This window comes from Nicotiana tabacum, chromosome 21, assembly GCF_000715075.1.
Source record: "Nicotiana tabacum cultivar K326 chromosome 21, ASM71507v2, whole genome shotgun sequence".
Lineage (NCBI taxonomy): Eukaryota > Viridiplantae > Streptophyta > Magnoliopsida > Solanales > Solanaceae > Nicotiana > Nicotiana tabacum.
In genome coordinates, this window is record NC_134100.1 from 92185627 (window position 1) to 92257715 (window position 72089).

The 72089-nt window shown below is 34.5% G+C and overlaps 3 protein-coding genes and 1 long non-coding RNA gene across 5 annotated transcripts in view; 1 reads left to right on the forward strand and 3 right to left on the reverse strand.

The window, feature by feature from the left end:
* Positions 1 to 25085: 25085 nt before the first annotated feature.
* Positions 25086 to 30001, reverse strand: LOC107804446 (putative glycosyltransferase At3g07620). The gene is made up of 5 exons (XM_016628342.2): positions 29624 to 30001; positions 27810 to 28818; positions 27589 to 27719; positions 26553 to 26901; positions 25086 to 26104 (listed from the first exon to the last, which is right to left on the reverse strand). Exons 2-5 carry the CDS (start codon positions 28752 to 28754, stop codon positions 25436 to 25438), a joined length of 2094 nt encoding a protein of 697 aa, XP_016483828.2. The 5' UTR covers positions 28755 to 28818; positions 29624 to 30001; the 3' UTR covers positions 25086 to 25435.
* Positions 30002 to 30938: 937 nt separating this feature from the next.
* LOC107804445 (sugar transport protein 14-like) lies at positions 30939 to 35328 on the reverse strand. The gene is made up of 5 exons (XM_016628341.2): positions 35057 to 35328; positions 34442 to 34764; positions 33437 to 33674; positions 32315 to 32706; positions 30939 to 31510 (listed from the first exon to the last, which is right to left on the reverse strand). The coding sequence occupies exons 1-5, from the start codon at positions 35193 to 35195 to the stop codon at positions 31061 to 31063; spliced, it is 1542 nt and encodes a 513-aa protein (XP_016483827.1). The 5' UTR covers positions 35196 to 35328; the 3' UTR covers positions 30939 to 31060.
* Positions 35329 to 62991: 27663 nt separating this feature from the next.
* On the forward strand, positions 62992 to 67080 carry LOC107775907 (putative late blight resistance protein homolog R1B-16). Its single transcript, XM_016595708.2, has 2 exons — positions 62992 to 65919; positions 66865 to 67080. Exon 1 carries the CDS (start codon positions 63204 to 63206, stop codon positions 65910 to 65912), a length of 2709 nt encoding a protein of 902 aa, XP_016451194.2. The 5' UTR covers positions 62992 to 63203; the 3' UTR covers positions 65913 to 65919; positions 66865 to 67080.
* A 30-nt stretch (positions 67081 to 67110) lies between these two features.
* LOC107775909 (uncharacterized) overlaps positions 67111 to 72089 on the reverse strand; it is a 10320-nt gene continuing 5341 nt past the window's right edge. For both annotated transcript variants that reach the window (XR_001645836.2, XR_001645835.2), the window contains 2 exons: positions 67890 to 68069; positions 67111 to 67245 (listed from right to left, as the gene is read on the reverse strand). This is a non-coding gene — a long non-coding RNA (uncharacterized LOC107775909). The remainder of the gene's footprint in view (positions 67246 to 67889; positions 68070 to 72089) is intronic.

Here is a 72089-nt window from a genome sequence, read left to right on the forward strand (position 1 = left end):
TAGGCCACAAAATTCGTCGGGCCGCCCCTGTTGGTTAATAGAAAGACCGCATCCCTAAGGATGTGATGTAGATAGCCTACTCTAATGCAAGCATTAGTGGTTGTTTTCACGACTTGAACCCGACATCTATAAGTAGGGGTGGCTCAAGAACAGGAGGGGCATAAAGCCAAAGTTTAATATCATGTCTAAATTTTTAAAAGAAAGTTATAAGATATGTTTTTATTTGAAGTCTCTTTTTCTAATTGAGATAAAAAAAATTGTTAATAAGCTTTTTTATAATCGATTTTTTCTAATAATTCCTTTTTAATTGATATATAACCAATTCATCATTTAACCTTTCTTGAGAAATTATTGTTCTTAGATAATATTTTATGGAGCAATAGAAGTATAGAACTATTGGAAGATTAAAAGTATTGTTGAACACTTGAACTAATGAAATTGTCACTCCCCAAACCTGAAGAAGCGTGGCCAGCACCCGGTGCCATACTCGGCCCGAGCGTACCACTCTGTAACTGTGAACTCTGGATGGTAACTCTCAACTTAGGCCGATGAGGCCATATTCTGAATTATCTAAAAATAACGTCTACAACCAGTGGATAGGGTTGGTAAAGCCACAATACTGATATAAAAATATACAGAACTAGTCTACAAGCCTCTAAGAATAATTGAATTATATCATGGTCGGGACAAGGCCTCGACCTACCCATCAAACCTGTATTTAAAAAATGGACTCCAAGGTATCAACCTGGTAACTTCCGAGGAAGTGGAGCTTACCAACCAAGCTGATGTTTGACCTTGTCTACTGGAAAAGTCTATCTAGTTGTCTATTAGTACCTGCAGGTATAAAATGCAGCGTCCCCAGCAAAAGGGACGTCAGTACGAAATAATGTACCGAGTATGTAAGGCAACAAGATAACTGAAATCTAAAACTAAACTGATAATATAATTACTGAAAGTACCTGGGGAGTCAAATATAATTTGAAGATATGCTTACCTGCTAATACTGACTAATCTCTCTCAATATAGTAAGTAAAATAGTTGCCCGGCCATATAAGGCTCGGTATGTGTAACTGTTTTGCCGTAGTAGGCTTGCTCATAGGTGCTTGGCCATACTAGGCTATGTATCTCGGCCATTCTGGGCTCGCTCATAGGCGCTCGACCAAAGTAAGCTCGATATATAACTTACTATCTGATCAGAGGTTGCCCAATAGGGGCCTGCCCACCGATTATAGCTCGATGGTGGTGAAAATATTATAATACTGTATATATATAAACCTTCTGCTCTCTTGACTGGAAAAAGACAATACTCAATTGAATATAAAGTTCCGATAAGGGAGAATACTGTAACTTCTAAGACTAGGATAATATGAATAAATTCATGAATACGAACTTCTCTTTATGTCTCATTATCAAACACATGTAGCAACAAGATCATGCCAAAATGAAGGAAGGGCTTAGCCTTAACATACCTTTGCAATCTTCTCTCCAATCGTCAACCAAGCTCAATATGATCTTCTTACGTCTACAATGAGTAACCCGACTTCGTCGTCATCATATAAGCATTACAACTCTCATATTTTAAAACCAATATTCTAAAAAAAACGGAGAGCACCTCCCCTATTTTTACTACATCCCATAAGTTACTAAAATTTACCAAACAGCCCAAACAATAACAATATAATTTACAATAAAATCTCTTATTACTTCAACAACCATTTTGAGCGGCAAACTCGATTTACAATTACCAAAATATAATTTAATCCAATCCTTTTCCATGAATCTTCCTACAACTTGTATAACATCATACTTATGCTTACCATATCATTTTCATCCCAAAACATCATAATAATAATCTTTAAAAATAGTCCACACGCCAAGCACCTTAACCTTTATCGTCAACCTCTTGTTTCTTATATTATCTTCTTCAATCCACTGAATTAGCACATAAATAAGCTTAACAACAGCAGCCACAACATAATAAAACTATTTATAATAATTTTCAGCCACAACCAACCATATATATAGCCTCAACACAGCCCACAAAAATGATAATGATTCCTTATGCTATGTCAATTACTATCTTGAAGATTTTCACTCGAACAACTCAAATAGCACATGATTAACCTTAAGTACAACCAAGAACATGATTTACATATCTTTGGCAGTAGATACAACTTGAAATTTCAGCCATAACAATATATATATATATATATATATATATAGCCTTAAAACAACCCAACAAAAGATAACAATAACTCTTCCCCTTTCAAGTGTTATCTTGTAATCTTCATCCAATAACTTAACCAACACATAGATAATATTAATCCCAAGAACTCTAGCGCGTCGTTCGGCGGTTTGAGGCCATGAGAAGCTTCACTTCAGGTATTATAACTTGTACGTGTGGTCGGAATAAAATTTCGGGAAGTTCGGAGTTGAATTGGAAAGAAAATTCTCATTTCAAAAGCTTTAAGTTGGAAGAATTGACTAAGATTGGATTTTAGAGTAAATGGTCTTGGAATCAGGATTTGAAGGTTCCAGCAGGTTCGTATGATGATTTTGGACTTGGGTGTATGTCCGGGTGAAATTTTGGATGACGCGGGAGTGTTTCGGCACCTATTGTGGAAGTTAGCATTTTGGAAGAATTCCATAAATTTGGGTTGAAGTGCATTTCAATATTATCAAAGTCCGTTTGGAATTCCGAGTCTAAGAATAGCTCGGTATGGTGATTCCGGCATTAGGAGCACGTCCGGAAGTGGATTTGGAGATCTATAGGTCATTTTTGAGTCGTTTAGCGAAAGTTAGGAATTTGAAAGTTTTTGAGAAGTTTGATCGGAAGTGGACATTTTGATATCGGGGTCAGATTTTGATTCTGAAAGTTGGAGTAGGTCTGTAATGTTAAATATGACTTGTGTACAAAAATTGAGGTCAATCGGACGTGATTTGATAGGTTTCGGCATCGAATGTAGAAGTTTGAAATTCTAAAGTTCATTAAGCTTGGAATGGGGTGCGATTCATGAATTCGACATTGTTTGACGTGATTTGAAGGCTCGACTAAGCTCGTAATGTATTTTGGGACGTGTTGGTATAATTAGTTAAGGTCTTGAAGGCCCCGGGTGAATTTCGGGTGGTTAACGGATCAAATTTAGAATTGGAAGAAGAGTTGAGGCAGCTGATATCTGGTATACCCGCACCTGCGAGGTTTCGGCCGCAGGTGCGGAGGGCGCAGAAGCGACATTTGGAGTCGCAGATGCGGAGCAGGCCGGCCAGGTAAAGGACTGCAGGTGCGGAGCTTTTGGCCGCATCTGCGCAAGTGCTGAAGCGAAACATGCCTCGCAGGAGTGGAAGAAGGCACAGAAGAGGAAGGTGTCTCGCACCTGTGAAGCCGCAGATGCGGCTACTTGACCGCAGGTGCAAACGTCAGGGTTGGGCAGTGTGTTCTTTAAAAACGAGGGCTTGGCTCATTTTCACCCCATTTTCTCCATGAGAGCCGGTCTTGGAGCGAGTTTGGAGCTCATTCTTCGTCATCTATTCCAAGGTAAGTGATTCCCACTTATTATAAGTTAAATACATGATTGTATACGGATTTAAACATGAAAATTAGTATAAATTGTGGATTTTTTGGTAGAAGACCTAGAATTTAGTATTTTTAGATTTTGACCACGAAATTTGACATGGAATTGAGAATAAACTATATATTTGAGTTCGTGAGGTTATGGGTAAAGTTTATCTTTAAAAATTTTTGGAATCCGGGCACGCGGGCTCGAGGGTGATTTTTATCGAATTTTCGATCGGGGTTAGAAATTATTATAAATTGGATTATATTGAGTATTTGAGTATACATTAATGGGTTTGTATAATTATTGGCTAGTTTTGGAGCATTGTACATCAATTCAAGTTGTTGAAGGGCTCGAAAGCTGATTATGGAACTTCGGAGCGAGGTAAGTCTCCAATCTAACCTTGTAAGAGAGAATTTACCCCATAGGTAAAATAAATCAATATGTGCTCCTATTTGTGGGGGCTACGTACACACGAGGTGACGAGAGTCCGTGCGTAGCTACTATTATGCTTAAGTTCGGGTAGTCTAGGACCCATAAGCATGCTCTACTTGTCATATTCACAACCTTGTTGTCAATTTAAAATGCTTAAATCATATCGAACTTGGTAAAAAAAAATTCTAAAAAAGCTAAACTTCATTTCTTGACTGTTAAAAGAGCAATTGCCATTTCCTTGGATAATTCCCCCTTGATGAAGTCTCGATTGACTGTTTGAATGTGTTTATCTTTGTGGAATGGGCCGAATACCTCGGCAGATTAAATAGATGCATCTATGGTTCGCGCCATTCGACCCTCTGGCAGTGCACAGTTTAAATATTTTTTGGATCGGTCCATACAACCTCGGCATGATTTGCGCATGCTTGTATTGCTTGCCTTGACATTTATAAACAATGATATTGCCTCCTCGGCCTGAGTTAAATTGTTAAATAATGGGAGATAAATTTGAAGATTTCTTAATTATAAAAGAACTGCTTACTTACTTCAAAATATTGAGCTTGCAACCATTCATATAATCCATACTTAATTATATCATTGATATCCTATTTATAGCCCATAGTAAGTGTCGAAGTCGACCCCTCGTCACTACTTTTTCGGGGTTAGGCAGGATACTTACTGGGTACGCGTTGATTTACGTACTCATACTATACTTCCTGTGTATTTTTGTGCAGGTACACATATGTTTAGCGTCCTTGTGGGCGCAGATGCACGATTATGGCGGGGACTTAGGTGAGCTGCATTCTATACGACGCACTGCAGCCAACAGAGTCTCCTTCAGAGTATTGTATTTTCTTTCCTGTCCAAATTTGTATTCCGGACAGTTGTTGTATTTTATTTTAAATTTCTAGAAAAGGGCTCATGCACTTGTGACACCGGGTTCTGGGATGATTATGGGATGTTCAGTATTAAAATTGGAAAATATTATTATTTATTCTGTAAATTCATCTTTTACTAGATAAATTGAAGTAAATTTACGATTTTAAAATATTAAAATGAGAATTTAATTAACTATTTAGTGTTGGCTTGCCTGACAGTGGTGTCCGGCGCCATCACGACCTTTAACGGACTTTGGGTCGTGACATAGATAAGATTAATCCCAAAAAATACGGTGTTATACACACCTTAAAGAATCTGGCAAAACTCGAACCAAAGCTTCCCTTATCTTACAACCACCCGTAATCACATCATGACACCATAGAGACTCTCTTCTTCACTTAGGCTAACCGTTGATGTTTGATTATGGTGTATCCCTTTGGAATTTGTTTGGAGCCTTTGGGGAGCTGTTTGGGAGGGTTTGCAGAGTATGAGTCTGGAAGGAGAATGAAAAATGAGCAAATCCCATCCCAAAAATGAGATAAGAATAAGTAAAGATCGGGCCCCGACCAAGTGGGTCCCACAGGGGCCTCCGACGCAGTCTCGCGAAAATATAAATATCTCTCTACAATGATGTCGTATTAATGAACGATTTGAAGATTTAGAAACTAGACACATGGGGCTTTAATTCAATATAAAGATGTACCTGTAACTCTTAATATATTGGGAGAAAACTGCCTCGTAACCTGGCCTATAAACCTTCTAGTTTCTCCGAAGTACGGCGACGTGACTTGGCGACCCTACTTTAAAAATACATACTCCGATATCGTATGAATAAATGGCTTAGACCGTTGGAAACTAGGTTCATATATCTTCATTTTGGTATGATATATGTCCCAAAATAATATCATAAAGCTTACGAATTAATCTCTCAAAACGGCTCGTTACAAGGCAAATCTTAACTCGATTTTTTCGTAACTTAAATTCGATTTTTCCTAAACTTTATATTCCATATACAAACATCTTATATAGTCATATAATGACTTTAAACTAATTTAAATCATAATTAGAAAGTCTCATATTCATCTTAACTTACTTAAGACTTCGGTAGACCTTTCTTATCATTGTAAAAGGATTTCGTCCTTTTTCCGCTTACTTTAGATAATCCTATAATGACAGTGACGTCTGAAGTACGGGGTGTAACAACATGTCCCCTTAGAAATATTTTTCCCGAATGATAACTCTTAAAGGCTTGCGAAAATGGGACGTAACATAATTAAATCACTTTATATACTTTCAAAGAGTATCTCATTTTCAAGTTTACATCAATTGACTTATGATGTACTTTCACGTACAAAAATATGGGGTGTAACAGAAATCTTGGAGCAAGAAAGTAAATAAGAATATCAAAGAGAAAGACAGAAAATGTGTAGGGGTTTCTGAAACATGAAGAGATTGGAAATAAGAAAGATTGACTTGAACAAATTAAAGAAGAGAGTACATTTTTTACACGTTGTTTAATAGAGTAAAAAGTAGAAAATTGAAACGTCAGAAAAATATTTTTAAGTAAGGCAAATTGTTACTTTATTTATATAATTAATTTTTTTAATATTAAAAAATCCTTTTATATTAAAACTATTAAATATTAATTTTTTAAATATCTATAAACCTATTATTTTAAAAAAATGCCCCCCTCCCAAAATTTGGGGGCCTAAGGCACAAGACTTACCTTCCATACCATTGGAGCTGACCCTGCCTATAGGTCATACAGAAACAATTTTACTGTTACTCTGCTCTTTTTTAATGGGAAATACTAAAAAGTGTTTTTACCGAATAAATTCCAGTTAGTCGAGTTAATAAGCTTCGAACACCGGGCTATTAGAAAAAAACAAACTTGTACTTGTTGGTTATACCTACATGGATTAGGAAACTAATAGGATCTTTATCCTCTACTATATGTACTTTGAACACATTCAATCCAATCAATTTAGAAAATTTCTCTATCCTTTTATTTATCTTCTAATATATATTAATTAATAATGTATCTAATACTACTTCCCATCTTTCTAGAAAAGGGTATTTTTTGAACCTTTTAGAAATTAAAACATGGAGCTGATTTTATGAGTTGCATTTTATAGGAATTTTAGGATTTTGGAAGGGAATGAGTTGCATTTTCTCCTTTTTTTAACAAAAGATTTTGTGCTATATTTGAATGACTTGGAAAGTGGAGAAGAACATAAAATATTCACCTCACTTGGTAAAGAAATAGTAGGGAAAGTCAAAGGTTGTCTTAGCTTAGATCTCTTTGTCAGCCTTTTTAGTAGCTACTCATGTGAAAGAATGAGATACTGGTACTATTTTTAGCTGTCCAATTTAAAATAAATAAACTACTATTCTTTAACATCTAATATCCACAAATAGACAAGTTTTGTTACACCTAGCCTTTTCAGTCTTTCATCATAATTGGAAATTTATCTTCTCATGTACTTAGTTTCATTAGAATAATCATACAAGAAATTTTATATAAATGCAACCCGAAAAATCAAAAACCTTTTTCTCTGACTATAGTTCCTTTTTAGATTTTTACTTATAAAAAGTTGTGATCATACGTGTAAATCTGTAAATATGTTACTTCTATTTCAAACAATTTAACAATTAATTTTAGATTTCATACCAAAGATTAGATGGATTTACTCACGTATATTGAAACAAGCCACCTTATAACTAGAGAGGGTTTGAGATTGTGGTCCTTTTAAATTACTGAATTTTAATTTTATGATTTATAAATATTTAATAGATTTCTTAAAATAAGTACACAATTCGGATCAAAGCTAATAGATACTCGTAACCTACATTCTAGTTCCACCCTGCCTATTACTCTTATTTTTTTAAACATAAGCAGCAGTAACAAAGAGGTTGACATCAATGGCGGATCCACTCATCGGCGAGGGAAATCAATTGACACCCCTTCCTTAAGAAATTAGTTAAATATTTTATTTTATATATATAATTTTTTAAGTTCTGGTTCCGCTACCGATTGACTTCCCCTAGGCCCCTACAAGTATTTCCTTACCTGCATGTTAATAAAAGTTGCAGGACAGAGCACCAATACTTCACAGTTTAGAAGTGGTACCTTATCAATATGAGTTATTAGCATGCAGGTAAAGAAATACTACAATAGAGTTAGGACCCAATCAATATGACATGAGCCTACATGCCAAAACACCAAATCTCAAAAGAATAAGTTAAATTCATCTTTCAAATCAAGAATATGAAATGAAATGACAGTGAACCTATTTGGTCAAACTTCTAAAATCAGTTTATTTTGAAAAATATTTATCTTTAAAAGTATTTTTCTTAAAAATATTTTTGGTGAGAAGTAATTTGTGTTTGACTAATTAATTTGAAAAGCAATTCTAGACAGCAATTAATGTTTGGCCAAGTTTTTACAAAGTGCTTCTAGGTGTATTTTTCTCAAAAGTATTTTTCGGAAAAATGCTTTTGAGGAGAAGTTATTTTTTTCTGTTTCTCCAAAACTGCTTCTGCTTCTACTCAAAAGTACTTGTTTTTCTTCAAAAACTTGGCCAAGCACTACAACTTTGAAAAAAAAAAGCATTTTTTTGGAAAAAAAAATGTGTTTTTGGTCTTGGAGAAGCTTGGCCAAACATGCTAATAATGTTGTGGCCTAATGGTTAATGAAGTGAGTGAATCACGAGATTTTAAGTTCAAATTCCAATGGAGGTATAAAAATATTAGGTGATTTATTTTCATTAGTCCAACTGTTGATGGATAGAATTAACAGATACTTTTACTAGTAGAGATTTTTGAGCCGAGAGTATATCGAAAATAACATCTCTATTCCTTAGGATAGGGAAACACTACTTTCCTTGTACCCTACTTATAGAATTATACTGAATTATTATATTGTTGTTATTGTAGGTACCGAAGGAGATATTAATTGAACCGAAGACTATAAGAAAAATTGAAATGATAATCTTCTTATAAGTTACCATGAGAAATCCGTGCATATGTAATAATGAGACTAAGGTATCGGGGAAAGACAAGAGGGTTATTGCCCCTGGCCCCTACTGTTGCCAAGTGCTAATTTTAGACATTACAATCACAACTGCACGTGGATAACATGTGCAGTCAGAAACATTAAATGAGATTGTTTGCTCCAAAAATAAAAAATAAAAATTGTTTACTTCTGATTTTGGCAATGATTTCTGCCTCTTTTATGGTTTAACTTTGCGATAACAAATTAATTATAGTTTCTATAAATTATTAATTAATATTTATTATTATTATTTTATAGTCCACTTAATTATAATCCCATAATTATAATTTTAGAATAGCTTAACTCGCGAACCAAACGACCCGTATGAAGAGTGTGTTGGCTAACTATATATTGCATTGATTGATAGTAATTAAAAATGATAACTAATTCACTATAATAAATTAAATCAATAGTGTAAAACTTTTTTACAATATTAGTAGTACATATAAGTTAAATCAATTAGCATTACACCAGAGTTACCACTTACCATATCTCCATAGCCGAAGTATAGCATTAATTAGGCTTTGATTTCATTTGGGTCATAGTTAATAAATATCAAAATTTCATGGCAAGATAACGTTAGTTTTAGTCTACCAATATGTGAACTTTACGACCTGGCCTGTATCTGCTTTCCAATAGAAGCTATTTATTCTAGAATTGCTTTTTATTTCCAATTTTCGTATAGGGAGGAGTAAATAATTATTTTTAAAAAAACTTTACTGACACTTCTCATATGATATTTATGAGGTCAATAAATTGAAGTTGAGGAGAAGATTAACGCTCTTCACCGAATTAAAGGGGATGGGTTCCCATTAGGTTTTAGCAAATTAGCGCTCTTGATTTAAGGCAGATGCGGATCTAGGATTTCAAGATGATGAGTGCATTATTGTGAAGAGGTGAATCTAGAATTTATATTTGACGAGTTTAACTTTAGTTTCTTACAATGAATCTACTACACTTTTGAAATTATAGGTTCAAAATATATTCTTTTTGAAATTTTAATGATTTTCACACACACACACACACACACACACACACACATATATATTCCGTGCCAAAAACAAGGTCGTTCGAAGTGGGATTTAGACTGTCAATTTCACTTGCAGAGGTGCACACAATAATTATTACACTATAGGAGTCCTTAATAATGGGTGCACACATATATTTAAGTAATTTTAAGGAAATATAACATTATTATATATGATTTAAGAAAATGAGTATGGGCTCACATGAACCCAGCCCATTAAGCTACATACGCCCCTGGTTCAGGGGCAGATGCAGCTTTATGTTACCACATTTTTGAATTTTTTTCCACCGCGAAATATAAATTTATGAGTGAAAATCCATAAATATTATAACAAATAATATATATGTAAACTCATAACTTTAAAAATGTAATGATTCAATCCTAAGAACCTTAAATATGAACTTATAGAACTTAAATTATGGATCCCTCTGAATTCACTCTCTTCTATTGCCTTGGTTTTCATCTACTTATATAATAATGAGGAATATGGATTTTCATTTAAAGGGGGAAGCAGGAAAAAGATATAATAAAATTAATTTCATAAAAGAAATACCATTCCTATGTAATACTTTACAGGAAAATATCATAAAAAAAATGTTAGTGAGTTCTTTTCTTCTGTAAGTCTTTGATAGATATAATTACTCTATATATGTACATGCAAGATGTAGTAAGCACCTAATGAAACTAGTTGAGATTTACCCAAATTAGCTCGAACATTAATGTTATAAAAACAAATAGAAAAATATCGCTAGAATAAAGACATTTTCTTCTATCGACACTTTAAGATTATCATCCTAGTTATAAACAAATGAATCTTTTTCCCTTGAATATGACAAGTATCTAAAAGTTGGGAGGAAGTAATATATTGTCTCATGGACAGATATCAGAGGCGGATTCAGGATTGAAATTTAATGGGTTCAACTCTACACATAATTAATTATATTAAAATTTTGGGTTCAAATCTAATATTTGTTGAGATTTTAGTAGGTTTTCACATATATATCTGTATTTCGTGTCGAAAATTATGAGTTCAGATGAACCTGTAGCTGAAAGGCTACATCCGCCCCTGACAGACATATGTATAGGAAAACATTATATGCACTCGATGTTTTACACAAATTAATACCAGTTATCTCAGCAATCTCATGTTAAATTCACATGTAATTAAATGTTTACCTGCAGATAATAAAAATTGCATTTGCGTAAGAATACTAAACGTTTTTAAGAGATTTAATTTCATTCACATCCATTGATCCCGCACTCTTACATTTATTTGCGAACTAATAGTAAACTTTTCTAATCTAGAGAAAGAACACAAGGAAAGGATCATCTTTTTCTATTTGATATTTTCCAGGAAAAAAGTAAACATGTGATATGAAATGCATTTTTCTAAACAAAAGTAAAGTTTTTACATCTATTGGAGTTATGTTTCCACAAAACTATCACATTTCCAAAAGGAAGAATTAACCGAAAAAGCTAGTCATTTGATCGCTTAAGCTAAAAATAATTGGATGTGTATAATTCGTGTATAATCAATGAATGATTTATGTATAGCGACTATAAAAAATAAACAATAAATTTGACCAACTATTTGTTGGGATTTTAAGCTTGTGTAGCTTAAAGATGGTGAATGGGAAATGGAGGAAAATAAAATATTTGAGTTTTCCTTGGCAAAGAGACATTGTTCCATATCGGAGGAAGAAAAGGCTTTTGATGGGTATATATATATAATTGCTCTTCTTCTAGCTCTTAAATAGTTAAGAAGAAGGTAAGCCTCGCGCCGTCGTCGTCACTCGGATTCGGATTTGGTCAAAGATTGATTGATTAATCTTTTTGGACAAAATTTCTTTCAATTATTTAATTAATTAATTAAATAATTAACGAAAAATTCAATCTGGAATAACCCATGACCCACGACCCGGTTCGGTCAGGCCCGTTTTCTTTTCCGGATTATTGCCATGGCTGTTTCTGAAAGGTTGTAAACCTTTTCAGAAACAATGCGAGCAACTCTATAAATAGAGTTTGAATCCCAGAAACTTTCCTTACGAAATTTTCTGAGCTTCTTCTTCTTCTTCTTCTTCTGCACAAAAAAAAATTCCAGTGTGTTTTACAGCCTTTAGTGGCTCGCTGTTCACCGGCGTTTTGGTACCAACACTCCGGTAAGTTAAATCATTCTATCCTGGGAGGATATATTCCAGCACCTCGGGTACTTGAGGGGAATAATTTTCTTAAGGACACACTGTGTATTCAGTGGGCTCAATTTATTCCTATACTATTTTTTTTCAGAATCTATTTCGTTAAACAAGTATTACTAACTTTCTGTTTTGTTTTTTCAGAAAGTTTAATTGTTTATTACAGCAATACAGAATTATAACATTCTTAAGGAAATTAATTTATTATATTCTGTATTTTGTTTGTGGAGATTAAAACCTGTGTGGTTTTCTACTCCCTCTGAATTTTACTTTTCTGATATGAAGATATAAAAGCCTTCATCAGAGTATTGAAATTCATAAAACGATTTGAAGAACATAAAAACTTCATCGTTTTTCTGTGAAACAGTATATAAAAATTTTAGTTTTATTTATTATACATACTGTTTTTGTTAGTAACAGTATTGTTTACTGTTCTGATTTTGCCATTAATTGAACTCTTCTGTTGTTTATAGTGAGAAATGGCAATTGATAACGGAAATTCTTCTGCGACTATTGCGACAACGACGATAGCCTCGTCAAGCCGGACTGCTGTTCCACCGGCAGAGAAATTGGGTAAATTTTTCGAAGCCAACTTCAAAGGATGGCAGCAAAGGGTGTTCTTCTGGCTTACCACACTTGGTATGCAGAAATTCACTAGTGAAGAACCTCCAGTGCCTGCTGCGGACATGCCGGACAATGAGAAATTCATGGTTGTTGAGGCGTGGAAGCAGGCAGATTTTCTTTGCACAGGCTATATCTTAAGCGCTTTAGAGGATGACTTGTACAATGTGTACAGTACGATTAATACTTCGAAAGAATTATGGGACGCACTTGAGAAGAAGTACAAGACTGAAGATGCATGCTTGAAGAAGTTCGTGGTTGCCAAGTTTCTAGACTATAAAATGATAGACAGTAAAACTGTTGGAACCCAAGTTGAGGAGTTTCAACTTATTTTTCATGACCTTATTGCTGAAGGTATGGTCGTGAATGAAGCATTTCAAGTGGTTGCAATGATTGAAAAATTGCCTCCTTCGTGGAGAGATTTCAAGAACTATCTTAAGCACAAGCGCAAAGAAATGAAGTTGGAAGATCTTGTGATTCGTCTCAAGATTGAGGAAGAAAACAAAACAGCCGAGAAGAAGTCTCGTGGAAATTCAACGATCATGGGAGCTAATATCGTTGAGTAGACTGCTCCAAAAAGTAAGAAGAGAAAGAGGTCTTCTGGACAGACTAAGGAGCAGAACAAAAAGAAATTCAAGGGCAGCTGCTACAATTGTGAAAAAACCGGTCACAAAGCCCCTGATTGTCATCTCCCGAAAAAGTATAAGAAGAAGGGACAGGACAACATAGTGGAGAAGAATGATGACATTGATGATCTGTGTGCAATGCTTTCGGAATGCAACTTAGTTGGAAATCCGAAGGAGTGGCGGATTGACTCTGGAGCCACTCGACATGTTTGTGCTGTCAAGGAAGCATTTGCGACTTACTCTACTGCTGGTCCCGAAGAAGAGCTTTCCATGGGAAATACTGCAACAGCCAAGATTGAAGATTATGGGAAGATATTCCTGAAGATGACTTCCGGCAAGGTGTTAACGCTCAACAACGTTCTTCATGTTCCTACTATTAGGAAGAATTTAGTTTCTACTTCTTTGCTTGTTAAGAACGGATTCAAATGTATATTTGTTTCTGATAAAGTTGTTGTAAGCAAGAATAAAATGTATGTTGGAAAGGGCTACCTCACAGAGGGCCTCTTCAAACTAAATGTAATGATTGTTGACAGTATAAATAAAATTGCAGCTTCTTCTTATTTATTGGAGTCAAATTATTTATGGCATATTCATTTAGGACATGTCAATTACAAAACCTTGCGGAAGTTAATATTTAGAAGTGTTGCCTAAATTCGAGTGTAATAAATCAAAATGTCAAATATATGTTGAGTCTAAGTTTGTAAAACATCCTTATAAGTCTATTGAAAGGAATTCAAATCCTTTAGACTTAATTCATACTGACATTTGTGATATGAAGTCGACACCATCTCGAGGTGGAAAAAAGTATTTTATTACTTTTATTGACGACTGCACTCGATATTGTTATGTTTATTTGCTTAATAGTAAGGATGAAGCAATTGAAGCATTTAAGCAATACAAGAATGAAATGGAGAATCAATTGAATAAAAAGATCAAAATGATTAGAAGTGATAGGGGTGGAGAATATGAATTTCCATTTGCAGAAATATTTTCGGAATATGGAATTATCCATCAAACTACTGCCCCTTACACACCTCAATTCAATGGAATTGCGGAAAGGAAAAATCGGACATTAAAGGAAATGATGAATTCTTTATTAATAAAGTTCCGGATTACCGCAGAGTTTGTGGGGCGAAGCTATCCTTACAGCTAGCCGAATACTCAACAGAGTACCCCACAACAAAACGCAATCTATTCCATATGAAAAATGGAAAGAAAGAAAACCCAACTTGAAATATTTCAAAGTGTGGGGGTGTCTAGCAAAGGTACAAGTTTCTTTACCTTAAAGGGTTAAAATCGGACCAAAAACTGTTGATTGCGTTTTCATTGGATATGCTACAAACAGTAAAACATGTCAATTTTTGGTTCATAAATCTGATAATCCCGAAATTCACATTAATACGGTAATGGAATCAGATAATGCTGAATTCTTTGAAAGCATCTATCCGTATAAAACTGAATGTGAGTCGTTAAGTGAAAGACCTAAACGACCTCGGGAAGAACCAAAGGAAAATACTCCAAGTATAGAAGATCCAAGGCGTAGCAAACGTCAAAGAACATCTACTTCCTTTGGACCAGATTTTGTGACATTCTTGCTTGAAAATGAGCCTCAAACTTTTAAAGCAGCTATGTCATCTTCTGATTCAACGTTTTGGAAAGAGGCAGTCAATAGTGAGATTCAATCAATTTTGGATAACCATACATAGGAATTGGTAGATCTTCCTCCGGGAAATAAGCCTTTAGGTTCGAAATGGATCTTTAAACGGAAAGTGAAAGCTGATGGCACTATTGACAAATATAAGGCAAGACTTGTTGTCAAAGGTTATAGACAAAAGGAAGGCCTTGATTACTTTGCCACTTACTCGCCAGTAACGAGGATAACATCTATTAGGGTGTTAGTGGCACTAGCGGTCGTGTATGATCTTGAAATCCATCAAATGAATGTTAAAACAGCTTTCTTAAATAGAGAATTAGAGGAAGAGATTTACATGGAATAACCTGAGGGTTTTGTGGTAACTGGTAAAGAAAAGAAAGTGTGCAAACTTGTTAAGTTGCTTTATGGACAATGTTGGCAAGTGGGTTTAAAATCAATGAGTGCGACAAATGTGTTTACATTAAAAACACTCCAGGTCATGAAGTCATTGTTTGTTTATATGTTAATGACATGTTGATAATGAGCAAAAACATGGCTGATATAAATGCTACTAAGTGCATGTTGGCTAGCAAATTCGATATGAAAGACTTAGGAGTTGCTGATGTGATCTTAGGAATCAGAATTCACAAGACTCCACAAGGTCTAGCATTATCACAGTCTCACTACATTGAAAAGGTACTTGACAAGTTCAAGTATTTGGATTTCAAAATTGCCAAGACTCCAATTGACGTGAGTTATGCACTTCAAAAGAGTGAAGGTGAAAGTGACTCACAACTGGATTATGCAAGAATATCGGAAAGTTTGATGTATATCATGAATTGTACACGACCAGATATAACATGTGCTATTAGTAAACTGAGTTGGTTTACAAGTAATCCCAATCACATACATTGGATGGCAATGAAACGAGTTTAGGGGTATCTCAAACATACCCAAAATTACGCTTTGCATTATAACAAATATCTCTCCGTGATCGAGGGATATAGTGATGCAAATTGGATCACTGGATCATCTGAAGTTAAATCCACGAGTGGATATGTTTTCACAATTGGGGATGGAGCAGTGTCTTGGAAATCATCCAAACAAACGTGCATCGCCCGTTCTACAATGAAATCTGAATTCATAGCTTTAGATAAGGCCGATGAACAAGCTGAATGGCTCCGAAATTTCTTGGAAGATATTCCATTTTGGCCCAAACTTTTGGCACCTATTTGTATATATTGTGATAGTTAAGCGGCAATAGGCAGGGCAGGGAGCGTTATGTATAACGAAAAATTTCGTCATATACGACGGAGACACAATACTGTTAGACAACTACTCTCTAGTGGTGTTATCACAATTGACTACATAAAGTCAAGAGATAACGTGTCGGATCCACTTACAAAAGGCCTATCTAGAGAGGCAGTTAAAAGATCATCAAAGGGAATGGGGTTAAGGTCTAGGACAAGTCATCATGACGGTAACTCTACCTAGCAGACTGGAGATCCCACGAGCTAGGTTCAAAGAGATCAAAAAAAGTTATGAATGGCGGTTCAACATTGTCAAATAACTCAACCCATTCTCGTGATGAAGACAATGTTCAGAAATCGAGGTAAAGCATTAAGGCTTTTTGATGAGTCAACAAAGCTTAAAGGTTTTTTAATGATTTGCTAAGTCTGGCAGGATATGACCAGATAGTGTGTCTATAGGATTACACGTTTAGAAATCACCTATGTGAGTGTGAAGTGTAAGCCGCTTCAAGGGGAATGAAAGTAAAGGCCCATTCTCTAAGCACTCATGAAACCAGGCGGTGTTCATGGCTGAAACGAACACAACCGTGAAAACCATAGATGGTTAAGTATTGATTGTGTGACTTATGTTATCTAGGTATACAAAAAATCTCGACGGTTCAAAGATATCAAATCTACCGATTGACCGAGTATATCCGATATAAGTTCACTACGGAAAGTTCAAAGGAAAATCTACTTATCCAGATGCAATTAATTCTTGCATGTAAAACACACATGCGTCCGTGCATTTCTTTATTTAATAACCATTCCCCATTCATGTGGGGGATTGTTGAGATTTTAAGCTTGTGTAGCTTAAAGAGGGTGAATGAGAAATGGAGGAAAAATGAAATATTTGAGTTTCCCTTGGTAAAGGGACATTGTCCTATATCGAAGGAAGAAAAGACTTTTGATGGGTATATATATAATTGCTCTTCTTCTAGCTCTTAAAGAGTTAAGAAGAAGGCAAGCCTCACGCCGCTGTCGTCGTCGCTCGCTCGGCTTCGGCTTCGGATTCGGTCAAAGATTGATTGATTAATCTTTTTGGACAAAATTTCTTTCAATTGTTTAATTAATTAAATAAATAATTAACGAAAAATTCAATTCAGAATAACCCATGACCCGCGACCCAGTTCGGTCAGGCCCATTTTCTTTCCCGGATTATTGTCATGGCTATTTCTGAAAGGTTGCAAACCTTTTCAGAAACAATGCGAGCAACTCTATAAATAGAGTTTGAATCCCAGAATCTTTCCTTACGAAATTTTCTGAGCTGCTTCTTCTTCTTCTGCACAAAAAAAAAATTTCAGTGTGTTTTACAGCCTTCGAATAGCTCGCTGTTCACCGGCGTTTTGGTACCAACACTCCGGTGAGTTAAATCGTTCTATCCTGGGAGGATATATTTCAGCACCTCGGGTACTTGAGGAAAATAATTTCCTTAAGGACACACTGTGTATTCAGTGGGCTCGATTTATTCCTATACTGTTTTTTTTTCAGAATCTATTTCGTTAAACAAGTATTACTAACTTTCTATTTTATTTTATCAGAAAGTTTAATTATTTATTACATCAATACAGAATTATAACACTATTAGCGTAAGATCACTTAAAAGCATTGCCTTAAGATAATGATGCATAACCTCTCACCAATGCCTATAGATTTTTCCATTTGAAGTAAACAAATGTAGCTCACTAGGATAGCACATGCATTATTAATTTTCGACAAGTTCAATGAATTAAAACTTGTATTTATTATTTTATCGTGTTTGTGAATATCTATTCACTTGAATTGTTCATGTTTAGTCATTTAAAGCAAAGTTTTAATTATTCTTTACAAATATGTCGCATTAATTCGTGACTAAATGAAAAAGAAGCTAGTAAACATTAATTAATGGACGTGAAAGGGAAAATTCGTAGAATTAAGTATTTCGTATCCTGTCCGCTTATTTGCTTGCTTCACCAATGTTGGATTTAAAATTTGATTAAATTCATGTCATTTAATTATATAATTTGGGGATTATATTGTACTATCCCCGATTTCAAATATTAACCATTTGACAAGCTGAATTTGTTCCAAAATGTTTGACACCTTAGAAAAATGAGAAGTTGTTTATTACTTTTTCATTTTTTTTTTTTACTATTTCAATCTGTGTAATATTAATCATATTAGACGTTTATTTAGAGATAAAGGATAATTTTGAAAAGTACTCTCGTACCACCAAAACCTTTTGGTGGGGGTGATGACTACCCCCTCTATCCATAAATGTCTCGAATTCGAGCTCCGAGGATAGAATTTGCTTTGGTAGGATAGAGGTGTATCTAAAATTTTAATACCACGTGTGCACTATTATCTTTAAGATAGATGTTGGGTTTTATTATATAAAATTTTATGGTGACTGCAAGTTGACGAACAAACTATATTAATATTATATTCGCAAAAAATATTATTCACTTTTCAATTATAATCAATGAGTTTTTATACTTTGAAAATGGTCAATAATAACATTATTACTTACAGTTTTAAATATCTTATACTCTATATAGCAAACTAAACAATCATCCAAAAAAATATTTAAAAGCAACACTTAATATTGAGCAGGGATTTTGCTGCTTTGAATCTACAGAGAGCCGAGAGAGACTAGTCACGAGTGTTTTGTTTTAGTGATTTCAAAGTTTTGTACTCAAAAGAATGATTAAGAGAAGGAAAATTAAAATACGTAGCCAAAAGGGATTTTGTTTTTTTAAAGAAAAAGTAGAAAAAGTAAAGAAACGTGTTTGTTTGTTAATTGGAAAGAAGGATAGGGAGTAGGAATCTATTGTTAATTGAAAAGGGCGCGGGGAATTGTGAATTTTTTCATTAATTATTTATAAAAAGAATTGTATGGGGATCGAACCTCTGACCTTAGGGACAAAAAGAAGACAAGAGCACTTAGTCACCAATGCACCAAACTAGTTACTTAAATATGGGTGACCACAAATATATTTAGCCATATAATTGAAAAAATTAGTACTTTATACATAGGCCATAGCCTAGAGAAGGGAGCACGGGTGCATGTATCACACCCCGTCCACATAAATCCGTCTTTGTGGTAGGGAACGCTTTACCCCTCAAAGTAGAACTTGCTGGCGCGAAATATGGACATCAGTCAAACTTTAATATTCATTCCTCTTAAAGTATTTTCATTTTACTAGATTTATCGGTTTAGAGATACATGAAATATGATCCTATTCATCTTGATGTCAATTAGCTAAAGAAAAAGTTTCAATTTTTTCGTTAGCTTACATTATTCGAAATTGATTAATTATGTCTTACATACATTGAATTTTTTGGTCCAATCATATACCTCCCGTTAGTCTCGTGTTTTCCCTTGCCATTGACAAAGTTGCTCAAATTTCTCGTATTGTTGTGATAAATTTGGCCTTTCCAAATCACTAATACTTGAAAAATCTTAAAGACTTTACCTATGCCCTTAAAAAAGTTTGAAAATATGTTGGGGGCCCAAAATATAAGGATAATTCAAATATAATGGAAATTGACAATGCAAATTAGCTGGCTTATCTAGTTATGTATCCTCAAGGTTTCCCTATCCAAAAAATAAAAATAAAAATAATTATAACATGCAGAATTTGTTGAAGCCATAACATATTTTCCAGGCTTTTAAGGCCAAGATCGACAAGAAATATTAATGTGTTGCATTATAAGTTTAACTGTGGCTGCTCCATTTTAGTTGTTCTCATTCAATTCTATCTACATTTAGCCTTTCTACAGCTATAACACTTGATAAAGAATCTCACTACTTCTAACTCGCTCGAATGTAGAGGTGGATTCAAGATTTTCATTTTATAGGTTCAACTTTTAAGGTTCTTAACGTTGAATTTATTATATATTTAAAATTCTGCGTTCATAATAAGTATTACTAGTTTTAACAATTTTAATGATTTTTTACAAATAAATTATGTTTGTCGTCAAAAGTACAGTTGAATACATCTGCTTCTCCTAGAATGTGCGGTAAAGCATTAAATGAGTGGCAGGCAGGTAGCTCAAGGCTTCAAGTCTATTTGCACAATGCTATATCATTGAATGCATTGAATGATAAAATTCTCATATCATAACAATATTTATTTGAATGTACACTCTATGCTCTTTTTAGCTTAGCTAATTTTTATCTTGGATAGTACAAGAATTCCTATGGTCATTATGGTTAAGAGATTTGTAAATGCAGGAAAACTCCAATAATCCAGAATATAGAATTGCCTATGTTTGAGTGCAATGACACCAGGTTGCCACTTTGTTTAAAATATATCCACAGTTTACAATATATTTAAAGATTAGCCAATTTCGCTCAAACATCACGACACAACGTACTAGAGTTTAAACCTCAAAGTTCAAATTTCAGGACATCGTATCCTAAAGTTCAAAAAATTTGTCAAGAAGTTCGAATCTTATGTCCTGGATTTTAAATTAGTAGTTCAAAAATTGAGGATACTTAATCCTGAATTTTAAATTAGCAGCTCAAAAATTGAGGACACTAAATTCAAAAATTCAAATTATTGTTTTTCTACTATGGTTTCAATACAATTGTGGCTACCTTCTCCCTTCTTTTGCATACGGCTGCTGATATTTTGATCATTTCTTTCTTTCTTTCTTTCTTTCTTTCTTTCTTTCTTTCTTTCTTGCTCTATCGTTTTTAGGGCTTTTTGAAGCATATTGTCAATAGTGTTCTTTCGCGGGAGGTATATCTCAACTAATGCTTTTGTTTTAGAAAAATATATATGCTCTTTTGGCATTTCTTTCGCTTGTTTAGTAACTTTTTCTTTCTTTAAAAAAAATGTTGAAATCTCTCCCTCATCTACATTGTTATGTAAAGCTACATTGATCTACTCATCCCTGGACTAGAGCCTAAACTACTGGGCCCTCATTATTGAAATGAAACTCGAAAGGTCCATTCAAAACATTCAAGCCCAGAAAAACAAACTCAAACGGCCCATTAAAAATATGCAAGCCCAGATAGCATACCAGTTGGTGGTAAAAATAGCACGAGCTAGCCAGTTTTCGTATTGGTAATTCAAAAATAGCCAGCGTTTGTAAAGTCATTGAAAAATAGCCACTATTTTGCTGCAATACGGACCGATCCAACATAATATACTGGAGATTGGTGCACATGTGTATGAACTTCCAGCATATTATGCTGGAACTCCAACACGCGAAAAGTTCCAGCATAATATACTGGAGATTGGAGTACTTGTGTATGAACTTCCAGCATATTATGCTGGATCGGTATATTATACTAGAACTACAGTATAATATACTGGAGTTTCAGTATATTATACTTTTACTCCAGTATATTATGCTGGAATATTTTCTGAATTTTGAACAGTGTTCTCGTTCAGATTTATCTTTACATGAAAAATGACTAAATTTCGATTACTTTTGAAATAGTAGCTATTTTTCAATTACCACTTGTAAATCTGACTATTTTTGAATTTCACCCCATTGGTGCTGTGGTTATAAGCTTATAGCATTGATGTACAATCTAGTGTACTCTATGGAAAGGATTACATGGAGTTGAAAATAATTTATTGCCAGATTTCGTCGAATTTCGTTTGGAGTTCCCGAAAAAATAACGTCGATTTCACTTTCCATTCGAAAGAATAGGGCAATTACGCTCGTTACTAAACTTGTTGAAGAGATAAAACATAATCAAGATATATCTTTTTTTATCAAAGGTTGAATCGATCACTAGAAGAGGAAATGAGTGAAAAATAAGGGGTGGTTTGCTTTGGGACAAGCTACCGGAAAAATTAAAGGGCAAAATAAAAAATTGACCACTGACCGAAACTAATTGCATTCGCTAGCCAAAAGGTATATATATAATATGTATATTTTTTGTATTTTATATACTTACATACAAAAAATAAATATTTTGTTGGCTATTATTTTATGGAGCGACTAAAACACAGTTGAATTATAAGCAAATTGTGAGTAAACTATACAAGGAAGTGCATGCTTCATTGTCAAATTGGGAAAATCTATATACACCCACACTCTTTTAGTTAAAAATTTATGAATTTAAGTTGTATACAATACCATTTAAGCAATTTTTATACCATCAAGTCACATTTACCTGTTGTAGCTAGGGGTGGCAACTGGGCCGGGCCCGGTCCTAAGTGGGCCGGTCCTATGAGGTCTGGTCCTAAACGGTCGTGGGCTTCGCGGGCTTATTGCTGGAACCGGCTCGGGACCGGGACCACGAACTAACGGGCCCGGGTTTAGTGGGCCGGTCCCGGGCCTAAACGGGCCCAACAGAAACTTTCTATTTTTATTTTTTTTTTTTATAGAAGTTAGAGAAAAAAATAGTAATAAAGATATATAAGCTATATTCGATTTATATACTATATATACATCTTAAAATATATATATATACTATATATACATCTTAAGATATACTATATATATATAGTATAGTATAGTAGATCTTAAGATATATATACATCTTAAGATATATAAGCTATATATATATATAGTAAGATGTATATATAGTATATCTTAAGATGTATACTATCGAATATGACTTATAAACTATGTATATATATTATAGTATATTATAGTGTATATATACATTTTAAGATATATATATATATATAGTTATATAGTTATATACACACTATACTATATATACATAGTATATTCGATATACTATAGTATATATATATATATATATATATATATATATATATATATATATATATATATATATATATATATATATATATATATATATACTATACTATACTATATATACATCTTAAGATATATAAGCTATATTCGATTTATATACTATATATACATCTTAAGATATATATATATATATATACAATATATACATCTTATATATACACACACTATACTATATATACATAGTATATAAGTCATATTCGATAATATACATCTTAAGATATATATAATATATATAGTAAGATGTATATATATTATAGTATAGTATAGTATATACTATATATACAACTTAAGATATATAAGCTATATTCGATATACATATATATATATATATATATATATATATATATATATATATATATACTATACTATACTATGTATACATCTTAAGATATATAAGCTATATTCGATTTATATACTATATATACATCTTAAGATATATATATATATATATATATATATATATATATATATATATATATATCACACACACACACACAATACTATATATACATAGTATATAAATCATATTCGATAGTATACATCTTAAGATATATATAATATATATAGTAAGATGTATATATATTATAGTATAGTATAGTATATACTATATATACAGCTTAAGATATATAAGCTATATTCGATATATTCGATATACATATATATATATAGTATAGACTATAGTATAGTATATATATAAGCTTATATGTATACTAAACTATACTATAATATATATACATCTTACTATATATAAGCTATATTCGATTTATATACTATATATACATCTTAAGATATACTATATATACATGTATATCTACTATATATATATCTAGTATACTATGTATATATAGTATATCTTATAGTATATATAGTATATCTTGAGATGTATATATAGTATAGACTATAGTATAGTATAAATATAAGCTTATATGTATACTATACTATACTATAATATATATACATCTTACTATATATAAGCTATATTCGATTTATATACTATATATACATCTTAAGATATACTATATATACATGTATATCTACTATATATATCTAGTATACTATGTATATATAGTATATCTTAAGATGTATATGTAGTATATCTTAAGATGTATATATAGTATAGTATATATAGTATATATATATAGTATATCTTAAGATGTATATATAGTATAGTATATATAGTATATCTTAAGATGTATATATAGTATATCGAATATAGTTTATATATCTTATGAGATGTATATATAGTATAGACTATAGTATAGTATAAATATAAGCTTATATGTATACTATAATATATATACATCTTACTATATATAAGCTATATTCGATTTATATACTATATATACATCTTAAGATATACTATATATACATGTATATCTACTATACTATATATATCTAGTATATCTAGTATACTATGTATATATAGTATATCTTAAGATGTATATGTAGTATAGTATATATAGTATATCTTAAGATGTATATATAGTATAGTATATATAGTATATCTTAAGATGTATATATAGTATATCGAATATAGTTTATATATCTTATGAGATGTATATATAGTATAGACTATAGTATAGTATAAATATAAGCTTATATGTATACTATACTATACTATAATATATATACATCTTACTATATATAAGCTATATTCGATTTATATACTATATATACATCTTAAGATATACTATATATAAAAGTTTGGGATTAAAACAAAGTTGAGGGGTTAAATGGCTATTTTTGACAGTCAACGTTTTTTTTTTTAAAAAAAAAAAAAAAAAAAAAAAAGAAAATTTAAAAAATAGCCGTTGGGCCCGCTAAGGGGACAGGGCCGGTCCCGGGCCTGACGGGCCCATCATAGGACCGGCCCACGAGACCGGACCAGGCCCGCTAAAACCGGACCAAACGGTCCTGGCCCGTTTAGCCGTTTGGCCCGCGGTCCTGGGCCGGTCCCGGGCTTGGACCGGCCCACTTGCAAGGCCTAGTTGTAGCAGGTGACCTATTTTCAAGAATACAATTTTTTAATGTTAAGGAGTTTACTTGTTGATGACCACAATTTCATTTTCCACCCATCTTCGATTGGAACAAAAGTCTGAAGTTAATATTTTTTTCTTCAACAAGAAGATTGTGGTAACCAAAAAAAAAACACTAAAAACTACAATATACAAGGCAACAGTTCCTCTACAAGTTGAAGTTCCAACAGAAAACAAACCTTTTGGAGGCTAGGAAAAGTCAGAAGCAACTGCAACTTCCAACTTTCATCGTCGCGGAATCTGCTGTTGTCATCTCGCTTCAACTGCAACTTCCAACTTTCATCGTCGCGGAATCTGCTGTTGTCATCTCGCTTCAACTGCAACTTCCAACTTTCATCGTCGCGGAATCTGCTGTTGTCATCTCGCTTTTGTTTGAAAGACTCTATTATACCAAATCGAATGAAGTGTCATGTGAAACAGGTCGTATTTTGCAGGCTTTGCATGCCAAAGAAAATGGCGCTGAACCTTTCTAACAGCTAGTTGCATATCAAGATACTTCTTTTCCGGTATAGCAAGAAGTATGGTTTTCAAGTTTGGAATATCCTTCTCAGCTATAATCAACGAGAACGCGTCCCAATTCAGGACTTCAAAAAGGGGAGGCACGAAATTATCCGATATAATCACTGGTACGCATTCATAAAATATGGCTTCGACTACTCTAGGGCTGTTGACTTCATAGCCCTTTGGGCAAATGCAGAACTTGCTGCTCTTCATATGCTGTATATAATTCATTTTGCTAGCAACACCACTTGGCATTGGACCAAAGATCTCCATGTCGGGATCTTTGTCCTTCCAATGCTCGAGCAAGATTGGACGCAAGTATCCGTGCATATTCCCAGCATAGAACGCGAGAATTTTCCTTTGAGACGGTGGCTTACCTCCGAGATCTCTAAGTGGATTTCTGGCAGAGCGGACATATGTTTCCGGAAGGGATACATCCCTTCCTATTTTGAAGCCTACGGTTACATCAGCGTTGCAGAGGGCCTTGATACAGTGCTCCATGTGGTGCCTTGTTTCATACGGAGCCTATAGTAAATACGATTATAAGCACAAATATTGAACGAGCTTATAGTGTCATGTAACTTGAACATCACATAGAAAAAGACGGGGGAAAACTACACAGTATAGCCTCTCTCAAAAATAGTAGCCGGCAAAATGTATATTTGTTGTACATTATATAATATAAATATCTTATACAAAATCAGTGTATATTCATATTTTTTGTATATTAATGTATAATATACATTTTCATAATATTTTTTGTATATTTGGCTAGCGGATGTAGTTATTTTTGGCTGACCGGCTAAATGTGTAACTTGCCCAAAAGATGGTGGCAAGAGATATGTAACACATCCAATAACTCAATGCAAGATTTGCCCAAAAAAACGACTAACTCATTTTATGAATCATCAAAACATAGTGGATAACACGAAATACATGTGAAGTTCAGAAGAGAATGAAATGGTAACATTACCCAGTCATGGCATGCGACAAGAAAATGATCTGCCCCACCAGTTCTGTTCCAGAACCGGTATTTTGCTGCAATCTTCTCCGAGTATTCCTTCAAATACTGGCGTAGGTTTGTTCGGTTATGAGAATTACGCACATATAGAGAATGCTCCAGCATCCTTGAACTAAAGGGCAGGTAGAACAAGTGAGCTTTTCGGGGATCCTTCACGACAAACTTATTGTTTCCCTCCATTAGTTTCATAAACCATCCCTCGGATGCATACAATCCCTTCATTATTGGGGTATGAAAAATCGGCTTCTCTCCATCCTTGTAGACATAAACTTTGAGAATCCGTTCCATGAGTTCATAGCTCCTGCAAATTCAAGGAGGCATAAGGGAAAAATCCGACAGCAGATATTTCCCAAATCTAAGATATTTCTTACTATAGCAGAAATACATAAACTAAGTTTCTATCAATGTCAAAACTAGTCAGTATGCGTCGTAGCATTGTGCACGTTGTAGACTAAAAGACTCACATATTGAATGTATAAGAAGAAGCAAATGTTAACAGAGGGATAATAAATACCATACGCTTAAATACTGTGCTCTCGATAGAACAATGCATTAGTGTAGTATAACTGAAGATCATTTTCTGTGCAGAAAGACACACACGTAATTTTGACAAATATAACAGCTTAATCAATCGAGTAAGTGAAAGGGGAGAGGCTCTTGGCGCTGCTTTATACTTTCGAAGCATTTTTTGTAAACCAATACTCATCATTCTGTTTACAAAAAGGATAAAGAGCACACATGTGTTTAAACACAGTATGCTCAACTGAATAATTAAACTCTACCATTTATTACGATGAGAGAGACGCAAAAATTCAAGGGTTGTTTGAATCAGATAAATAAAGGTCCTCTACTCTCTTTCTCCTCTAGCTTTAAAAGTTTTACCTACGTCCTACATTGAGATTATACTCAAGAGAACAATATAGAAAAACTAATGTTAGAAAATATCAGCTGGAATTATGTGTAAATATGTTACTAAACAACTACAAACCTTTTGAACATGGACATATTTCGAAAGGCAGGAGCATAAAGTTCTCGATCACTCCTCAGAAGTGGAGCATTCTCAATCTGTAACCTAGCAGCCAATATTTCCTGGTCACGTTCAGAAGACCATCTAGGTCTCTGCAATCCAATTTAAAGAAAATAGTGAAAACTCATTCCATTTACAGTATAGGGAGACAACAGCTTTGATCAAGAGAAGAAAAAACATACCATAGCACGTGAACGAGCACGATGCCTAACTAGTAACTTTTCCATCTGGGAGATTGAAGTTATAGTTTTCGGTGGCATCATACATCTCATCTTCTTTTTGACTGGACTCCCATTACTTGAGACAGTGATATCCGTTTGAACCAACGAATGGTTTCCATTATTTGGGAGAACTTGAGCCAAATCTCCTGTCGAAGACTTGATACGAGCAGTATGATTGTAGTTGCTTTCATTTAATCCTAAGGTAACCAATGGCAAGGGATCTAGATGGTTTGAATCAGTCACAGAAGACAAGTTAGTCGCACTCGTAGTTTTAGTATCAATTTGCATGCTACTTCTATTTGCATCTAACTCAGAGTCTGCTGAAAGTTCACCATTTGGTTTAACAACTTGCTCTAAAGAGAGGTCCTCTCTAGATTTATCATTCTTCTGCAGTATAGAAGTATGGATTTGGTTCGCACTGTTCTGCATTGTAGTTTCCACATCCATGTCCACAACTTCATCAAATACATTATCGTTTTCAATAGTTGCATCTTCAACAAAATCAGAATCAATATCCAGTGCTTTGCCATCTGAATTATTGCTATGTAGTTTTGCCTCATCCTCACCATTTACTCCCTCGTCATTTTCACCATCTTCACCCGTATCACCATTATCTGCACTATCCACACGATGAACCAACACAGATGCACTATCAAAGTTTGAGAAGTTTTTTCCTACAAGGGTTCCAGCAACCTTTGCAGATTTGACAGTATATTCTCTTATTGAGAAGCTAATCTTCTCCGGTAACAAAACTGTTTTATCCGGTACCAGAGAGCGAAGAGCATTACCATAAGGAAGCATCAAGGTTTGACAAAATAAATGAGTCACAGCCACCAAAACTACTATCAAAATCCATTTCCTTTTATCAATTTGACATAGAATTTGAAACTCCTCGCCGTACTTCATTCTTTAAAATTCAACTCCAATCAGTAGCTCGTCAAGGCAATTCAAGAATCCGTTTCATGATTTCCTACATAAAAGCGAAAATTTCTAAACTTTCTGCAGTTCCTTTTTGGTAAGATACTGCCTTTAGCTCAAAAGTACATATAAAAAGGGAAGCCAAGCTCCCGCTATGTGCGGGGTCCGGGGAAGTGTCGGACCACAAGAGCCTATTGTACGCAGTCTTACCCTGCATTTCTGTAAGAGCCTGTTTCCACGGCTCAAACCCGTGACCTCCTGGTCACATGGCTGCATTTTTGTAAGAGCCTGTTTCCACGGCTCAAACCCGTGACCTCCTGGTCACATGGGAGCAACTGTACCGGCTTAAAAGTACATATAATGAAACAATTTTCAAACACACATACTTATACAAAATTCGGACCTTATTGCCACAAAAATCTAGTCTACACTCTATACCTGTTGACTTGAAATCCCACTTTTGTCAAAATACGCAATGAAATTGAACTACTTAATACTACAAAAGTGCTTCACTGAGCTCTGAAATGTATAATCTTTAGCTTCAAATTCAAGCTCCAAGAACCAAAACAACAATTGGGTATCTCTAATCTTGAACATAAAAGTTATCAAAAAGTAAAAAAGAAGCTAAAAATTTGATCAACTCACGCACAATCTTTAGCTTCAAACTCAAACTCTATGTTCCAAAACAAGAAAAGGGTATCTCTTAAATAAATGTAAAAGTAACTAAAAGCTTTAAAAAAGAAGCTCAATTTGGATAAACTCATGCATTCTTGAAAAAAGACAATCATGGTAAATATACTAAATAGAACTCAAACTTGACCATTTTCTACAAGAAAAATGATAAAATGAAACATTACCAGCAAAAAGGAAGAGGTGAAGTGAAGCTCAGCACTTAGCAGCATTGTCGGTAGCAGCCACAAAACTCTCAAGAAAAAAGGCAGCTTTAGAGTAAAATAAGAGTAATAATTTGAAGTAGTTGAAAAGGTTTAAAATCTAATGTTTTTTCCTGAATTTAGTAATCCTAAGCAAGTGTTTTTTTGGTATATCAAAATGGAACAAGAGTCACTGCAGGGTCTGCTCAAAGCAAAAGGGGGTATTTTTATCATGTAATTAGATTATTTGTACTATATTGCATGAGATATTTTCTAAATTTAGTATAGTTTTCTTTGTCCAAAGGGACCAATCTCTGTCGGCTACCCATTATTGTTTGTTACTGTTAATGTCTATCGAGCTATATGGAAATTGGAGTAATTATTTCACTTATCAACAGACACCTGTCCACTTTAATAAACTGCCCGTCACAGGATACTGAAAATAATAAATTAAGGTATAATTTATTAAGTTACCCCTGTTAAATGATTTTTGAGAGTACAATACTAAAAAGAATTACTTACAATTTTTTTAATAGTAAGGGCAATGGTAAGCCATATGGTCACAAGGGCGGTCAACTGGTTTTCCTTCGTTGAAAAATTGCACTATGTATATAAATAAAATATAACGTTTTAGAGGTATATATCATATATTGAACACCCTTTGTCAGAGTTTTTTTTTCCACTTCATTCAAGTTTGAATACTCTTGAAAAAATTCCTAGCTTCGTCACTGAGTAAGAGTATACTTGAAAATAGTTAACAAATTTAATCTTAAAATTCTAAAATAACGATATTTTGGAATAATTTTTTGAGCTAAAGTAACAATTAAAATAAGACAGAAGAGTAATAAAGAAACTAAGGAGGGCCTACCTAGTTACAGATATGTGGATTAATGTTTTGGAAATAAATAATAAGCTATCAATTCATTACTTCCAAATTCTAGCAAATATATTTCAATTTAAATGTATGAAGATGCTCCTTGATAGACTTCAATCTTTAAGAATGGTCTTCATGTACAAATCTTGGAAGTCCTCTCATTTTCTTATTTTGTTTTAACTTAAAAGAAGAAATAAATCATTGTTTATATAGAATTGACTGAAGGATCATGTGAAATAAGTAAGATTTAAAGTATGTCTGAGCATATAAAATAGAGTTGACATATCTTGTGTGTATGTGTGTGTTATTTTTCGTAATTATGGTGTTAGGGCCAATTGCGCGTAACTCAGCTATTCCACCGAGTGTCTACTACCCAAAATATACACTCAATAAAATATTGAAAAAGAAATTAAGAAACTCTTGATATAAAAACCCATCCGAGTCAAATTTTTCTTTTTTCATTCATAAAAAGATATCAACTACCATAGGTTCATAGAACAAATAAAATCAATAAGCAAATTTTCATCCCTAAAAATCCATGTAATACTCTAAACTTGCTGCCCTTTCTTCAATTCAATTCCATTCTCCTCTGGGGCACAGTACCTTTTCCAAAACCAATGACTTTGCCATAGCAAATAAATTTCCTCAATTGGAACTTGCTTTGTCTCAGGCAAAAGCAACAATATGAAGCAACTCATAATAATAATCAAAGCCGCAAATAGCAGAAATATGCCATATTTGAGGTGACAAAGTGAAACCAAGAAACATTGTGCAATTAGTGCTGTGAAAATCATGTTGACACAAACAACCATACTTTGTCCTGCTGATCTTGTTTCCAAAGGAAATATTTCACTTGGAACTAACCAACCTAAAGGACCCCATGATCTTCCATAAGCAAGAACAAATATGCAAATTATTATTACTAGGAATATGCCAATTCCTTTTGGTAACACTTCACCTTGTCCAAATTTTAAAGCTAGTGTGATGGCAACTGCAACCTGTGGATCAAAATTTATAGTAAGTATCCTATCCGATGAAAACGGAGAGTTGAAATCTATAGTAATGCTGATTGAGGTAAGTCAGTATAGAATATGATATCGACTTCTTGATGAGAAAAAGTCATTGAAAATGCATTTTTAGCAAAAAATAAAAGAGGTTAATATTACGAAATTAGCGAGGTTCAATTCTGATTATAGTTGCCAAATATCTCATATTTGATCACCCTCGATCACAAAGTAGAAATTTTCTAATACAAAGTAGGAAAGAATATCATGAAGATTTTGTGAGTGGTTATTAAAGGAAAAACAAAAATTACCAACAACAACTAACAACCGAGTGTAGTTCCACAAAGTGGGGTTTGGTGAGAGTAGTGTATACACATCCTTACTCTACCTTTTGAAGGTAAATAAACTGTTTCCGATAGACACCCGACTCAAGAAAAAGAAAGACGAAAAACCAAAATTACCATGACACTAAAATTTCCATTTTTTCTTCTTTTGAAAAAGGAAGTATATGAGTAAGGTTGTAGAGGGGAAAATTAAACCAAATGGACATATAGTAAACTTTTTAGTGTCAATGCAATTAACATGTTATAGCAGATAAAACCGTCTTGCTTTTCAGGTAATTATTTCCACTTTTTAGGGACATTCAAAACTATATTGTCAGAATATAGAAATTAAACTGAACCGAAAATTATCATGACGCAGATCACCGTCTTGCTTTCCAGGTAATTATTTCCATTTTTTATGAACGTGTAGAACTATATTGTCAGTATATAAAAATTAAAATGAAATGAAAATTACCATGACGCATATCATTTCAACTCCAGCTTCCAAAAAGAAAGCTCTTCTTCCAAACTTATCAACAAAGGACATTGACATAAGTGCACCCACAACAAGTGCTCCACCAGTAATAACAGATGAATAAAGAGAAGCTCCAGAGCCAAACCCTAAACTCTGAAAAATAACAGGTGCATAGAAAAGGATTGTGTTCATTCCAGTAAGTTGTTGAAATGCTGGAATTGCTAATGCTCCAATCACCAATTGTGGACGATTTTTCCTCTTAAGTAAGTTTCTAAATGGATTCTTTATAGCTCTGGCTTCATTACTTGCATCTATAAGATCAGCAAATTCTGCATCCACTTTTGAAGTTCCTCTAACTTTTTCCAATATTTCCCTTGCTTTCTCTAATTTACCTGTTGTATAGTCAGCGGCGAAGACAGAATTTTAATCAAGAAGATTCAAAAACAAAAAAGTAAATACATGAAAATCCCAAAGGATTTTAACATTTAATATATCATCTAAAAATAATTAATCTTATATACACAATATAATTTTCAGGCTAAGGAGGTTCGGAAAAAAAAAAAAAAAAAAAGAGACTTCAAAAGTCTCATAAGGTACTTACCATTATATATGATATTTATAGAATGACATATTAAATGGATTATTTGCACCGTACGATCTTTTTCTAGGCCAATCTTTAAATTATATCCCCGTTATTGCATTTGCAATGTAGTAAATTTTATCTTTAGAAGTAGTAGAATGGATCTTTCTTTTTGCAATAGCTCACTAGGCTAACAAAGACCAGAATTTAAATAATGGCCTAAAAAGGCCATTTGTGCAAATGCCCCTAAATGTCATGGACTTGTAAATTACTAAGGCTCCTCATATTTTATTTCATTTCATAATAATAATAATAATAAGGATTTAATTTGTATAAACGGACAAAATAATCAGTATAATTTAACCTATCATGACATGTTAGTAGTTACTATACTAGTTTACCTTCAATTACTTTTTAGGTGTTCAGCAGATTCTGTAAGTATTTTTTATTACCTTTTCTGTGCATAGAATTTAAACTGTAATGATAATAAGGCAAAAACTTATTTGCATATCGCATATTTACACCAAACCATACTAATTTACCTTGTTCTACGAGACTATTTGGTGTCTCGGGAAGGAAAAGCCCACCAACAAACATGAGTACAGCAGGAATTGCTGCTATGCCAAGAGATAATCTCCATCCCCATGGATGGATTCTAGCAGTTGCATAATTGACCAAATTGGCTATTAATACTCCCAAGCAAGTTGTGAGTTGAAACAATTGGTTAACTGCTCCTCGGACTTTTGCAGGTGCCATTTCTGAAAGATATAATGGGACTGCCTGTAATTTTGAAAACAAACAAGAACATAAACTTCAGCTTTGTTACATGGACTCATATTATAAAATCAACTCGTTTTTTAGTAACTCGTTCTAGTTTAAACAGGTTGGGTTATCACATGTTTGTTGAATTGACCAATAATTTGAGCTCAAGATGACCCAACAAACTATTGGGTCAATTCGAGACAAATAGTGTAATTCAACGGTCAGATTGCAACATACAATATCAAATTTGAAGATTGAGAATAGTAGGTAATTTGGAAGAATGCATTTTTCTTTTTTCAAAAAGCAAAGAAAGAAATTAGGGGAGGTTGAGTGACGTTAAGCAAATTTGGTGGACCCAATTCATCTTGATCCAATCAAACTTTAGACGGGTTGAGCCATGACTTATCTTCGCGTGCCTATTTGCACCTCTAATAATATTAGGGTGCATGTAAGCATGAGTGGAGCTACAGTTCAATGAAGGAAAAATATGTACTATTTGTATATCATGTTCTTTTACAATTTATAATTTAAGAAAATGAGTTATGACTGTTTTACTAATTTGATATATTTTGATTTTGACCTGACACATCTATTTGCCACATCCAATAACAGCACGGTGCGTTGTTTAAGCCAAGGCGGAGCTACAGTGGCTGAATAATGGTTAGTTGAATATTTTTTTGCCGAAAAATTTATACCATATATATAGATCAAATATTAGTCTTTACACGTATATATATTAAATCTTGTACACCATTAATAAAATATGAGTAAGTTCTCAGAATTACCTGGTTGCTAAATCCAATGCCAACACCAAGAAGACATCGACCAATAATGAGCATAGCAATATTTTTAGCAGAAGCATTAAGTACTGCACCAAGAAAAAAACTAACTGCACCACATAGGATACTGGCTTTACGGCCTTTGTTCCTTGTGACATGTGAAGCACCAAATGTAGATATAAGTGCAGCAAAATACAAAGAGGAAGTGAAAAGTGTGAGGATTTGATTGTCATATTTGCAATAATCTGTTTCTTTGAGATGTTCTTGCTTCCTTCTGTATACTTTGGGGAAAAATACTTTCAAGAAATCATCCATAGAAGTCACCCCACCTGAAACAAGCAAAAAATTCGGAATTCATAATAAGATTTGGGTACACACAATCTATTAAATATATTTATTTTAAAAATCTATTAAATAAATAATTATAATTTTGATACCATAAACTTGAAATCCTGAATCTGTGTTTGATGAGGAGAAGGAGTAGGTTAAAAGAAATCTTGAAAATTTACAAGTTGTGCTGATAATAAAAATTAGCAAGTTTTACTATTTCAAAAGATTGTCATATTTAGCTAAATTATTATTATATTAGAATAGTGTTAATCACGAAGAAAATATACTAACCAGAAACACCAAGATCATAACCAAAAAGAGAACCTCCAGTAGCTGCAATAATACAAGAAAAAATGAAATACCAAGTAATCTTATACTCATAAAGATGTGCTCTTGCTCCTCTTCTATCATCAAATCCACCACCTGCCATTGTTTTTAATTCCCAATTTCTTCTCTTCTTCTTTTCTCTCACTTAGAAACTGAAAAGGAAATTTGAAAATGGCGTGTAGAAAGTAGAAAGAAAAGTTGTTATTTATGCATGTTTAAGGTGATTCAAATTTGCCAAAAAGGATAATGCTCATCTGAAAAAAGAAAAAAAATACTTTACTTTTAAAGAAACGTTAGTCAATTTGAAGTGAGTTAGTACTAGGAGTCTTATTTTTTCATTAAATGAGAATCTCGTAGATTTGGAAATTCAGAAAAAGGAGATATTTAATCATTTAATAAGGGTTTAAGTTATATATACTGACAATGTAAATTATTTTTACCCTTTCAGTATAATTTACTATTTTTATTAGGCTAGCAATTAGTGTTTATCATAAAAATTTACTTGTAAATTGTAACTAACTTAAAAATGATCCAGCTGTATATATATCTTTTACATTCGGTGTATAAAACTTAAACTATCAAATAAGCGCATGTTCTTCGTTTCACTCTTTATTTTTTGGGTGTTCCTTCTTATTATTATATACCATTGCAAATAAATAGTACCTTAAATATTTTATCTTTTAAGGTGTAAATTATTAAAATTAATAGATTTTAAAAAAAAATTTAATAATAAAACTATTTGTCTAAATTTATTATTTGTTTCTGTTAAATATTTTACTTAATTAAAACTTTACTAATTAAAACAGTGATGGTGAATTTGAGAGGGAAAAAATAATAAATGCTTTTTGCTTTCTGAAAACGTGGTCCTTAATTTTGAAACAAATTCAGCCAAATTTTATTTTAATATTTGGGACTTTAAGGGAGTATTAACTATTTACTACTCCATATATCTCATTACGTGACAGCATTTAATGCTTGGTATACTCGTTACAATTAGTTGAAAACTAATTTAATGGAAAAGTTTTATAATAATGTTTTATAAAAAAACGACATATATATTAGGATGAGAGGAATATTAATTAGCAGGAAAAAAGGGTCGGTTGCTTATTTTCTTCCATTTTGGGAAGCATCACTTTGCAAGCAGGAAGCACGCAAGCCCAATAATATCTTACGTATATTAATTAATTTATAAGTGACATAATAATTTTACAATAATTTATTTTATATTATTACTTAAAAAATATCTCAGATTTAATCTTTGGTTATTCAACATAGAAAAAGCCACCATCAAAACTCAAAAAATAATTTGCTTGCTACTATAAGATTTTTGGAATCAATAAGACGACAATTATCATCATCATCATCATCATTATTATTATTATTATTATTATTATTATTATTATTATTATTATTATTATACATGTAATGTGTGATAAGCCTACTGGTCCATAAAGTTCTAAAAAGTTGCTGAAGTAAATTTGGAAGAGCTACGTTGATACATGTGAGAGATAAAGTGGATAATGAAGTAGTTGGAGTTTGAAAATATGGTTAATTGGACTGGATATATACAGAATAAACATTAATTTTAAACCACTTAACATATGGGATAAACGGATAAGGATAGTAATACATTGAATGGTAAAAATTTATCGCACCTAATATTTATATTAAATTTATAAATTAGAGATATATGCCTTTTATATACGCACTAATAATTACTAATTACTGATACGTATTCTTACTCAAAATTTTAACAGTTAAAATTAAATAATTTATTTAGTTTAATATAATAACGAGTACAAGTAAGTATTTATCGACATTGAGATTCAACATAATAGGGAAGAGATTACCATAATCTATACGGCAAAGGAATATTTATTGGATGTTTATCTTATACTAGCAAAGATTTCAATTTTTATACTCGGTTAATTAGCAACTCATAATTTAATGAAGGGCTAGTGGCTTAAGAAGAAGGATATATATCTCATGATCTGTCTGGATTAATATTAGCTTAAATTATACAATCTTATCCTCTTGATTTCAACTTTTTCAAAATTTATCTTTTAATGGAACTCGTTTTCCCCCCTTGTATGGTTAAAGAAGGAATTCCTAATTGCCTTTATTTAAATTCTGCCGACCAATAATTACAGCCCAGCCAATAGAAAAATATTGCTTGCAACTCCTATGAAATGAATCATCACATTTGATCAATTATGCACTGCTGGAAATACAAATATAGAATATTTTTATTATTTACCTCAATTTCACTTAAAGAGATCAACAGTTATTCTCATATTATCCTCGTGACTAAAACCTTCAATTGAGAATTAGGATAGAAAGTTAGTGTAGTCGAGTGTATCTTTATTTTTTATTTTTATAGTATTAGTATTATTATTGTATTTTCTAATCCTTAGATATTTTTACTATCTATTGTTTCTTTTGCGTCGGTTTCCGTATCACCTTATCTTGCTGATTATCACTGTTTTTGCGATGACCCAAAATATTATCTTTAAATTTAATAAGTAATTCTGTGTTCTAAAACCTCGAAAAGTACCATTTATCATTTCTCGACTTGCGTGCGCAGTCCGTACAATTTTTTGAAAAGTTTTTATGTGAAAAATGGATTAAAATGTGAAATAGAGCTTTAAAACTCAACTAAGTTGACTTTGGTAAATATTTTGAGCAAACGGATTCGGATCAGTGTTTTGACAATTTCAGTAGGTCCGTATCGTGATTTGGGACTTGGGCGTATGCCCGGAATCGAATTCCAAGGTCCCTAGCCCGAGATATGGAATTTTGATGAAAAATTAAAAGATTGAAAGCTTAATGATTTGTAAGAAATTACTGATGTTGGATTTATTGACCTCGGGTCCGTATTTTAGTTTCGGAGCCCGGTATAGGTCCACTATAATATTTATGACTTGTCTGCCGAATTTGGTGAAAATCGGAGTTGATTAGACGTGATTCGGACGTCCGGTTGTAAAAATATAAGTTTTAAAGTTTTCTTGAAAACTTCCTTTGATTTGGTTTCCGATTCGTAGTTCTAAGTGTTATTTTTGCGATTTGATCACGCGAGCAAGTGCGTATGATGTTTTAGAACTTGTATGCATGTTTGGTTTGGAGTCCCGAGGGCTCAGGTGAGTTTCGGATAGGCTACGGGATGATTTCGGACTTAGGAAATCTGATTTTCTGTAGACTTTGGGTTTCTGGTATTTCCTTCATCGCGTTCGCGAATGTACTCTCATGAACGCGAAGAGCAAAATAAGCTAGCTGAATTTTTCTTCTTCGCGAACGCGAAGATTGGACCGTGAACGTGAAGCTATGGGGATTTTACCCTTCGCGAACGCGACCAGCTCAACGCGAACGCGAAGCTTTAGAGGCCTGTGGGAGGGGTCAGTTGTCCTTATACGCGAACGCAAGCACTGGCACGCGAATGCTAGGGGGAAAAAAGCCTTCGCGAACGCGAAAGCCACGGGCTGCTACTCATCGCGAACGCGACAGGCCCTTCGCGAACGCGAAGAAGGCCTGACCCCTGTGACTTAAAACAGAATCAAAACGGGATTTTTTCTATTTTTTCACAAACCCTCAATTATAACTAGGCTTAGGGGCGATTTTAAAAGAGTTTTTCACGATTTCGAACAGAGTAAGTGTTCTTTAACCAAAAGTGATTATAATTCACAAATCCATGTCTATATTCATCATTTATTTCGGATTTAGATGGAAGAAAATCAGATTTTTATAAAATCTTTCAAAAACGAAAAGTTAAGATTTAAAGGTCCATTTGATATCGGAATTGAATAATTTTTATATGGTTGAACTCGTATCGGAACGGGTATTCGGATTTCGTGAGTTTTTCCAGGATTTGAGACGTGGGTCCCACTGCCGAATATTTTAATGAATTTCGGATTTTTATCCGGAATATTTATAAATTCACATGGAATTAATTCTAATTATTCGTATTGAATATATCGAATTGTTTGTGAATAGATTTGAAGCTTTTAGAGACAAATTAAAAAGAAAAGCTGTGGTTGAGTAATTGATTGAAATTTGCAAAGTGAGGTAAGTGTCGTGGTTAACCTTGACTTGAGGGAATAGAACCCTTAAATTATTTGTTGCGTGAAATGCATGTGAATGATATATAGGCGAGGTGAGGAGTGTCTATACGTCGTTAAATTAATTGTTTGCTTGCTTACTTGAAAAATCATAAATTATTTTAAATCATAAATTAATTATTATAATAATTGTTTCTCTCCTATTCTTTGTCAAATATTAATTCTTGAATTCCTGCATTAATTGTTACATGCTATTTGAATTATATGTCTTAATTGTTATTTGACATTTAGCATATTAAATATTAAACTGCCTATTTTCTCCCTGATTTCCATAATAATTTGCTATTTGTCATTGTTTATTTCATAATTAAATCATAATTATTGTATGCTTGTTGTCTTCTAATTTTATATCAATTATTGTATTTATTGGGGAAATTTCTTCTATAACAAAATTGATTAAAATGGATATATTGGAGGATCGGGTTGCACGCCGCAACAGACTTATTAAAAAAGTCCATATTGTAGGATCGAGTTGCATGCCGCAACAGACTTAGGATCGGGTTGCACGCCGCAACAGACTTATTAAAAAGTCCATATTGGAGGATCGGGTTGCACGCCACAACAGGCTTATTAAAAAGTCCATATTGGAGGATCAGGTTGCACGCCGCAACAGACTTATTAAAAGTCAATATTGTGGGATCGGATTGTACGCCGCAACAGACTTATTAAAAAATCTATATATACTTGATTGAAATAAATATATGACAGACTTGATTAAAATGAATATATTGGAGGAGCGGGTTGCACGCCGCAACAGAACTGAATGTGAATATATTGTGCGAGCGGGTTGCACGCTGCAACAAAATTGAATGTGAATATATTGTGAGAGCAGGTTGCACGCTGCAACAGAATTGATGGAAATGATAATTGGTTATGACTGCTGAATTGGCTTCAATTATTATAAATGAGTTACCTGATTTATTTCTATTATTGTTGCTGTTACTAATATTGCGTACAGGTAATGTAAGTGACCCGCCTTAGCCTCGTCACTACTTCGTCGAGGTTAGGCTCAACACTTACCAGTATATGGGGTCGGTTGTACTGATACTACACTCTGCACTTCTTGTGCAGATTTTAGAGTTGGTCCCAGCGGCGTACCGTAGACTTGCTCGGATTTCAGCTACCATAGGAGACTTGAGGTATAACTACATGGCGTCCGCAGTTCGAAAGTCTTCGTCTATTTTACTTTAGTTGTGTGTTTATTTTGAAATAATTTTATTTTATTCAGACCTTTATTTGTATTTATTCTAGAAGCTCGTGCACTTGTGACACCAATTCTGGGATGGTATTTAGACATCGTTGCTTTTATGGATTATTTCACTATATTTTAAACTTTGCTTCCACTTTTGTTTCCTTGATTACTAATAATGTAAAGATTGTTTAAAAATTGGTTAATATTATTCTAACGTTGGCTTGCCTAGCAAGTGAAATGTTAGGCACTATCATGGTCCGAAGGTGGGAATTTCGGGTCGTGACAGTTAGTATCAGAGCACTAGGTTACATAGGTCTCACGAGTTACGAGCAAGCTTAGTAGAGTCTGAAGGATCGGTACGGAGACGTCTGTACTTATTTCTCAGAGGCTATGAAGTTTAGGAACAATATCACTTCTTTCTTATTTTGTCGTGCGATTTTATTCTATCATCGATGATTGAACCATTCTACTCTTATTATCTCGCAGATGGTAAGAACACGTAATACCTCTACCGATGGACAGGGACCAGAACCCCCGGTGGAAACTATGGCCAGGGGTAGAGGTCGAGGTCGAGGTCGTGCTAGAGGCCGAGGTAGAGCTCAGTCCGGAGCTCGAGCAGCTGCACCTATTATAGAACCTCAGGTGGACCTTCAGGAGGAGGTTCCAGTTCAAAATGTTCCAGTTGGACCAGTTCAGGACCCGGAAGGATTCACAGCCACTCCAGTACCTCAGGACGCTCTAGTCCGTTTGGTAAGTCTTATGGAGGGCGTGGCCCAGAATGGTACATTTCCAGTGGTACCAGCCGTCTAACAGGTTGGGGGAGGAGCACAAACTCCCACTACTCCCGCTCTGGAGCAGATGGCTCCCCAGAATCAGGCTCCAGCAGCCCCGCCAGTTGGGGTAGTTCAGCCAATTGTTGCGGTACAGACCGGTGATAGACCCGCCATGTCTTTTGAGGCCTTAATAAGATTGGATAAGTTTACCAAGCTCTTTCCAGTTCACTTCAATAGTACACTTTCTGAGGACCCACGGGATTATCTTGAACGCTGCCACGAGGTGCTGCGGAACATGGGTATAGTTGAGACCAATGGGGTTGATTTTGCTGTATTTCAGATGACGGGTTCCTCCAAGAGATGGTGGAGAGATTATACATTGACCAGACCAGTTGGATCGCCTGCACTTACTTGGGAGCAATTTTTTCAGCTATTTCTAGAGAAGTTCCTCCCTATCATACTGAGAGAGGAATTCCGCAAGAATTTTGAGTGTCTACAGCAGGGCAGTATGACTGTTACTCAGTATGAGTCCCGTTTTGTGAATTTGGCCCGTCATGCTCTCCTTTTACTACCTACGGAGGAAGAGAGAGTGAGGAAGTTTATTGAGGGACTCACTCACCCTATCAGACTTCAGATGGCCAAGGAGACCGGAAGTGAGATTTCTTTTCAGGCGGCTGCTAATATCGCAAGGAGGATCGAGATGGTTCTTACACAGGAGAGAGGGTAGAGGTCTGATAAGAGGCCTCGTTAGTTCGGTGGTTTCAGTGGTGCCTCGTCTGGAGGCAGGGGTAATTTTGGTAGGGGTCATCCTCCCAGACCGTTTCATTCAGCACTTCATGCATCTCCCGGTGCTTCAGGGAGTCACGGTCCTATTATGCATTACTCTGGACAGCCAACATTCAGTGCAGATTCAGCTCCTATTAGTGCACCACCACTCCAGAGTTACTACATCGGTTATCCGGCCCATTTGGGTCAGCTTCAGCTTCAGCAACCACGGCATCAGGATGAGTGCTATGAGTGTGGGAACATTGGTCACATTAGGAGGTATTGCCCTAGATTAGCGAGTAATAGATCTCGGCAAGATTCTCGTGCCATCATACCGACACCGGTTACTTTACCGCCTGCTCAGCCAGCTAGAGGTAGGGGTCAGGCAGCTAGAGGTGGAGGTCAGGATATTAGAGGTAGAGGTCAAGCCATTAGAGGTGGAGGTCAGACCGTTAGAGGTGGAGGCCAGCCAGCAGAGGCCGTCCTAGGGACGTGGTCCAAAGTGGTGGGGCCCAGCCCCAATTTTATGCTTTTCCAGCTAGGCCTGAGGCCGAGTCATCTGATGTTGTGATCACAAGTATTATTCCAGTTTGCAATAGAGATGCTTCAGTTCTATTTGATCCAGGATCTACTTATTCCTATGTGTCCTCCTATTTTGCTTCATATTTGGGTGTGCCTTGTGATTCTCTGAGTGGTTTTGTGTGTGTATCTACACCGGTGGGAGACTCTGTTGTAGTAGATCATGTCTATCGTTCGTGTGTGGTTACTATTGGTAATCTTGAGACTAGTGTGGATCTTCTACTTCTTGATATGGTAGATTTTGATGTCATCTTGGGTATGGATTGGATGTCCCCTTATCATGCTATATTGGATTGTCATGCCAAGACAGTGACCCTAGCTATGCCGGGGTTACCTCGGTTAGAGTAGAAAGGAACTCCTGGTCATTCTGCTAGCAGGGTTATTTCTTATATGAAAGCTCAGTGTATGGTAGAGAAATGGTGTCTAGCCTATTTGGCTTATATTCGCGATCCAAGTGTGGATGTCCCTTCTATGGACTCAGTACCAGTTGTTCATAAATTTCCAGAAGTATTTCCTGCAGATCTGTCGGGGATGCCACCCGACAGAGATATTGACTTCTGTATTAATTTGGCTTCGGGCACCCAGCCCATTTCTATTCCACCATACCGTATGGCCTCGCCAGAGTTGAAAGAATTGAAAGAGCAGTTATAAGACTTGCTTGATTAGGGATTCATTAGACCAGTGTCTCGCCCTGGGGTGTGCCAGTATTATTTGTAAAGAAGAAAGATGGCTCTATGCGAATGTGTATAGACTATCGGCAGTTGAATAAGGCCACTATCAAAAAAAAATATCCGTTGCCAAGAATTGATGACTTATTTGATCAGTTTCAGGGTGCCAAGGTATTTTCGAAGATCGATTTGAGGTCTGGTTACCATCAGTTGAAGATTAGGGCATCTGATGTCCCTAAAACAGCTTTTTGAACTTGGTATGGGCATTACGAATTCCTAGTGATGTCATTTGGGTTGACAAATGCCCCAGCAGCATTAATGGATTTGATGAATCGGGTGTTCAAGCCTTATTTGGATTCTTTTGTGGTTGTATTCATTGATGATATCTTGATTTATTCCAGCAGTCGAGAAGAGCATGAGTAACATCTACGGAGTATGCTTCAGACTTTGAAGAATAATCAGTTATATGCCAAGTTTTCAAAATATGAGTTTTGGTTAGACTCAGTTGCCTTTCTGGGGCATGTTGTGTTGGCAGAAGGCATAAAGGTGGATCCTAAGAAGGTATAGGCTGTTCAGAATTGGCCTAGACCTACTTCAGTTATAGAAATCCGTAGTTTCCTGGGTTTAGCAAGTTATTATCATCGGTTCGTGGAAGGGTTTTCATCTATAGCAAGCCCATTGACTAGATTGACCCAGAAAGGTGTCCCATTCAAATGGTCAGACGATTGTGAGTTGAGCTTTCAGAAGCTCTAGACCGCTTTGACTACGATGCCAGTGTTGGTATTACCCACAGGTTCAGGATCGTATATGGTATATTGTGACGCATCTCACATTGGGCTTGGTGCAGTATTAATGCAAGATGGCAAGGTAATTGCATATGCGTCATGGCAGTTGAAAGTTCACGAGAAGAATTATTCAGTTCATGACTTAGAATTGGCATCCATTGTTCATGCACTGAAGATTTAGAGGCATTACCTCTACGGTGTCTCATGTGAGGTATTTACTGATCATTGTAGCCTTCAGTATCTGTTCAAACAAAAGGATCTTAATTTGAGGCAGAGAAGATGGTTGGAGTTGTTAAAAGACTAAGATATCACCATTTTGTATCACCTCGGAAAGGCCAATATGGTGGCTGATGCTTTGAGTATAAAGGATGTGAGTATGGGCAGTCTTGCATATATTCCGGTTGGTGAGAGGCCATTAGCTGCAGATGTTCAGACTTTGGCTAATCAGTTCGTGAGGTTAGATGTTTCAGAACCCAGTCGGGTTCTAGCTTGCACAGTCGCTCGGTCTTCTTTATATAAGCGCATCAGAGAGAGTCAGTATGATGATCCTTATTTACTTGTCCTTAAGGACACGGTGCGGCACGGTGATACCAAACAGGTTGCTGAGGGGGAAGATGGGGTTCTACGAATGTAGGGTCGTATTTGTGTGCTTAATGTGGATGGACTTTGTGAATTAATTCTTGACGAAGCACACAGTTCCAGGTATTCTATTCATCCAGGTACCGCCAAAATGTATCAAGATTTGCGGCAACATTATTGGTGGAGGAGAATGAGAAAGGATATAGTTGCATATGTAGCTCGGTGTCTGAATTGTCAGCAAGTTAAGTACGAGCATCAGAGACCTGGTGGTTTGCTTCAGAAGTTAGAAATTTCTGAGTGGAAGTGGGAGCGTATCACTATGGATTTTGTTGTTGGGCTCCCACGGACTCAGAGAAAATTTGACGCACTTTGGGTCATTGTGGACAGGTTGACCAAGTCAGCACATTTCATTCCAGTGGCAGTTACCTATTCTTCAGAGAGGTTAGCTGAAATTTACATTCGTGAGATTGTCCGCCTTCACGGTGTGCCCGTGTCTATTATTTCAGATCGAGGTACGCAATTTATCTCATATTTCTGGAGGGCTGTACAACGTGAGTTAGGCACTCGATTGGAGTTGAGTACAATATTTCATCCACAGACAGACGGACAGTCAGAGCACACTATTCAGATATTGGAAGATATGCTCCGCACTTGTGTTATAGACTTTGGAGGTTCTTGGGATCATTTCTTGCCACTTGTGGAGTTTGCTTATAATAATAGCGACCAGTCAAGCATTCAGATGGCTCCATATGAGGCATTATACGGAAGGCGATGCCGATCGCCAGTTGGTTGGATTGAACCGGGAGAGGCTCGGTTGTTGGGTACCGATTTGGTACAGGATGCCTTGGATAAGGTCAAGATTATTCAGGATAGACTTCGCACAGCTCAGTCTAGGCAAAAGAGTTATGCCGACCGTAAAGTTCGTGATATTGCATTCATGGTTAGAGAAAGAATATTGCTCCAGGTTTCACCTATGAAAGGTGTAATGAGGTTCGGAAAGAAGGGCAAGTTGAGCCCTAGGTATATCGGACCCTTTGAAATTCTTGAAAGGGTGGGTGAAGTAGCCTACATGCTTGCATTACCGCCTAGTTTATTAACGGTTCATCCGGTGTTCCATGTGTCTATGCTCCAAAAATACCATGGTGATCCGTCCCATGTGTTAGATTTCAACTCGGTCCAATTGGACAAAGATTTGACTTACGAGGAGGAGCCGGTGGCTATTCTAGCCCGACAGGTCCAACAGTTGAGGTCTAAGAGTTATTCTTCAGTTCGGGTGCAATGGAGAGGTCAACCGGTAGAGGCATCTACCTGGGAGTCCGAGTCGGACAAGCGGATTAAATATCCACACTTATTCACTAGCTCAGGTACTTTTTTTTTTCCTAACTCTGTTCGAGGAGGAACGCTTGTTTTAGAGGTGGAGAATGTGATGACCCAAAATGTCATCTTTAAATTTAATAAATAATTCTGTGTTCTAAGACCTCAAAAAGTACCATTTATAATTCCTCGACTTGCGTGCGCAGTCCGTACAATTTTTCGGAAAGTTTTTATGTGAAAAATAGATTAAAATATGAAATAGAGCTTTAAAACTCAATTAAGTTGACTTTGGTTAATATTTTGAGCAAATGAACCTGGATTCTAGTAGGTCCGTATCGTGATTTGGGACTTGGGCGTATGCCCGAAATCGAATTCCGAGGTCCCGAGCCCGAGATATGGAATTTTGATGAAAAATTAAAAGTTTGAAAGCTTAATAATTTTTAAGAAATTACTGATATTGGATTTATTTACCTCGAGTCCGTATTTTAGTTCCGGAGCCCGGTATAGGTTCACTATAATATTGATGACTTGTCTGCCGAATTTGGTGAGAATCGGAGTTGATTAGACGTGATTCAGACGTTCGGTTGTAAAAATATAAGTTTTAAAGTTTTCTTGAAAACTTCCTTTGATTTGGTGTCCGATTCGTAGTTCTAAGTATTATTTTTGCGATTTGATCACGCGAGCAAGTTCATATGATATTTTAGAACTTGTGTGCATGTTTGGTTTAGAGCCCCGAGGGCTCAGATGAGTTTCGGATAGGCTACGGGATGATTTCGGACTTAGAAAATCTGGTTTTCTGCAGACTTTGGGCTTCTGGTATTTCCTTCACCGGTTCGCGAATGTACTCTCGCGAACGCGAAGAGCAAACTGAGCTGGCTGAATTTTCCTTCTTCGCGAACGCGAAGATTGGACCGCGAACGCGAAGCTATGGGGACTTTATCCTTTACGAACGCGACCAGCTCAACGCGAACGCAAAGCTTTAGAGGCCTGGGGGAGGGGTCAGTTGTCTTTATACGCGAACGTGAGCACTGGCACGCGAACGCGAAGGCCAGAGTGGAAAAAGCCTTCACGAACACGAAGGAGGACTCGCGAACGCGAAAGCCACGGGCTGCTACTCATCGCGAACGCGACAGGCCCTTCGTGAACACGAAGAAGGCCTGACCTCTTTGACTTAAAACATAACCAAAACGAGATTTTTTCTATTTTTTCACAAACCCTCAATTATAACTCGGCTTAGGGGCGATTTTAAAGGCATTTTTCACGATTTCGAACTGGGTAAGTGTTCTTTAACCAAAAGTGATTATATTTCACAAATCCATGTCTATAGTCATCATTTATTTCGGATTTAGATGGAAGAAAATCAGATTTTTATAAAATCTTTCAAAAACGAAAAGTTAAGATTTGATTGTCCAATTGATATCGGAATTGAGCAATTTTTGTATGGTTGAACTCGCATCGAAACGGGTGTTCGGATTTCATGAGTTTTTTCGGGATTTGAGACGTGGGTCTCACTGCCGAATATTTTAATGAATTTCGAATTTTTATCCGAAAAATTTATAAATTCATATGGAATTAATTTTTATTATTTGTATTGAATATATCGAATTGTTTGTGAATAGATTTGAAGCTTTTGGAGACAAATTTAAAAGGAAAAGTTGTGGTTGAGTAATTGATTGAAATTTACAAAGCGAGGTAAGTGTCGTGGTTAACCTTGACTTGATGGACTAAAACCCTTAAATTATTTGTTATGTGAAATGCATGTGAATGGCATATAGGCGAGGTGACGAGTGTCTATACATCGTTAAATTAATTGTTTGCCTGCTTACTTGAAAAATCATAAATTATTTTAAATTATAAATTAATTATTATAATAATTATTTCTCTCCTATTCTTTGTCAAATATTAATTCTTGAATTCCTGCATTAATTGTTACATGTTATTTGAATTATGTATTTTAATTGTTATTTGACATTTAGCATATTAAACTGCCTATTTTCTCCCTGATTTCTATAATAATTTTCTATTTGTCATTGTTTGTTTCATAATTAAATCATAATTATTGTTTGCTTGTTGTCTTATAATTTTATATCAATTGTTGCATTTATTGGAGAAATTTCTTCTATAACAAAATTGATTGAAATGGATATATTGGAGGATCGGGTTGCACGCCGCAACAGACTTATTAAAAAAGTCCATATTGGAGGATCGGGTTGCACGCCGCAGCATGCTTATTAAAAAGTTCATATTGGAGGATCGGGTTGCACGCCACAACAGACTTATTAAAAGTCAATATTGGGGGATCGGATTGCACGCTACAACAGACTTATTAAAAAGTATATATATACTTGATTGAAATAAATATATGGCAGACTTGATTAAAATGAATATATTGAAGGAGCGGGTTGTACGCCGCAACAAAACTGAATGTGAATATATTGTGAGAGCGGGTTGCACGCTGCAACAGAATTGATGGAAATTATAATTGGTTATGACTGCTGAGTTGGCTTCAATTATTATAAATGAGTTACCTGATTTATTTCTATTATTGTTGCTGTTACTAATATTGCGTACAGGTAATGTAAGTGACCCGCCTTAGCCTCCTCACTACTTCGTCGAGGTTAAGCTCAGTACTTACCAGTATATGGGGTCGGTTGTACTGATACTACACTCTGCACTTCTTGTGCAGATTTTGGAGTTAGTCCCAGCGGCGTACCGTAGACTTGCTCGGATTTCAACTCTTTTTTGTGGCCCTAAAACGCCAAAAAATGAGGAACGGACACGGTGAAACAATGACTATTGTTCATTAGATCATTTATGATGAGACCACAAAAGTTTAGACAATTCGGAGTCTGTCGCCCGAATTCATGAAGATGGAGTTGACATTAGCACACGAAAAATTGATAATCATCATGAATTCCTGTTTTATGCCCCTAAAATACTAAAAAATGAGGAACGGTCACGGAAAAATAATGATTATTATTCATTAGGTTGTTTATGATAGACCCATAAAATTTTAAACAATTCGGAGCCCTTCGCCTGAATTCATGAAGATGACGTGAACATTAATACACGAAAAATTAGAAATCGATCCGAATTCCTGATTTATGGCCCTAAAACGCCAAAAAAGAGAAACGATCATGGCGAAGCGATGCTATTGTTCATCAGCTTATTTTTGATGGGCACGCAAAATTTTAGGTGATTCGGAGCCGGTCGCCTGAGTTCATGTAGATGACGTAGGCTATAGCATACGAAAAATCGCCAATCATGCTGAATTTATATTTTATGCCCGTAAAACGCCAAAAGACGAAGAACGGTCATGGCGAAGTGATGACTATTGTTCATTAGGTCGTTTCTGATAGTCCTGTAATATTTTAGGCGATTAGGTGTCGGTCGCTTGAGTTCATGCTGATGGCGTGGACTATAGCACATAGAAAATCAAAAATCGTGCTGAATTCCTTTTTTTATGGCCCATAAACGCCAAAAAAGAGGAATAGTCATGTCGAAGCGATGGCTACTAATCAATAGGTCGTTTATGATGGGCCCGTAAAATTTTAGCCAATTTAAAGTCGGTCGCCTGAATTCATGTAGATGGCGTGGACTATAGCGCACGAAAAATAAAAATTCATGCTGAATTCCTATTTTATGGCCCTAAAATACCAAAAAATGAGGCACGGTCATGGCGAAGCGTTGACTATTATTCATTAGGTCATTTCTAATGGACCCGCTAAATTTTAGGCAATTCGGAGCCGGTCGCCCGAATTCATGTAGATGGCGTGGAATATAACATATGAAAATTCAAAAATCGTGTTGAATTCCTATTTTTTGCCCTAAAACACAAAAAATGAGGAACTGTCATGGAAAATTGATGAGTATTGTCCATAGGCCATTTCTAATAGGCCCGCAAAATTCTAGGTGATTCGGAGTCGGTCGCCCGAGTTCATGCAGATTGCATAGACTATAACACACGAAAATTCAAAAATCGTGCTGAATTCCTGTTTTATAGCTCTAATATGCCAAAAAATGAGGAACGGTCATGGAGAAGCGATAAATATTCTTAATTAGATTGTTTCTAATGGGCGCGTAAAACTATAGGCGATTAGGAGCCGGTCGCCCGAATTCATGCGGATGACGTGGACTATAGCACACGAAAAATCGAAAATCGTGCTGAATTCCTATTTTATGGCCCTAAAGCGCCAAAAAATGAGGAACGGTCATAGCGAAGCGATGCCTATTTTTCATTAGGTCATTCCAGATGGGCTGAAAATTTTTAGGTGATTCGAAGCTCGTCGCCGGAGTTTATGTAGATGGCGTGGACTATAGCACACGAAAAATTGAAAATCGTCCAGAATTCTTATTTTATGACCCTAAAAGACCAAAAATAAGGAACGGTCGTGGCGAAGCGATTAGTATTGTACATTAGGTCATTTTTGATGGGCCCGAAAACTTTTAGACGATATGGAGTCGGTCGCCCGAGTTCATACAGATATCGTAGACTATGCACACGAAAAATCTGAAATTGTTATGAATTCCTGTTTTATATCCCTAAAATACCAAAAATCGAGGAACGGTCATGGCGAAGTGATGATTATTGTTCATTAGGTCTTCTCTGATGGGCCTGCATAATTTTAGGCGATTCGAAACCGGTCGCCCGAGTTCATGTAGATGGCGTGGACTATAGCACACAAAAAGTCAAAAATCATACTAAACTTTTGTTCTATAGCCCAAAAAGTTAAAAAATGAGGAACGATCATGGGAAGCGATGACTATTGTTTATTAGGCCGTTTCTGATGGGCACGAAAATTCTAGGTGATTCAGAGCTGGTCGCCCGAGTTCATGCAGATGGCGTAGACTATAGCACACAAAAATTCGTAAATCATCCTGAATTTCCTTTTTATGACCCTAAAACGTTAAAAAATAAGGAACGGTCACGGCAAAATATTGATTATTATTCATTAGGTTTTTTCTGACCGGCCTACAAAATTTTAGACAATTCAGAGCCCTTCGCCTGAATTCATAAAGACAACATGGACATTAGCACATGAAAAATTGAAAATCGACCAGAATTTCTGTTTTATGGCCCTGAAACGTCAAAAATGAGAAACGGTCATGGCGAAGCGATGCTTTTGTTCATTAGATCGATTCTGATGGGCCCGAAAATTTTTTAGGCGATTCGGAGCCGTTCGCCCGAGTTCATGCAGATGGCGTGGACTATAGCACACGAAAAATAAAAAATCATGCTGAATTCCGATTTTATGGCTCTAAAATGCCAAAAAATGAGAAACGGTCGTAGAAAAACGATGAGTATTGTTCATTAGGCTGTTTCTGATCGGCCCGAAAAATGTTAGCGATTCGAATTCAATCCAAATTTGTTGCTAATCAGCTGTCTATGGTTCGTAATAATGAGTCATGTTCCGTTTTCCTTTTTATTGAAGATCCCTCAAGCTCAATAATGATGCAAGAGTTGAAGCATTTCGAGGTAGTAAGAGTAGTAGATCTTGCTTGCCGGACGTTGCATGCTTTTCCCAGTTGTATAGTTGAACTATTTCACTTGCGATACCTAGCTTTGAGTGTTTACTCGTACACTAATGATCGAGATATTTACATACTCGTACACTTCTGTATTTGCAAACTTTAGTACTTAAGTCTCCAACGTAAAGAAGTTGCAGATATGTGGTGTCCAAGACTAGTAGCGATCACTCTTTTCATGCCTTGAACGACTAGTGGTTAACCGTTTTTGGAGCATGTATTCGACCCCCCTTGATTTTGCAGAAATAACCACACTTCAGCTAATTGATATTAGCGACAGTGCAAAATCTGTATGGAAGTTCTGTTGAGGTCCGTATCAATTAGTCCTTTCAGTTTAAGCCTGTCTTTTTATTTGATTTACTTTTATTACTATTATAAGTTTCCGTGTTGCACGTGTATTCCGGGTTAAGACTTCATAAAATAATATTAATATTAATAAATTATATTACAACTTTTTAGAAATTTATCTTACTATATTAAAGAGAACACGGTTGATCTCAAAAAACATAAATAGAAAAATGGTATAAATAAATATAATGTTTGCTGAATAACATCCTGCTTCCGTAAAGAACACAAATGAAGGACAAAAAATAGGAGGAAACAATTATGATATTGTCCCATCCCAAGATATTTACTGTGGAACTGAATAAACAAGATGACGTAAAGAATTCAAGCCCGCTAAAGGACGACAATTAGGATAATTCTGAAATTATTTTTTTTTTTGGTACGTTAAAAAGGAAATAAGTAACAACTAAATAGAGGCGGAGTCAAGATTTCAAGTTTATGAGTTCGAAAATTCTAATTGTTTTAAGTTACCGGGTTTTAAATTAATAATTTATATATATTCAATGATTTTTTAAGACAAATAAATGGTTCTAACCAAAGCTACCGGGTTCGGCCGAACCCGTACGGAGCACTCTAGCTCCGCCCATGAAATAAGCACTATTCCTAATGAAAATTAGCTTGGACTGTACTGTATATCCAAATAATTTTCATAAACAAAGATACTCATTTTATGACAATAACAATGAAAAAATACATATAAAAACTATAGAATTAGCATAACACTCATAAAAACTAATAGGAAAAGGAAAAGAATTACCTGATTTGACTTATAAATGGGTTGTTGTTGCAAATGGTAAGCAGATTTGCCCAATAAAAAAGTATCTTTTATGAAACAAAAAAGAATTTTTCCATTTGACAATGGTTTGATAGGAGAAGAAACGTTTAACTGATTTAGTTGTCCACTTTATAAAGTTAAAAAGGAATGAATTTGTAACAATTATTGGAAGCTGAATAAACAAATATTGAATAGGCATGCAAAAGGCTGAGAGAGTTTATTTGCAGTAATGCATGGGAAGGAGAAAACAACATCAAGAATTTGAATAGGCTTCACTAAGTTATTGCATGGATTTACATGCCTCTCTTCTCATTTATCATGGTCATAATACAAATTTATTATTTCTTGGAAGGTATTTTTAATTTTTAGTATAAGAATATTATAGGGTAGTATTTAATTAAGGGGTAATTTGGTCATTTAATTTTTAAAGGATATTTTAGTAAAATAATTTTACCTAAAAGTTTTCACGCTTATAATATAGTATAAGAATAACGTTATCCCAAAATATTATACATGAGATTTGAATCGTAAAATGCTAAAATGTTAACTGTATACATATTTTAGAACTTTCGTTGAGCTATAAAATAAAAATCAAAGCATACGAAGTAACAGCTAGTTATTTGAAGGTAGAAAATTTTATAAATGTTAATTCTACTTTACTGACGTAGTACCTAAATTTAAAGACAAATATATATACTCGTACATTTACAAAATATGCATATAATTAAAACATCTACCTTTTAAATTAACAATTATGCATGAAAAATAGAAACCAAATTAAATATACTTTCGATACCATCATGATCAACCCACTGCTTCAGTCATAAGTTATATGATTCTCTATTCGCTTCAAACACATGAATATTAAAAAGAAATATATAATAAACTTTACATTTTAATTCCACTTGGTAAAATAAATTCTCTGTAAAAGAATAAATTTGACAGTGAAATTTAATAGTCAAGTTTCTTTATGAGAGCTCACAAACCAATAGCATACTTTATAAGACTTTAAATTTGATAATACAAGTTATACTTACCAATTTTTTTTTATATCTAATGTTTATAAAAAGTTTTTATTGTTATAAGAAAAATCAAATTATGGTGGATGTCTACTCTTCCTCCATGATCTTCTCAAATGCTTAATGACATATTCAATGATATATTTCTATGCTTAATGACATATTTTTCTTCACTTTTCATGCCTATATAAAGGCCTTGTAATAGATAGGATAATACACATAATTGAAGAAGAAAATCTCTTCATTCTCTCTATCTCCATTTCTTGTTCATGTTTTACTAAATTGCTTTTATTTCATAACAACATTTCTTATTCATGTTTTACTAAATTGCTTTTATTTTATAACACGTTATCAGCACGATTTATTATTTTATCTACACTTCCTACAAGAGATAACAGAATTGTAGACTTAGCTTCGTTGAGGTCTTGACTTTTGTTAGTGTGTTATATAGAGTTCATCCTTCAATAGTTTCCATGTTTTGGGACTTTTCTTATACCACACTTATATGGCCATCAAACAGTAAGAATTGCTCTCTACTGATCATTCTAAGCATACAAACAAGGTATGCACATTTCTAATAAATAAGTCAGATGAGGTATGTATACCTAGTATAAATTATAATTATAGTTTATAATTAGTATGCTCCTTTTGTATTGTTCTTACCTTTGACTCCCGTTTTAGTTACTTGGTGATACATGATGGTGGAAAGATCAACATACCAAGTAATTTTTCTAGAATTAATACTTTCCAATTGGACAATATCAGTTGATTGACTAGCTATATTTACTACAAAATCATGCTTGTGTTTTAAAACTAATTCATGAAAGTGTGTTAGGTTGTCGCTTACATGATGATATCCTCGTAATAATTTAAATATATTTTCTATAATTTTATATAGTTTAGATAAATTGATCCTCTCTAAAAAGTTTTGTTAAGTTAGGCACCTATTTAACATAAGAACTATAGCTTTCATTGTTTGGGTGGTTTCTCTGCAGAAAGTATTGGATTACTTTATTTCACCAAACTTATTAAACACAACGATCAAAATGCAACACATGTAATTTGGTTTCTATTTGAGCTAATGTCATCTCGCAGAATTGTTCATATGGTAATTAAATACATGTGCTTCACACTTGTAATATGAGGTTGTATTTATTCTTTCACCAACTAATTTTATAGGTTTCTTTTAGTATGCGAAATATTTGAGCATATCACATGTACGCAACCCATTCATACTTTCATATCTTTGCATTAACTTTATGTGCAGTGTTTAGTAAAAAAATATTTTTCAACTGTATCTAGTGAAATAAAGAACTGGAAAGGCATGTCTTTATTTGCTACATCTCTTATATGACAAAGATAATATTCCAACGTATATATATGTTCAGATCTTTTACATACTATGATAGATAATTATTAAGGTAATTTAGTAATAATATTTTTACCATAACATGATGTATTTCATTGAAAGCAAAATTGGCATATATCCTAACTAGCCTTTTTGTTGCAGAGGAACTGTTTCAAGATTGAAATAGTTATATATGTCTTCTTGAAAGTTAATTTACTTATGCCTATAATTATGAAGTAATAATATTTTAAAGGCTCGAGTACGAGTCCTAGTGAATTTTGGGCTATTATGCCAAAGATTGAGGGTAAGACGATGGGTTCAAGTCCCAACGCACTATGTTGATGAAAAGACGTTGGATTCAAGTTCCAACGCATTATAGCCTAGCATGCCTTTATATGGGTAAGACATTGGGTTTGAGTCCTAATGCACTATATTAATAATAATAATAACTAAAGAAAAAATAATGTAATTTTCATGAAAAAGTATGAAGCTTGTCCCACTTGATTTGCTCCATTTTTTAAGTGAATGTGATAGCAGTGCGTGATAAGTCTAAATAAAAATAAGTGGTTGACCAATAAATGTGGGCGTGTGAAAGGCCAAAATAATAATAGTTATCACTATGGTAATTATAAAAAGGGAGAAATTCTTTGAAGAGAATATGACTTGTGATAAACATTGAGATTGCATACTCATTCCTGAAAGTGAATGTGAAAATATATATATGATAAAGATTATGCATAATAATGTACTTGTGCATAGTTGGATAAATACTACAACTCACCTCTAAGGGAGGTTTGAGACAAAGAAAGATAATGAATATTATTGTGTAGTTACATGAATATATCATTGGTCGCATGCATGTGATGCGCCAAAAATATTTTGTCATGCCTTATGAAAGTTATTAAAAGCAAAATTAAAGCAAGAAATTATTTTGCTTATGATGATTTTGAACATGACAATTATTATGATATGATTCTCTTTGTGAAGGAGACATTCATAATATTGATGGTGTGACAAAAGATCTTGTAGTACAAAAGCAGTTAAGAGCTCTGAGAGAACTAATTTGTTACTACCCGGATAAATGAAATTGTTCATGACATTAATATTGTAGTAAGTCTCAAAAGAAACATTCTGATTTACAAATATATTAGCCAAAGTGGTTGGCATATTGAGACTATAAATAAAAAGAAGATTGAATATCTATATATTACTATAATCATACCGGGTAAATATGAAAGGTTACCTAACTTTTCTTCTATTTGTACTACACAAGTATAAGCATGATGATGCAATCACAAGCCACAAGTAAACTAGAGGTTTACTAAAATAAATATTAGTTGGCATGACCGGTTGACCATCTCGGTTCAGTTGTGATGCGAAAAAATTAACTGAGAATTACATTGGCATATATTGAAGAAATATAAGATTCTTCAAGAATTCTCTTGTGCTGCTTATTCTCATGATATACCAGTTAAAGTTGGGATTGAATCCCTTGATTTCTGGAATGAATAAAAGGTGATCAATATATGGGCCTAGTCACCTTCCATGTGGACCGTTTACTATTATATGATTTTAATAGATGCATCTATTCTATGGTCACATGTTCATTTGTTATCAACTTGCAGTTTGGCCTTTGCAAGATTGATTGCTCAAATTATTAGAGCACAGTTTCAGAATATAAATTATGATGATTTATCTTGATAATATTAGTTTAAATCCAAGTTGGTTTAGCAGAAATTGTATGCCTCAAATTATATCTAAACCATTGGTTATGAGAATAAAACTACCAAAATAAAATTTAGTATGTGATGTATTATTTAATATACAACAACACTTGTATGCATCTAGCCAATTTATGATAAGTTCTCCCTATCATAATCGGTTCAGGGTTAGGAACCAAATAATTTTCATCTAAAAATATGAATGTGCTATATGATTTAATTATTCCACCATAATGTACAAAGATGGATCCCCAAATAAGGCTAGGGATATATGTTGGTGATCCCAACAATAGGGGGGAAAAATGAGCAGATGAAAAAGTAATGCAAGTAATGAATTATTATGAGTACATCTAGATCCTCGTACGAAAAAATATGAACTTGAAGTTCAAGTGATAATTCATTTGCAAAATATTGCCAGGCATATTTGCTGACCCAAAGCTAAATGTCATATTCAGCTGCTAATGCTCCAAATAAAATAAAGTTCATAATGAATAGAGTCTATGGCATGCATGAAGCATAATAGACTAATCGGTTCCAAAGATAAAACTCCTTGGAGAAGGAGATGAGCAAATGTTCAAGATGGTCATAATAAGGAGGCAAGTACTCTAGAATAGCACCACGACATAACACTTCATAAGACCTCATGGGAGAGGCTCAGGTACCTGAAAATAATAAGATAAAGAGATCTCAATACGTTATGTCTTTATTGGGTAATAGTAGAACCGATATAAAATGATCGTCGACAATATTGTTAATATAATATAGCGCTCAATATTATTAATATTAACGAGAATCTTGAGCTCAAATCTATCATGAAATTTGGACAGATAAATTGATTGGCCAAATGAAAAATACGCAATAAAAATTGATTTCACATAAAAAATATAAAGTTGGACGGATAGTCCCAACACCTGAAAGTATAAAGCTAGTGGAGGTATAAATGTATTCTTGTGCGGAAAAAAAGGTCAAGTCGATAGACATAAAGACGACTTGTGTCACAAGAAGACTTGTAAATATCCTGACATTGATTATATAGAGACATGTTCTCCTGTGGTGGATATCGCTATTTCAGATTTTAATCTGGCAATACAAGAAAAACGTGATATGCGTCTAATGAAAATCATTGAAGGATTTAAATTGTTCTGAATCATATTAAGGTTTCCAAGAAATTTATTAAATAAAGCATCAAAAATCCTTATACGGATTGAAACAATCAGGGCGCATGTGGTATAATCGCCTGAGTGAGTACCTGTTGAAAGAAAGTATCAGAATGATTTAATTTGTCCTTGTGTCTTTAAAAAAAAAGATCTCGATCTAAATTTGTTATAATCACTATGTATGTTGATGATTTAAATATCATTGGAACTCCTAGGGAGCTTCCTAAAGCAGTAGAGCTTCCTAAAGTAGTAGACTATTTAAAGAAAAAATTTAAAATGAAAGATCTTGGAAAGATAAAATTTTGTCTTGATCTACAAATTGAGTATGTGAAAGATGGAATTTTTGTCCATCAATCAGCATACACTAAAATAATTTTAAAGCGATTTTATATGGATAAAGCACATCCATTCCGACCTCATGAAAATAATGAAGAGTTTCTTGGTCCCGACGTACCATATCTTAGTGGAATTGGTGCACTAATGTATCTTTCTAACATTACAAAGTCTGACATAACTTTTTCAGTTAATGTCTTAACAAGATATAGCTCTGCTCCTACAAAGAGACATTAGAATGGAATCAAACACATATTGCGGTATCTAAAAGGGACTACCGATATGGAATTATTTTATGGCAATGATTGCAGTCCTGATCTTGTTGGTTATGCTGATGCTGGGTATTTATATGACCCACAAAAGGTTCGATCTCAAACAGCCTATGTATTTACATATGGAAGCACTGTCATATCTTGGTGATCGACTAAGCAATCAATCGTGGCTATTTCATCTAATCATGCTGAGATAATTGCTATTCATGAAGCAAGTCGAGAATGTGTATGGTTGAGGTCTATAATACACCTTATTCGAGACAAATATGGTTTGAAGTGTGAAAAATTACCCATAATTTTGTATGAAGACAATGCAACATGCATAGCCCAGTTGAAGGGAGAATTCATAAAAGGGGATAGGACAAAGCACATTTCACCAAAGTTATTTTTTACACATGATCTTCAAAAGAATGGTGATATCAATGTGCAACAGATCCGTTCAAGTAATAATATGGCTGATTTATTCACTAAATCTCTACCGACGTCAACCTTCAAGAAACTAGTATACAAGATTGGGATGTGAAAGCTTAAGGATGTGAATTGATGCTCTCATTAGGGGGAGTTAATACACATTGTACTCTTTTTCCTTTACAAGGTTTTGTCCCACTGGATTTTTCTTACAAGGTTTTTTTAACGAGACAAACAAAAGGCGTATTTCTAAACATGTGTACTCTTTTTCCTTCACTAGGATTTTTTTTCCCATAGGATTTTTTCCTAATAAAGTTTTAACGAGGCACATTATCTATGGACATCCAAGGGGGAGTGTTATAAGAAAAATTAAATTATGGTGGATGTCTACTCTTCCTCCATGATCTTCTCAAATGCTTAATGACATATTCAATGACATATTTCTATGCTTAATGACATATTCAATGACATATTTTTCTTCACTTTTCATGCCTATATAAAGGCCTTGTAATAGATAGAAAAATACATACAATTGAAGAAGAAAATCTCTTCATTCTCTCTATCTCCATTTCTTGTTCATGTTTTACTAAATTGCTTTTATTTCATAACAATATTTCTTATTCATGTTTTACTAAATTGCTTTTATTTTATAACATTTATTACTTAATACGTGCCTTCTTAATAAGCTTCACCTGACAACAAAAATATATGCATTTTAATAAAGATTAATGACCATGGTTTTGATAGGACGACTTTGATTCGTAACAAAAATCTCCTATTTTTATTTATTGATATCATGTGTTATTTTTTTAAAATTATCATGTGAAAAAGGTCACAAAATTAATATAACTATTGTAATTGACTACAAAATTGATCTTTTCCTAGATAACATACTTTGGGTGCACTCGCATGAGCCTTTACCTCTACCGTTTATCATTCATTAAGTTTTCCTTTTTGATCAATTTTCTTTAAGATTTAAGAAAAAATAAAACAAATTATACTTGAATAAGGTCAATAAAAAGATACCTTCTAATCAGGCGTAACAGAAAAATACATAAAAAATATACTCACAATGAATAATTTTTAAAAATAAAGAAACTCAGAACGTTTTGTGCAATTAATTTTTTTTTTTTGTTTTGAAAAAAGAGATCGGTTGATTTACTTGATAAGAAGATAGAAACTTTGATGATGTGGTGAAGAAAAGACCATAACATAAGTAGAGATAACTTGGGTATGAAATATTGGTAACAAACTAAGAAGCAAATTAGACAGAATTCCTTTTGCCAAAAATCATTTGGATTGTTGTGGGTGGACGTCTTTGTTGTTTATACAATATCTAAGTGAAAAGTATTTTGATCAACTCTCAAAAAGTTTTCCATTCCCAAAGAAATAAAACAGCCTCTATTGAGTTAGAATTTAAAAAGTTATCATTGAGAGAGCAACAATAAAAGATAAACTGTAGGGAATTGCAAAAGTTAGCTATTGAAGACATGAAAGTCCATTGAAATTCTAAAATATTTACTCTAGAAAACGTGTAGATTTAGGTGCACATAATGTACTAATAAATTCACTAAATGTCAATGTAAGTCCTAAAATAAAAAAGCAAACTTTAGAAGAATTGGAAAGAATAATTAGTTATTAAGGGTAAAAATGTCACTCAAATTTTAAAGGATATTTTTGTAAATGAACTTTATTTAAAGTTTAGTATGATATGATATGATTATTGTGTGGTACAGGGAGGGGGGGAGGGGAGTAGTTTGGTTCTGAGAAATCTGCAGGAGAGGAGGGTGGAATTCATGTGCCCAATTAATCGATGGTTGTTGGTACATAAATTTCCGCCGAGCAGATTCAACAGTATATTGGAGACAACTATGCTAAGATCTGTTGAGATCCATATCAGTTAGACCTGTAAAGCAACTTTTCAGCTCATTGTTGTTGTGTATTCATGTATACTATCTATGAGATAAGTAAAAACTTGTGACTGTCCTGTGCTTTTTAGTGGCCTGTAATTTCAAAGTTACCCACCATCCATAATCATGTACCATCCTCAATCATAACCACCATTATCGAATTACCGCAATCAACAATCATCACCACTAGCCACATGTCACAATTCATCATCACCAACCACCGTTATCACATAGCCAAAGCCACAATGACATTTACCACATTAGTCATCATTATATATTGCCAATCATCGCTATCAGCCACCACCACCTTTAGCTATTATTGTCATCCACCGCAATTATTAGTTGCCACCACCAATGACCACCATCAACCACCATTATTAATCGTTATTGTTAGCCACTACCACTACTAGCGACTATCCACAACCGACACCACATGCGACACCCACAACCACTACCAACTATCATATTATTTGTTAAAAATATTTTATTGATATAATATTAGATTAAATAGTATTTTAGGTGAATTTTATATTTAATTTTTTAAATAAAGACAAGTTTCATATAGACGAGTAATTATTTAGTATTTAGATTTTAATATACATCTTAATATTTATATGTGTATATCTATTTAAATATTTTAATTATAATAAAAACAAATGAGGCCTAGTGAGATCACTCTGACTTAATTGAGGACAAGGTAGTTATTAGGGGTGTCAATGGATATTTAATAACCGACTAAATCGACCGAACCATACCGCACCGAACTGATTTTTAGGTTTCTTTTAATAAAATCGTAGGTTTTTATATAAATTTATAAGAGTAGGTTTTTTATTTTATAAAAATAAACCGAAAAAATACCTAACCGTACTGAATAAATTTGTATGGGAAAAATATATTTATATATTAAGTTTAAAAATAATAAAGCATTAAATTTTCCTTGGGCCTTGGAATTATGAAAACGGTTACAAGCCAACAAATAACTAAACTCAAATTCCTAATTCCCAAACCTATTATACTACTTCTATTGAAACTAAATTATTTCCAGCATATTCACTAGCAAGATACAAGGTATTCTAGTGATTATGAGTAGCAAACTGCAATGTATTGAATATATTTTCTTTCATATGATTTAAATTTATATTTTCGAATATTTAATCTTCTACAGACTTTATTCTTGAGTCCCAACTTGCTTAATATCTTTCCACTCGTGTGATTTGTATATTTTTTGGTCTTTGATTAGTTTCTTTTACGCTGTTGTAGAATAGTTGATGGATCTATACTCTAGCTATCTTTTATGTTTTCTTAATTCATCGCCCTTTAAATAGTAAAATTGTCTAGAGAGTTTTGCTAAATCCTATAAAAGTAGGTATGTTATTGCATTCTACTTCTACTAGTGACTTTGAAATGACATTTAAAAATATATCAAAAATTAACCGAATCGCATGATGTCGAAGAGAAATCGACATGATTGGTACCGTCTCTAAAAGTCTAATTTTGATTATACACATAATATAATAACCAAAAAATTGATATTATATAAATTTTATAAAATAACCGACCGAACCGAACCATTGAAATCGCTAATAGATATACTCTTGGCGACAACATCACGCACCATGTCAACGCTTTATACAAACATAATTCCACGTAAAAAGATAAGGATAATACAGGAATTACCACATATATTTCTTGGCCAGCGCAGGAGCTGAGCAGAAAATAGGATAGTACAGAAATGTCTACAGGTACAGAAATCAACTGCTTACTTGAGAAGCAGTCAAAGAAGATGGCTTTAATTTTGTTTGTTGAAACAGACACCTCAGTTGACTTCCAACAACCTTTTTAAACATTTTCTGTTTGCCGTGTCGGTAACTTGTCTCAAGGAAAAAAAAATGGAACCACCACCACTCATTTAGAAGTTGAATATTGGTATTTTGCATATATTTAATTTATATGTCAAAAGAAAATATTCTCTTCGTCTCAATTTACGTGAAAATATTTAGATTTTGAGAGTTAAATGAGTTGTTCTTTGACTATAATTTAAATATTTCTTTTTATTAATTATTACGACTATAATACTTTTTACATAATTTTCGATTATGTAAATTTTATTCAAAAAGTTTAAAGATATTGTTTAAATATACGGTCAAAATTAACAAGTTGGGATCTCGAAAAGAGAAAAGTGTCACATAAATTGAGACATAAGAATTACCACTTAACAAAATGACGGCACTGCTAAATCAAACTATATCATCTAAATCTAAATTGAAACTGGAAAAGTATATTTTTTGGGACTATTCAGATTAGTAAGTATATAAAACTAAAACTAGAGCTGGGCTTCCAGTTGGTTGATAGAGACAAGAGAGTGGACCAAGCTGGAAATGTGATGGAAGCTAACTTGTGATCTCAATAAACAAAAGAAAGACCTTTCCACTTTCTGTTCTAAATTGAGAAATTAGGAACTGTCACACAATTAGATTCTACTCTCCCTATTGTTATCACACACAAACGAGAGAAAGAGAGAAACTGAGACATGGCTTATACTGCTATTACTTCCCTTATGAGCACCATACAACAATCAATGCAAGTTACTGGACTTAACCTGCAATCGTTCTATGAAAAGCTTGAATCTTTGATAGCTATTACGGAGAAACCATGCAATAAGATAGGCAATCTTGGTGCATTGACAAGATTGGAAGCTGAAGTGATAGAGCTAGCATGCAGCACAGAAGATATGGTTGACTCGGAATCAAGAAATGTTATGGTTGACCTGAAATCAAGAAATGTTATAAACATAATTTCACGAACAGTAACCTTTGGGAAACTTCGTTCCCTCTTGAACCAAGCAATACGAGACATTGATTCCACCACGAAGAAGTGGATAGGAACACAGACCAGCCTAGATCTGAAAGCACAAAATACGATTCTTGCCTCTACATCTGAACGTGCTTTGGAGCCCGAGAATATGATGGTCGGCCATGAAAATGAATTCGAGATGATGCAGGTCCAACTCGCTAGAGGAGCTAGTGAACTAGAAGTTGTCTCAATTGTAGGTATGGGGGGCATTGGCAAAACAACTCTAGCTAACAAAATCTTCAGTGATCCACTCATTATGTATCACTTTGACATTCGTGCAAAAGTTACTATTTCACAAGAGTATTGTGCGAGAAATGGACTCCTAGGCCTTCTGTCTTCTATCACCGGAAAGACCGATAAACCTTATGAGCAACAAGATGATGGGCAACTAAAGGACCGACTTCAAAAGCTTCTAAAAGGTAGGAGATACTTGATAGTCGTTGATGACATATGGAATGAAGCAGCTTGGGATGATATAAAACTATGCTTCCCAGACTGTAACAATAGGAGTCGAATACTCTTGACCACTCGAAATGTGAAAGTGGCTGAATATGCTAGCTCAGGTAAGCCTCCTTATCAAATGCGCCTTTTGAATTGCAATGAAAGTTGGGATTTACTGCACAAAAGGGTCTTTCTGAATGAATGTTTCCCCCCTGAATTTGAACAACTTGGGAAACAAATTGCATTAAACTGCAGAGGATTACCTCTAGCAATTATTGTAATTGCTGGACTTCTCTCCAAAATCGGTAAAGCATTGGATGAGTGGCAAATGGTTGTTGAGAATGTAAGTTCATTAGTAAGCACAGATGTTGATGTCCAATGCATGAGGGTGCTGGCATTGAGTTACCATCACTTGCCTCATCGCCTAAAATCGTGCTTTCTGTATTTTGCAATCTTCCCAGAGGATGAACAGATTTTTGTCGATAAACTTGTGGAGTTATGGGCGGTAGAGGGATTTTTCAAGGTAGAAGATATGAAAAACATAGAAAAGGTGGGGGGAGAATTTCTAAAAGAACTTATAGATAGAAGTTTAATTTCAATCCAAAATTTGAGTTTTGATGGAAAAATCGAGAGTTGTGGAATGCATGATTTGATCCGTGAACTATGCTTGAGGGAAGCTCACAACATGAATTTTGTGAATGTTATTGGAGAAGAGAATGATCGAAATCCTTGTGCGCAATTGATGCATTTTTCGAGGAGTCGAAGTCGGATCAGTATCCAATTGATCAATCCAGACGATTCTATTGAGGCAAAATTGGCTATATATCCTGAAAAAGATGCCCGTTCTATTATCTGTTTTAGAGGGCATTGGTTCGTGCAAAAGTCGTTGCGTTTCAAGCTAGTAAGAGTACTAGATCTTGCTTTAGTGAGATGTAGTACTTTTCCGAGGGGGATACTTGATTTAATTCATTTGAGATACCTTGCTTTGACTCTTTATCCTCACTTGGAGTCGGGAAAAGAGATTCCCTCAACAACAGTCATTCCTCCACTGATATCTAGCCTATGTTATCTGCAAACTTTTAAACTTTACCTTCCTTTTTCCAAAGACCTGGTCTTTCCTTTCATATTACCATCGGAAATTTTGGCGATACCACAATTGAGGCACCTCTTTTTAGATTGGAATTACTTGCAGTCTTACAAGCCTACAAAGAAAAGTTTGGTTCTGAAAAATTTGCAGTGTCTGTCTGGATGGAATCCTTGGTATTGTACTGGCTCTGTCTTTAGACTATTTCCCAACTTAAAGAAGTTGCAAATACGTGGAATCCCAAAAGACTTTATTAATCACTATGCACTCTTTGATTTTTGCAACTTAGATCAGCTCGAGGAATTGGAATTTTGTGTTACTTATCCGCGTTTTGGTTGCTTTCTGGATAGAACTACACATCAAGAAGGCCGTTTGAGGCTTCATACTCCCCCTTTATTTAATACAGAAGATGCTTTTGCACCTTTTCGGCTACCTCATCCAAATGATTTTCCACAAAACCTAAAGAATTTAGCTTTTAGTGGCACTTTTTTTCGTTGGAAGGATTTGAGCATTTTTGGTAAATTGCCTAAACTCGAGTCCCTTAAACTTGGATATGATGCTTTCCTAGACAAGGAGTGGGAAGTATTTGATGAAGTATTTCCTCGCTTGAAGTTCTTGCTCCTCGAAGATTTGGAGATTAGGCACTGGAGAGCCAGTTGCGATAATTTTCCTTTCCTTGAACGACTATTTCTCAAAGGTTGTTGGTATTTGGATTCAATCCCTCAAAATTTTGCAGATATAACCACACTTGCTCTAATTGATATAAGGAGGTGTGCAAAATCTGTTGAGAATTCCGCCAAGCAGATTCAACAGGACATGCAAGATAACTATGCAATTTCTATTGAGGTCCATATCCATTAGGCTAATTGTAAGAAATGATCTTCCTTGATTTAATTGTTGCTTGTACAAGTACTATTTGTGTGTCTAAATTATAGAGTATATGTTAAGGCTAAGCCTTGGTTGGCCAAGAATATTTTACTTTGTTTAATCTATGTTCAGTTTGATTAAAGGACTAGCTGTTGTATGGAATATCGATATATAGAAGAAAATAACATAAATAAACAAAAACCAACTCCTTTCTATACTTTCATATGGTTCACTTGTGATTAGCATACTGCTTTATTTATTTATAAGGACAATTATGTGCAGTTGGTGTGAAAACTTCCTTTGTGGTAGAAAGTGGAAAGACATATACCATCTCAACAGAACATTCCACTAAATTTCATATGCTTTTGATGTTTATAGTAGTTGAAATATAGGAGCCAGACACCATTTCTTTGCTGCTTTCTTGTGTGTTTCTTAAGTTTTTACTGTTTTGCATTCTCTTGTGTCTTAGGTTAGCTTCTAACATTAACAATACTCTTAAGTCTTAAATGTCTATGGCTCTTAGTATGTTGTCCCAGTAGTGAGCAATATGTAAACTTTTCATATATGCATGTCAATGTTTGCTATAATTTTCTCTTGTTCAGATATACAACAAAAACAACAACAACATACCTAGTGAACTCCCACAAGTGGAGTCTGGGGAGAATAGTTAGTACGCAACCTTACCCCAACCTTATGCAGGTAGCGAGACTGTTTCCGATAGTCTCTCGGCTCAAGACAAGCATGCATAATCACTACAGTAGTATGAAAGTCAGGGAAACAGTAACAACAAGAAGATATTAGAAAAATCAAAACACAAGCAACATAAGATAGTAATAGCTCTTGTTCATAGATATGTAAACTTTGTATACATGTATGGCAGTGCTTGTTATAATTTTCTATTGTTATTTAATTTTGGGGACATGATTTGATTTTTATTTCTCTGCAGGATAAAACGGTCATGACCTCAAGGTGTTTCGAAGATTAGTTATTCTCTGAAAGAAATATCGATTCAAAAGTCACATGTTTGAGTGGCCATCTCTTTCCTTTCTAAATTTTTAGCATGGGGGTTGGATGAATTTCGATGGCTTGTAATTCAATTGTATGTTATCTTTTAAAAAAACTTAACACTTACTTTGGAAATGCGTAGTTTGGATTACAAAAACTATTTCTATTTATACATAAAATGATTATATAGTAGGGAAAATGTATAATTAAACTTAGCGGCTCAAATAAATATCAGAGCAACTGTAGCAATAACATCTTCGTCGTCTTTCTCTTCCTCTTCCTCTTCCTCTTCCTCTTCCTCTTTATGTTTGAGCGCGGACCCCTGTTATATAAGAGAACTTTTTAATCCAAAATTTCAATATCTCGAGCTGATTTAAGTAGCAAAAAATAAATAAAATCATGAAGGATGTTTTTCTACCTATCTGATGTTTTTTCTTTTTTGAAGGAAAAAAAAGAAGCAAATGCCGGGGACGATAGAATCAAGTACAGTTATGTACAATAACTTGGTCAGAACAAATTAAAAGATCATTTTCGAAATTAAAATATAAAATACTTAATAAAATTTACATCAAACCCTGTGAATTGACTTAATAAATAAAATTTAATTTCATTACAACTCACATCATTTAACACGACTTCTGATTGAAATGGTTACAGAAAATTCAGTTAATGAATGAATAAGGGGATCCAACAAAAACAATTATTAAGAGTAGTTTCCCCTAATATGTACTCCCTCCGTCTCAAATTATTATTTTTCTCCCCTTAAGGAAATATTAAATAGGAGAGGTTTTTGTCTATTTTAACCTTATTTGTGTCTTAAAATATAACCTCTCTTCATTTAATGTTTACTCATAATTGACGTATTTGTACTCATCAAGAACAATTAAATTAAGGGTAAAATAGGAAAAAAAGAATTAAAGTAAATGAATGATATAAGAATTAAATTGAAGGAAGAAGATGTCTTACTATAGTTCAATTGGTTACTGGTCCGACCTCTACTATTTGAGGACAAATGCATGGATTGTGCACATGAATTTTGATCATTCTTTTCTCCAATAAAATTCACAATATTCATGTTTCGAGCTTTCTTGAAGCAGAGTTCCCGGATCACATTATGCATTCTACACAACTTGATACGTCCATCACCTGTCAAATATTGGATGGAAATTAAACTTCTATCTATTAGATCTTTTAGACATTTTTCTGCCACTTCTTCTATGCTTTTCATCTCTTCTACCTTCAAAAATCCCTCCGCTGCCTATAATACCAAGAGTTTATCGACATAAATCTCTGCATCCTCTGGGAAGATTGCAAAATATAGAAAACATGCTCTTAGGTGATGTGGTAAGTGATGGTAACTCAAAGCAAGCACTCTCATGCATTGGACGTCAACATCAGTAGTGCTTATCATTGAACTTACTTTCTCATCAACACTTTGCCACTCATCCAATGCTTTACCAATTTTGGAGAGAAGTCCAGCAATCACAGTAATTGCTAGAGGTAATCCTCCGCATTTTAATGCAATTTGTTTCGGCTTCGGATTTGGATTTGGATTTGGTCAAATGATCGATTGATTGATTAATTTTTTGGACCAAATTTATTTGTTAATAGTAAATATTAACGTAAGATTATCCGCATTTATAACGGATATTTTCCAATCCGTGTATTGACCACAAGGCAGCCGCCTAATGCTTTTCCCACCATGATTGTGCTTGCTCCACAAACAAGCTAATGTTTGCTTCACCTTGGTCTTCTTCAACACTGGCTGCTATATATATGTGCAACAGATGTTGAAGAAAGACACTCAACACTCAACACACAAACTGAAATCCTAAAATCGCTCAACAGATTTGGCTATACATTGCACTCCTTCCTCTCAGCATTTCCATACGATTTTCTGAGTTTCTACTCCTTCGTTCTGCATTGTTTTAACTTCAAACAAAGCAACTGTAAGTGTGATTTGCTACCGAACTTTGTGTTCGCTGAAACACTGGGGTTTGAAGTACCGCTACACCAGTGTATGATTCGTTCTATCCCGAGAGGAAATAATCCATTACCTTGGGTACTAGGAGGGGATTAAATTCCTTAAGGAAATATTGTGAATTCAGTGGGCTCGAATTAATTACTGTTTCATTACGTTAACTTATATTTTGCAGAATTATTATTTACAAATACAGCAATATTGGCGGGACTAACAATCTTAAAGAATTTAATATTTATTTCTGTATTTGTGTTATTGTTATTATTCTGCAAACTAAAACCTTTGTGATTTTGTGTACTCCCGTTTTGGAGAGTAAAGCCTTTGTGGCGTTTTGTTGGAAGATTAAAATCTACGTGATTTTTACTCCAGTTTGAAAACGTTTATTAAACGTTTGTTTGTGTCATTCTTTTACAGAAAAAATGAAGACTGAAAGCGAAAACCAAGCTGTTCCGATAGTGACTGCCAACGCATCGACAAGCCGAACACCGGCGTTGGCACCGGCAGAAAAACTCGGAAAATTTTTCGGGATTGATTTCAAGCGCTGGCAGTAGAAGATGTTCTTCTACTTAACTACGTTATGTCTACAGAAGTTCATCAAGGAAGATGTTCCTGATCTGCCAGATAAAACTCCAGAGAATGAACGCTTTCTCGTGATTGAAGCGTGGAAGCATTCTGATTTTTTATGCAAGAATTATATTCTTAGCGGACTGGATGATAATCTGTATAATGTATACAGTGGCATGGAAACGTCAAAAGAATTGTGGAATGCGCTTGAAAAGAAATATAAAACTAAAGATGCCGGGATGAAGAAATTCGTTGCCGCAAAATTTTTGGACTACAAAATGGTAGATAGCAAGTCTGTTATTACCCAAGTCCAGGAATTGCAAGTGATTATTCATGATCTACTTGCTGAAGATCTTGTCATCAACGAAGCATTCCAAGTAGCAGCAATGATTGAGAAGTTGTCTCCGTTGTGAAAGGACTTCAAAAATTATTTGAAACACAAACGAAAGGAAATGTCTCTTGAAGATCTCATTGTTCGGTTGAGAATCGAAAAGGACAATAAAGCTGCTGAAAGGAGAGGCCGTGGAAATTCAACAATAATGGGAGCAAATATTGTTGAAACTAACAAAAAGAGGAAGAAGGCTTCTGGTCCGAAATACAACCCAAGCAAGAAGCGGTTCAGTGAAAACTGCTACAACTGTGGGAAAACCGGACACAAATCTACGGAGTGTCGTGCTTCGAAAAAAGACAAGAAAAGGGGTCAAGCAAACATGGTAGTAAAGCATGATGATGTTGATAACTTATGTGCCATGCTTTCTGAATGTAACTTGGTGGGAAATCCTAAACTGTGGTGGTTTGATTCAGGAGCCACTCGCCATGTTTGTGCAGTTAGAGAAGCTTTTGCTACTTATGCTCCTGCTGGACCCGGAGAGACAGTTTATATGGGAAATGCTTCAATAGCAAAAGTTGAAGGATATGGGAAGATATTTCTGAAAATGACTTCTGGCAAGGTCATGACTTTGAACAATGTCCTTCATGTTCCTGAAATGAGAAAGAATTTAATCTCTACTGGACTTCTTGTTAAGCACGGTTTTAAGTGCGTTTTTGTGTCCAACAAGGTTGTCATTAGTAAGAATGAAATATTTGTAGGAAAAGGTTACCTCACTGAGGGCCTTTTCAATCTGAATGTAATGGTTGTGGAAAACAATAATAATATTTCAGCTTCTTCTTACTTACTTGAGTCAAATGATTTATGGCATGTACGTTTGGGTCATGTCAATTATAAAACCTTACGGAAAATGATTAACTTGGAAGTACTGCCTAAGTTTGAATGCGAAAAAAACAAAATGTCAAACATGTGTGGAATCTAAGTATGTTAAACATCCTTATAAGTCAGTTGAAAGGAATTCAAATCCTTTAGACTTAATTCACACAGATATTTGTAACATGAAGTCAATACCATCTCGCGGTGGAAAGAAGTATTTCATAACTTTTATTGACGATGGTACTCGATATTGCTATATTTACTTACTGAATAGTAAAGATGAAGCAATAGACGCATTCAGGCAATACAAAAATGAAGTTGAAATGCAACTTAACAAGAAAGTAAAAATGATAAGAAGTGATAGGGGTGGTGAATATGAATCTCCTTTTGAAGAAATATGTTTAGAATATGGAATTATTCATCAAACAACAGCCCCTTACACGCCCCAATCTAATGGGATTGCGGAAAGAAAGAATCGCACATTAAAGGAGATGATGAATGCGTTGTTGATAAGTTCTGGTTTGCCACAGAACTTGTGGGGGAAGCCATTCTTACGACTAATCGAATATTAAATCGAGTGCCCCATAGCAAAACACAATCCATTCCATATGAAAAATGGAAAGGAAGGAAGCCCAACTTGAATTATTTTAAAGTGTGGGGGTGTTTGGCAAAAGTGCAAGTTCCTAAACCCAAAAGGGTAAAGATAGGACCGAAAACCGTTGATTGTGTTTTCATAGGATATGCGACAAATAGTAAAGCATATCGATTTCTGGTTCATAAATCAGAAAATCCCGACATTCATAATAATACGGTTATAGAATCAGATAATGCTGAGTTTTTTGAAAATATATATCCGTATAAAAAGGAATGTGAGTCATTTGGTGAAGGATCTAAACGACCTCGGGAAGAAACAAAAGAAAGTACATGTAATCAGGAGGATCCAAGACGTAGTAAACGTCAAAGAACGTCTTCTTCATTTGGACTAGATTTTGTGACTTTCTTATTGGAGAATGAGCCTCAAACATTTAAAGAAGCTATGACTTCTTCGGAATCATTGTTTTGGAAAGAGGCAGTCAATAGTGAAATAGAATCCATATTGAACAACCATACATGGGAATTGGTTGATCTTCCTCCTGAAAATAAACCTTTGGGTTCTAAATAGATTTTTAAGAGAAAAATCAAAGATGATGGCACTATTGATAAATTCAAGGCAAGACTCGTAGTCAAAGGGTATAGACAACGAGAAGGTCTAGACTACTTTGATACATACTCTCCAGTTACAAGAATTACGTCCATACGGATGTTAGTAGCATTAGCTGCAGTGTATGGTCTTGAAATTCATCAAATGGACTTCTTAAATGGAGAGTTGGAGGAAGAAATTTACATGAAACAACCTGAAGGGTTTGTGGTTCCAGGT

Excerpts from the sequence above, each read along its gene's own strand:
- LOC107804446 (XM_016628342.2), bottom strand. The coding sequence starts at position 28,754 with ATGAAGTACGGCGAGGAGTTTCAAATTCTATGTCAAATTGATAAAAGG. Across the intron at positions 26,902-27,588 it reads AATATGTCCATGTTCAAAAG|GAGCTATGAACTCATGGAAC; the intron begins GTTTGTAGTTGT and ends TTGAATTTGCAG. Across the intron at positions 26,105-26,552 it reads TTGTCGCATGCCATGACTGG|GCTCCGTATGAAACAAGGCA; the intron begins GTAATGTTACCA and ends TATTTACTATAG.
- LOC107775907 (XM_016595708.2), top strand. The coding sequence starts at position 63,204 with ATGGCTTATACTGCTATTACTTCCCTTATGAGCACCATACAACAATCA.
- LOC107804445 (XM_016628341.2), bottom strand. The coding sequence starts at position 35,195 with ATGGCAGGTGGTGGATTTGATGATAGAAGAGGAGCAAGAGCACATCTT. Across the intron at positions 32,707-33,436 it reads AAATAGTCTCGTAGAACAAG|GTAAATTAGAGAAAGCAAGG; the intron begins GTAAATTAGTAT and ends ACTATACAACAG. Across the intron at positions 31,511-32,314 it reads TTGAAATGATATGCGTCATG|GTTGCAGTTGCCATCACACT; the intron begins GTAATTTTCATT and ends TTTGATCCACAG.